This window comes from Ornithorhynchus anatinus, chromosome 4 (genome assembly GCF_004115215.2).
Source record: "Ornithorhynchus anatinus isolate Pmale09 chromosome 4, mOrnAna1.pri.v4, whole genome shotgun sequence".
Taxonomy (NCBI): Eukaryota; Metazoa; Chordata; class Mammalia; order Monotremata; family Ornithorhynchidae; genus Ornithorhynchus; species Ornithorhynchus anatinus.
Window position 1 is genome coordinate 63,397,663 of NC_041731.1, and position 72,089 is coordinate 63,469,751.

At 46.1% G+C, this 72,089-nt stretch overlaps 1 protein-coding gene across 1 annotated transcript; it reads right to left on the reverse strand.

Moving 5' to 3' along the window:
* Positions 1–25,987: 25,987 nt before the first annotated feature.
* On the reverse strand, positions 25,988–56,584 carry YWHAZ (tyrosine 3-monooxygenase/tryptophan 5-monooxygenase activation protein zeta). Its single transcript, XM_001509037.5, has 6 exons — positions 56,466–56,584; positions 53,985–54,289; positions 30,291–30,414; positions 29,215–29,378; positions 29,013–29,108; positions 25,988–26,167 (listed from the first exon to the last, which is right to left on the reverse strand). The coding sequence occupies exons 2-6, from the start codon at positions 54,276–54,278 to the stop codon at positions 26,108–26,110; spliced, it is 738 nt and encodes a 245-aa protein (XP_001509087.2). The 5' UTR covers positions 54,279–54,289; positions 56,466–56,584; the 3' UTR covers positions 25,988–26,107.
* Between the last annotated feature and the right edge of the window lie 15,505 nt (positions 56,585–72,089).

Sequence of the window (72,089 nt, forward strand, 5' to 3'; positions counted from 1 at the left end):
GCAGTCCCTGTCCCACATAGGGTTCCCGGTCTTGATCCCCATTTTCCAGATGAGGTATCGGAAGACCAGAGAAGTGAAGTGACTTGCCCAAGACTGTGAGACTGTGCAGACTGTGAGCTCGTTGTGGGCAGGGATTGTCTCTCTTTATTGCTGTATTGTACTTTCCCAAGCGCTTAGTAAGTTCTGTGCATACAATAAGCTCTCAGTAAATATGATTTAATGAATGAATGAAAGTGGCAGAGATGGGATTAGAATCCAGGTCCTTTTGACTCCCAGGCCTGTTTTCTATCCCCTAGGTCTCGCTGCTTCACTGCTGCTTGCCTCTGCTATGAGCTTTTGCTGCGGATTCCTCTGCTCCATCACACAAAGTGTGTGTGTGTGTGTGTGTGTGTGTGTGTGTTTGTGTGTATAAAATAATAATGAAGGTATTTGTTAAATGCTTACTATGTGTCAGGCACTGTACTAAGCGCTGGGATGTATACAAGCAAATTAGCAGTCCCTGTCTCATACGGGGATCACAGTCTTAATCTCCATTTTATAGATGAGGTAACTGAGGCTCAGAAAAGTGAAGTGACTTGCCCAAAGTCACACAGCAGACAAGTGTTGGAGTCAGGATTAGAACCCATTACTTTCTGACTCCCAAGCCCATGCCACACCACGCTTCTTCTCTCTAAAAGGTGGCTCCATCTTCTCATGGAGGAGCGGGGGTTACATTTATTAATTAAATTTGTCAGACATTTGTTAAGCACTCTGTGCAAAGCATAGTGCTGGGGAAAGGTACAAGATACTGAATCAGACAAAGTGCCCTTAGCACATTGCTCTGAAGACAGTAAGTGTTCAATAAACACGATTGATTGAAAGAATGAATGAACAGGCGCCTCACGGCCTTAGAGGTAAGAGGAAGGAAGAAAGCCTGGAGAAGAAATTAGAGAAGAACAAGCCAAATTGCAGCCTCTGGTTGCTGGGAGGGACCGGAAGTGGCAGAGATGGGATTAGAATCCAGGTCCTTTTGACTCCCAGGCCCACAATCTATCCCCTAGGTCTCGCTGCTTCTCTGCTGCTTGCCTCTGCTATGAGCTTTTGCTGTGGATTCCTCTGCCCCACCACACAAAGAGTGTGTGTGTGTGCATGTGTGTGTGTGAGTAAAATAATAATGAAGGTATTTGTTAAATGTTTACTATGTGTAAGGCACTCTACTAAGCGCTGGGATGGATACAAGCAAATTAGCTGTCCCTGTCTCATATGAGGATCACAGTCTTAATCCCCATTTTATAGATGAGGTAACAGGCTCAGAAAAGCAAAGTGACTTGCCCAAAGTCACACAGCAGACAAGTGTTGGAGTCAGGATTAGAACTCATTACCTTCTGACTCCCAAGCCCATGCCACACCATGCTGCTTCTCTCTAAAAGGTGGCTACATCTTCTCATGGGGAAGAGGGGGTTACATTTATTAATTAAATTTGTCAGACATTTGTTAAGGACTATGTGCAAAGCATAGTGCCAAAGAAAGGTACAAGATCCTGAATCAGACAAAGTACGCTTAGTACAGTGCTCTGTAGACAGTAAGTGTTCAATAAATACGATTGAATGAATGAATGACTGAACGAACGGGGGCCTCATGGCCTTAGAGGTAAGGGGAAGGAAGAAACCCTGGGGAAGAAATTAGAGAAGAACAAGCCAAGTCGCAGCCTCTGGTTGCTGGGAGGGCCCGGAAGTGGGTCTTGGGTGGACCTGCCCCAAGCTTCTCACAGTAAGAATTGTACTATTTGTTAAGTGCTTACTACATGTCAAGCGCTGATCTAAGCACTGGGACAGGTGCAAATTAGATTGGATGCAATCCATGTCCCAAAAGGGGCTAAAGGCTAGGAGGGCCAACAGGCATTTAAAAAAAAAATTATTAGGTGCTTACTATGTGCCAGGTATTGTACTAAGCGCTTGGGATAGATACAAGCTAATCATGTTGTACACAGTCCATGCCCCACAGGGGCTCAGTCTTCATCCCCATTCTGCAGATGAAGTAACTGAGGCACAGAGAAGTGAAGTGAGTTGCCCAGGGTCACCCAGCAGACAAGTGGCGGAGCCAGGGTTAGGAGCCAGGTCCCCTGCCTCCCAGGCCCCTGCTCTTTCCACTATTGTTAGCCAGGAGTTAATCAATGCTTTAGCCGTTTCACTGGGGGATGCCTGGATGATGGAATTTAATAATAGTAACAATAATCATAATAATAATAATAAATGTGATATTTGTTAAGCGCTTACTGTGTGCTGGGGTATAAGCAATGGGGTGGATACAAGCAAATTGGGTTGGACACAATCCCTGTCCCCCATGGAGCTTCCAGTCTCAATACCCATTTTGCAGATGAGGTAACTGAGGCCAAGAGAAGTGAAGTGACTTGCACAAGCCAAGTCACAGGCAGGAGGAACCAGGATTAGAACCCATGACCTTCTGACTCCCAGGCCCGTGCTCGATCCACTACACCACGCCGTTTCTAATGTTAGTGAATTGGAGACTAGCTTACCTTCCTGGCACTTATGTACATAACTGTAATTTATTTATTTTATTTAAATAAATGTCTGTCTCCCCTGAAAGACTGTAAGCTCACTGTGGGCAGGCAGTGTGTCTGTTTATGTTATATTGAACTCTCCCAAGAGCTTAGTACAGTGCTCTGCACACAGTAAGTGTTCAATAAATAGGAACGAATGAATAAATGAATGAATCCAAAGTCCTGGTGTCTTTATGGATTCCTGGGGGAGTGAATCCAGGACAGGTCTGCAACCACAAAGGAAAACTCCTTCAGAGCAGGAATCATATTTCTTAATTGTGTGTACTCTCCCAAGCACTTAGTAGAGTTTTCTGCAAACAGTAAATAGTACTGAATGTTTGATTGATTGAGGAGAGGCAAATATAAGCAAAAAAGTCCAAAGGAGGTCAGTGGCCTAAGGGAAGGTGCATGGACCCTTTGAGTCAGAGGACCTGGGCTCTAATCTATCTGTTGCCGACTTGTTCATTCCAAGCGCTTAGTACAGTGCTCTGCACATAGTAAGCGCTCAATCAATACTATTGAATGAATGAATGAATGAATGAATGAATAATCTAACCTATGTCTGATTTGGGGAAGTTACTTTTTTTTAATCGGTATTTGTTAAATGCTTACTATGTGCCGGGCACTGTATTAAACGCTGAGATAAGTACATGACAATCAGGTTGGACACAGTCCATGTCCCACCTGGGGTCACGATCTTCACCTCCATTTTACAGATGAGGTAATTGAGGCACAGAGAAGCCCCAGGTCACACAGTAGACAAGTGGCAGAGCCAGGATTAAAACCCAGGTCCTTCTGACTCTCAGGTCCATGCTTTATCCACTAGGTCACCCTGCTTCTTAAATGTCACTTAAATTCTCTAAGGTCACTCAACTTCTCTGGGCCTAGGTTTCCTTCCACCTATAAAACGAGGATTAAATACCTGATCGCCTTCCCTCTTAGACCGTGAGCCCCATGTGGGACAGGGACTGTGTCTGACTGCACTGTCTCTATCCCAGTGCTTAGTACGGTGCTTGGCACACAGCAAGCACTTAACAGATACCACAGTTATTGTTATTACCCCAGTCTTTAGGATTCTGGGGAGCCTGAGTGGAGACTGTAAACTCATTGTGCTCTGCACACAATAAATGCTCTCAATAAATGCAATTAACTGATTGCATCTGCCTGTCCCGCTCCTGTGGGACTCCCCCTCTGGATTGCAAGCTTGTTGTGGGCAGGGAATGTGTCTGTTGTATTGTTATATTGTATGGGGAAGCAGCGTAGCTCAATGGAAAGAGCCTGGGCTTCGGAGTCAGAGGTCATGGGTTCGACTCCCAGCTCTGTCACTTGTCAGCTGTGTGACTGTGGGCAAGTCACTTCACTTCTCTGGGCCTCAGTTACCTCATCTTTAAAATGGGGATTAACTGTGAGCCTCACGTGGGATGACCTGATGACCCTGTATCTACCCCAGCTCTTAGAACAGTGCTCTGCACATAGTAAGCACTTAACAAATACCAACATTATTATTATTCTCCCCAAGCACTAAGTACAGTGCTTGGCCCACAGTAAGTGCTCAGTAAATTTGATTGACTGACTGAATGACTGATTGACTGGGACAGGCCTCCTGCCTGGCTGTGACTGGGGGAGCCTCCTCTAGACCGTTCTTTCCCTCTAGATTGTAAATTTACTGTGGGCAGGTAACATGTCTTCCAACACAATTATATCGTATTCGAGCGCTTACTATGTGCGGAGCACTGTACTAAGTTTTCAGGGGAGTCCAATACAGGAGAATAAGTGGAATGTTTCCTGCCCAAAGCAAGCTTACAATCTCAAGGAAAGCTTATTATGTGCAGAGTACCATACTAAGTGTTCGGGGGAGTCTGATTCAGGAGAACTAGTGGACACATTTCCTGCCTAAAGTGAACTTACAGTCTAGAGGTGAGCTTACAGTAAGCACTCAATGAATATGATTGATTGATTGATTGATTGATTGAGGGGAGAAGATGCCACAGACCTCAGGCGCCCTGAAGCAGGGAGCCGTGGACTGCAGCAAGCTTCAACAGACCCAAGATGCCCACAGTGTCCTGACCTGGACTCACTTTCCCCAGGAAGGCTTTGCATTTTCTTTACCCAGCAAGCATCTCCAAAGGAAGAAAGGACCCCCCACGTTATATGTGTAAGTTTGGGATGCCTCCCCGAACCCGGTTAACGAGATTGTTGCCTGAAGTTGGAGCGACTGGAATCTATCAATCCCCTTTCTGGTTATATGTTGTTGTTTGAACACGGATAATCCTTTTGGACACAAGATAAAGAGACCAGATATTGTTTTCCCCTGGATTCATCTTCAGTACTTCAACTGTGAGCCTTGCAGAATGAAGTTGTTAGTCATTTGACAGCAGAAGAACTCTCAAGAGCGCCTGCCACAGAGCATTGCAAATTCTCTAATTAGTTTTTTGGGGTTTTTTTTTTCCTTGTAGATTACTATGTATGTATGCATGTACGTATGTATGCATGTATGTATATATGTATGTAAAAAGCAGACTTGCAGAGAGATTCGGAGGGACTACAGGCCCCCAGAAATTTTCTTCATCTTCCTTTGCTCCTTGCGATCACCACTCTCTACTTCCCATGAGAAGCAGTGTGGCCTAGTGGAAAGAAGGCCTTATCCCTTCTAAAATCCCTGCTCCATTTTCACGCCAGGGCTCACAGTGGAAAGCAGCACAGGCAGACGTGGGAGCCAGAAGGACCTGGATTCTAATCCCAGTTCCATCACTTGTCTGCTGTGTGACCTTGGGCGAGTCACTTCACTTCTCGGGACTGTTACCTCATCTGGAAAATGGAGATTAAGATTGCGAGCCCCATGTGGGACATAGACTGTGTCCAATCTGATTCACTGTATCATACAGTGTCTGGCACATAGTGAGCACTTAAATTCCATAAAAAAAATAAAATAAATGGAAAGCTAGCCCCTCTACTCTGAGATCACCAACTGTCTTACAATTTCATGAGAAATGACCTCTAGACTGAAACATTACTGTGGGCTGGGAATTTGTCTGTTTTACTGTTATATTGTACTCTCCCAAGGACTTAGTACAGTGCTCTGCACACAGTACATGCTCAATAAATACGATTGAATGAATGAACCCAAAAGGTAATGGGAAGGAGAGCCAGGAGGTAGCTTCCCGTCTGAGTGATCTGGGGATAATGCTAATGTGGGCAACTTGCAGCAGTGATAAACCCAAAAAGGAACTAAAAAAAGTCAGAAGAACCCTTACACATATCTCCCTCATAATCTTATAAAGTTGCTTCCCCTGAATCGAGATAAGGTGGAATGATAATTGCCTACCTGAGAGCTTGAGCCCCACACCCCCTCTATTTGGTCATTTAAATATAGGATTATCTGATCTAGCCTTGTCCCTAATTAGTTTGAGTGACTGGCACTTCACCGGTCAAACTCGAGAAGAAAAGCAGTTAAAATGGAATGGGCAAGCAACCAGAATGGGCAAAGGAAAAAGAAAGACAGGAATGAAAAGCCAGATTAGAGGGAATTTCTAGCAAAGGCTTTCTGTGGCCTTGGTGTTATTGAGCGCGTACTGTTTGCAGAGCACTGTACTAAGCGATTGGGGAAGTACGAGAGAGCAATAAAGAGAGACAATCCCTGCCCACAGTGAGCTCACATGGAACCCTCCCAGGTTCTCTTTCACCCTCTCTCACCACTCTTTTTCAAGCTCTTCATCTTCCTCTCATCCTTTTAACTGTGGTTGTCACACGGCTCCATTTTGGAACCCCTACCAGAAGGTCATGGGTTCTAATTCCGGTTCCACCACTTGTCTGTTGTGTGACCTTGGTCAAATCACTTCACCTCTCTGGGCCTCAGTGACCTCATCTGTAAAATGGGGATTGAGACCGTGAACCCCAAATGGGACAGGGACTGCGTCCAACCCGATTTGCTTGTATCCACCCCAGCACTTAGTACGGTGCTCGGCACATAGTAAGCACTTTAAAAAATACCCACTCTCTCTCTGTTTTTCTCTGTTGCTCTCTCTCTCTCTCTGTCTCTGTTTCTTTCTGTTGCTGTCTCTCTCTTTCTCTTCCTCTGTCTCTCTCTCTGCAAATACTGTACCACTCATGTGCGGATGACTCCCAAATCCACATCTCTAGATCTGTCCTCCCTCAATCAATCAATGAATCAATGGTATTTACTGACGGCTTACTGCATGCAGAGCACTGGACTCAGCACAGGGAGAGTATGCTATGTCCTCAAAATCCCTTCCAAGTTAACCAGTAGTTTTTCACTTTTCAACAGATTGTTGAGACAGATAAGTCAAATCACTGGTTCAGATGATTTAGAGTGAAGGTACATCAGACATGTCATGCTGGATCAGACCAATGAAGCTCCCAATCCAAGATATTCTCACCCCCAAAGTGGCAAGAACGGAACGAGATGATGGTGGCCCTACCTAGAGAAACAGCGTGGCCTAGTGGGTAGAGCCCGGCCCTGGGATTGAGAAGGACGTGGGTTCTAACCCCGGGTTTGACACTTGTCTGCTGTGAGGCCTTGGGCAAGTCGCTTCACTTCTCTGGGCCTCAGTTACCTCACTGGTAAGACAGGGGTTAAGACTGTGAGCCCCATGTGAGACGGGGACTGTGTTCAACTCAATCACCTTGTATCCACCCCAGTGCTTAGTACAGTGCCTGGCACACTGTAAGAGCTTAACAAATACCACAATTATTATTATTGCTATTTCCTGATGCCCAGCTCTAAGAGGGCCCTGAAATTTATATTGGAATTAATCAGTGGTATTTATTGAGTGTTTACTGTGTGCACAGCACTTTACTAAGCGCTTGGGAGAATCTGATATCACAGAGTTGGTAGACATGTTACCTGCTTACAGTCTAGGGGAAAATCCCAGGATGAATATCTGAGAGTGGAGGGTGGGAAGAATTTGAGGGGAATGCTGCTCTGCTTCTCTGCTCAACTGTATATACCTTCATCACCCTATTTATTTTGTTTAATGAGATGTACATCACCCTGATTCTATTTATTTGCCATTTTTTTTTGAGATGTTCTTCCCCTTGACTCTATTTATTGCCATTGTTTTGTCTGCCCATCTCCCCCGATTAGACTGTAAGCCTGTCAAAGGGCAGGGACTGTCTCTATCTGTTGCCGATTTGTACATTCCAAGCGCTTAGTACAGTGCTCTGCACATAGTAAGCGCTCAATAAATACTATTGAATGAATGCTTCTATCCACTGCTCTGTTTCACTGGTTCTGGGCAGGTTGTCACTTGCTCTGAATTCAGAGCCCACAGGGTCCTCGATATCTGTTCTCGTGGCTTTGAATATATCATCTAAATCACTCTTTCCCCTCTTTCTGCTCTGAATCCATCTAATCCATCTGAATCCACACTGAGAAGCAACGTGGCCTAGTGGAAAGAGCACAGACTTGGGGGTCAGAGGATCTTGGTTCTAACCTTGGCTCTGTCACTTGTCTGCTGGGTGCCCTGGGGCAAGTCACTTCAGTTCTTTGTGCCTCAATTTCCTTATCTGTAAAATGGGGATTTAGACTGTGAACCCCCATGTGAGATAAGGACTGGGTCGAAACCTATTATCTTCTATCTATCCCAGCCTGGACCATGAGAAGTACTTAACAAATACCTCAATTATTATCCTCTAAATACACCTCTAATTTTTCCCTTCTTGCCCTGATATAACCTCTCATCTATTAATTGGTCCAAACCCATTTTCAACCTATTAACAATAAATCAATGGTATTTATTGAGTGCCTACAGTGTGCAGGGAAGTCTGTTAAGTGATTGGAAGAGAAAAATCAAAATAGTAGGTACGATTCTTATCACAGGAAGCAATAGACTATATAAGACATGTATGTAAGCACACTGGGGAGTTGTGAGTACTTAAGTGTTGTACTGAAGTAGTGTATTTAAGTGAGTACTTAATATTTTTGGCTGGTTCAACTTCCTGGGGTAACAAATTCCATATGCTTACCGTCGGCTATATGCAGAAGTGGTTGGTTTTTGGCTTGACTCTTCAGTTGATGTTTGTACTTGGAGTGTTTATGTAGCAAGGGGTTATATTTGAAGAGGTACATTTTCTCCCTACAGCCTCTTTAACTAAAATAATCTTAGAAGCAGGTTTAATAATAGTGGTGATATTGATGATGGCATTTGTTAAGTGCTTTCTATGTGTCAAGCACCGTTCTAAGCGATGGGATAGATACAAACCAATCAGGTTGGACACAGACCCTGTCCCACATCTTGCTCAGAGTCTTAATCCCCATTCTACAGATGAGGTAACTGAGGCACTGAGAAGTGAAGTGATCTGTCCAAGGTCACATAGTAGACAAGTGTCGGAGCTGGACTGTACGTTCCAAGTGCTTAGAACAGTGCTCGGCACATAGTAAGTGCTCAATAAATACGACTGAATTAATGAATGAATGAGAGATTAGTAAAGTGGGGTAGGATGGGATAAGCTGATTAAATGCTTTAAAGTTAAATGGCAAGGAGTTTCTATTTGATGTGGAGATGGATGGGCAGCCATTGGTGCTTCTTAAGGAGTGGGGAGACTTAGACTGAATGTTTTTGAAGAAAAATGAAACATGCAGCAGAGTAAAGTATGGACTGAAGCGGGGATAGACAGGAGGCAGGAAGGTCAGCGAGGAGACAGATGCACAAGTCAAGGCGGGATAGGATAAGTGCTTGGAACTCAATGCGGACAGGGAATGTGTCGGATGTAGTTTTGTGCTGTACTCTCCCAAGCGCTTAGTACACTGCTCTGCACACAATAAGCGCTTAATAAATACGATTGACTGATGGATTGATCAGCATGGCAGCAGTATGCGTGGAGAGGTAAGGGTGAATTTTAGTGATATTGTAAAGGTAGAACCGACAGGATTTGGTGACAGATGGAATGTGTGGGTGGAAAGAGAGAGCCCCTTCACTGGAGGAGAGGTGAAGGCAACCAGTTTCTCCCCTCTAGACTGTAAGCTCATTGTGGGCAGAGAATGTGTCTGTTATATTGTCCTCTCTCAAGTGGTTAGTACAGTGGTCCGTCCAAACTAAGCACTCCATAAATACCATTGACTGACTCTCCTGAATCCTCCTGGGTAGGCCATGTGCTCTTCCTTCTGAAGGGGGTAAAAGAGCACCCTCTCCTGACTAAAGCTATGTAATAAAAACAAGCCCTTACTAAGCACTGGGGTAGCGTGGTTCAGTGGAAAGAACCCGGGCTTGGGAGTCAGAGGTCATGGGTTCGAATCCCGGATCCGCCTCTTGTCAACTGTGTGACTGTGGGCAAGTCACTTCACTTCTCGGTGTCTCAGTTCCCTCATCTGTAAAATAGAGATTAAGACTGTGAGCCCAAGTGGGACAACCTGATTACCTTGTATCTACCCCAGCATTTAGAACAGTGCTCTGCACATAATCGGCGCTTAACAAATACCAACATTATTATTATTATGATGATGATTTTAAAAGATAATCAGGTTAGGAAAGACCCACAGGATAATAGGGAGGGAGAACAGATATTTCCTCCCCACTTTACAGATGAGGAAACTGTGGCATAGAGAAGTTAAAAGACTTGCCCAAGGTCGCTCAGCAGGTAAACAACAGAGTCGGGATTAGAATACAGGTCTACTGATACCTAGACCCAAGCTCTTCCCATTTAGGCCCTGTAGACGGTAAGCTGTCTACCAACTCTGTTGTATTGTACTCTCCCAAGCACCTAATACAGTACTCTACACAGAGTAAGCACTCAATAAATACCATTGATGGTTGATCAGGCAATGCTGCTTCTCCAATGTTGAGCATCTGCTTTGCTTTTAAATGAAAATTGTAGAGTCCTTCTTACTTCTGCTCCTTTCCAGTCTGATTTCCCCCATGCTTTCTAATCAGAAGGAATTATGCCAGGCCTTTGATAATCCCATGCTTAAACCAGTTTTTACTCTGGTTTATCGCTGTTTATAAAGTTCTCATTCATTGAATCGTATTTATTGAGCACCTACAATGTGCAGAGCACTGTACTAAGTGCTTGGGGGAGTACAATATAACAATAAACAGACACATTGCCACCCCACAACGAGCAAAACCTTTATTTCATTGTAAAGGAACACAATTCCACAGGGCGTTTATCTGTAGCCCAGCTTCTGACAGGGCCAGCTGCCCATGGTAAGCCAGTGAGGTGGTCACTTGAGGGCTCACCATCAAGGTGGAAACTGAGGGCGAGCTGGTTGATGGTCTGTGAGGACCTAGCCTTTCTCTGTCTGAGTCAGAAACGGTGTCTAGGTGAACCTGAGGGAGCCCGTTGTCAAGGCAAAGGCAAAAAGGCCAGACTTTCCCTCCAGAGAAGAGTTCTAGGTCTGGGGCTTGGAGCAGACTTCCTCGTAATGTCATTACATGTCCAGTGTTAATAATAATAACTGTGGTATTTGTTACGCACCATGTGCCAGGCACTGTATTAAGTACTCGGGGAGATACAAGCTAATCATGTTGGATATAGTCCCTATCCCACTTGGGATTCACAATCTTAATCTCCATTTTACAGATGAGGAAACTGAGGCCCAGAGAAGTGAAATGACTTCCCAAAAATCACACAGCAGACATGCGACGGAGCCGGGATTAAAAACCAGGTCCTTTTGACTCCCAGGCCAGTGCTCTTTATCTCTAGGTCACTCAGTGTAACTTGATGATGTCATATAGAATAGGAGGGGTAGGCAAATTTCCACTCCTGCCTCAGGGTGACCCTCTAGACTGTAAGGTGGTTGTGGGCAGGGATCAGGTCTACCAACTCTACTGTACTCTCCCAAGCGCTTAGGACAGTGTTCTTCACACAGCAAGTGCTCGATAAATATCAGCGATTGATCGATGAGCCAAATGTCTGATGTTAGCTCTGGCTCCTGCTTTTAATAAACATAAAGAATTGAAAAGCCCTTTGTCTTTTATAATTTTGTCCTCGACTTTAATAATCTTGTCCATCTTTCCTTATGTGCTTGTTACCAAACTACCCTCCCCACCTGCCATTCGAAGACTGTGAGCTTTTTATCGGCCAGGGACCGTGCCCATAGCTCATCTGTGTCTATATCTTTCCCTGTGCATAGTATGGTGCTTCTTGGCACCTAGTAAGTGCTTAACAAATATTATTACAACTATACTACCCATGTGCTTTCCAAACCCCCAACTATGTGGATCCTGCTCAAGAGAGAGAAACCAGCCAAGGGGAGAACTCTCAGTAGATTTATGGGGAAGTGTAAGAAAAACCTATCGCCACAACTTAGAATGGGTTCAGGAGAAAAGTGAAAGGAAAAAAAAAAGAAGTTAGGAGAGGATGAAAGGAGGCAGGAAGAGAGGCAGCTGTGGCCATTCCCATTAACCCAGAGCACCTCAGGAGCCACTGGTTTGCCCCCCCAACCCCTAACCAAGCTGGAAAGCGAGCCTGTGGCCTTGGATCTCAAAACCATGTGAACAGGATGTGGTTTCCAAATAAGTTTGAGGAACATTTCCCTCACTTGCTCTTGGATGGCCAGGTCTTTCCCATAAAACCATTAACTTGCCTATTTTGGTTTGGCTTCCTTCCAGGTTTTCTGCTTTTGGAATATATTTTCTTTAATCTCTGCCTAGGGAATGGCAGCCAGCAGGGTCAGTCTTTCTTAACACTTTTTGTTAATTTGGAACCTCTGCACCCTGTTGCCGTAGCTGGTGTCCCAGAACTCTTATTAATTTCTTCCAAATAAACATTTCATGATCACTGCCAATGTATTCCAGCACTGACCCTCCACCTCCACCCCCCAGGCATATGCTTTGCTCCCAGAATCCCAAGAACATTTTTTTTTTAAGTTTTTCAACCAGTTCCTGATACCACGTGGTCTGGATTAAACAACTCTTGCATTCTGAGTGTGTCTGTGCTGGTCGCCCCACTGGTAACCAACAGACATCCTCCCAGTGTCAGACACTGGCTGATTTGTGTGTGTCCTGGATTTTTTTTTATACCTATTAAGTGCTTACTATGTGCCAGGCACTGTACTAAGTGCTAGGGTAGTTACATGCCAATCAGGTTAGACACAGTCCCTGTCCCACATGGTGCTCATAGAATGAATCCCCATCTTACAGATGAGGTAACTGAGGCAGAGAGAAGTGACTTGCCTATATTCCCACAGCAGAAAAGTGGCGAAGACAGGATTAAAACTAGGGTCCTCTGACTCTTAGGTCTATGCTGTAACTACTAGGCCATGTCTCCCCCTCTCAGACCCAGAGCACTTACGTACACAAGTGTAATTTCTTTATTTCTATTAATGTCTATCTCCCCCTCTAGACTGTAAGCTCGCTGTGGGCAGGAAACATGTCTGTTCCCTGTTATATTCTACTCTCCCAAGGGCTGAGTACAGTGCTCTGCACACAGTAAGCGCTCAATAAATACAAATGAATGAATGAATGTTTCTGTGTACTTCTGTCTTCCCACGGCCCTGGGAGAGTTCTCTTCTTCTCTCTTGCTGCTCAAGGTTGTGTCACTGCTTGGGAATGAGGGTGGAGTCGCCCTCCAGGGACTACAGAGGGGTGGGATATGTGGAATTTGAGCAGCAGGTTCCCAGAAATCAGTAGGGAATGGGAACACATGAGCAAGAGGGCCCTTGAATGCTTTGGTTTGTTGCCACAGCTCTTCAATACCCAGTGCTGCTTCGGTCTACAACAGAGAGCATCCTCCAGGGGGAATAATTCCTGACATTGTGTACCTCATCAGTAGAGAGCCTGGCCCAACCATGGTGGTTATTTTTGTGGTATTTGTTAAGTACTTACTATGTGCCCAAGCACTGTACTGAGCACTGGGGATCCGAGATTCAATGCCTTGTTTGCCCACTTAAACTGTGAATCTCTGATTTACAGATAAAAAACACTGAGGGACAGAGAAGTTAAGTGGACTGTGCAAGGTCACACAACCGGCAAGTGGAGGAAGCAGGATTAGAACCTAGGTCCCCCATCTCTAGGGCCTTTTCCACCACCATCCTTCCTGTCTCACAACCTCATAACCTTGGCATTATCCTTGACTCCTTTCTCTCATTCAACCCACATCTTCAATCCATCACTAAATCCTGTCAGTTCCACCTAAACATTGCTAAAATCCGCCTTTTCCTCTCTATCCACGCTGCTAAAACATCATTTATCGTACCTGCATTGATAACTCTATCAACCTCCTTGCTGACCTCCCAGCCTCCTGTCTCTCCCCATTCGAGTCCCTACATCACTCTGCTGCCCAGATCATTTTACTACAGAAATATTCAGGACATGTTTTCCCTCTCAAGAACCTCCAGTGGTTGCCCATCCACCTCCACATCAAACAAAAACTCCTCACCTTTGGCTTTAAAACACTCAATACTCCTCAGGTCTTCTGACTCCTAAATCCATGCTCTAACTACTAGACCATGCTCTCCCCCTCTCAGCCCCACAGCACTTATGTACATATGTGTAATTTCTTCACTTCTACTAATGTCTATCTTCCCCTCTAGACTGTAAGCTCGCTGTGGGCTATCTCACCTTGCTACTCGCCTACTACATCCCAGGCCGCACACTTCACTCCGCTGTACCTTGATCCCATCTATCTCCGCGCCGACCTCTCGCCCATGTCCCGCCTCTGGCCTGGAACGCTCTCCCTCCTCACATCCGACAGACAATGACTCTCCACCTTCAAAGCCTTATAGAAGGCCCATCTCTTCCAAGAGGCCTTCCCTGACTAAGCCCTCCTTCCCTCTTCCACATCCTTCTGCATTGCCCCGACTCACTCCCTTTATTCATCCTCCCTCTCGGCCCCACAGCACCTATGTACTTACCTGTAATTTATTTATTTATATTATTGTCGATCTACCCCTCTAGACTACAAGGTTGTAATAAGTTATCTGTCTCCCCCATTTAGACTGTAAGCCCGTTGTGTGGCAGGGATTGGCTCTAACAGTTGCCCAATGGTACACTTCAAGCGTTTAGTACAGTGGTCTGCACATAGTAAGCTCTCAATAAATACGATTGAATGAATAATAAGCAGGGAATGTGTTATTCTATTCTCTCCCAAATGTTTAGTACGGTGCTCTGCACACAGTAAGTGCTCAATAAATACTATTGACTGACTGACTGACTGACTGACTTACTTGACCCTACTATTTCTCTAACCCTGTGAACAGGATGTGGTTTCCAAATGGGTTTGAGGAACATTTCCCTGACTTGGCTTTTGATGGCCACCGTGATGACGATCACAGTGATAACCTCGACTCCAACCAGTAGCAGAAAGGATTCCGGTCACTGAGTCAGCCAGCCCTGGGCTATAGCTCCACAGTAAAACCAGGCTCGACTGATTTGCTTGCTTGATTTTTCCCAAGCACGCTTGCCTCTTAGCAATGTCCCTCTGCAAGGAAATTTAGTCCAGGTTATTTTCTAGACATTTTTCAGACAGTACCTCCAGGATTTTTTCCATTCACACTTGTTTCAAAACCATATCCGGAAGTAAAATCTCACAAAAGTAGCTTTTAAAGAGCATGTTAGATGACTTTTCCAGCAAGGACAGGCAGGGAATGTGCCTACCAACTCTACTGTATTGTACTCTCCCAAGCATGAGTACGGTGCTCTGTCCACAGTAAGTGCTCAATAATTACCATTGATTGACGGATAGACAGATGAGGCCTGGTCCTTCAATTCACTATAAAAATTAAGTGCCAAGCCCTAAGGTCGATTCAAAATTATCAGAGTAGACAGCCTCCATCTCACAAGGGCTCACAATCAAAGAGGCCGGGGAGAGCAAGAATCTTTTCCCCATTTCACAGATGAGGAGACTGAGGTCCAGAGCAGTTGTGAGTGGACTGTGTCCACTGTTGGTTGTTGTACTGTACTTTCCCAAATGCTTTGTACAGTGCTCTGCACACAGTAAGTGCTCAAAAAATACGATTGAATGAATGAATGAAAGCCACTCAGTGGCAGAGCTGGGATTAGATCCAGAATACTGTAAACTCATTGTGGGCAGTAATGTGTCTATATAATGTGATATATTGTACTCTCCCAAGTGTTTAGTACAGTGCTCTGCCCACAGAAAATGCTCAATAAATATGACTGAATGAATCTCCTGACTCTCTACCCCACAGTGTTGCCACTAGGCTCTGCTGAGAGGCTTGAAGGAATCCATTATGGTTCTAGTGGCAATTATTATTATCACGGTACTTATTAAGCACTTACTATGTGCCATGCACTGTTCTAAGCACTGGGGTAGATACAAGTTAATTAGGTTGTTCCACCTGGGGCTCACACTCTTAATCCCCATTTTACAGATTAGATAACTGAGGCACAGAGAAGTTACTGGCTCTCCCCAGGTCACATAGTTGACAAGTGGCGGAGCCGGGATTAGAACCCATGACCTCTGACTCCCAAGCCCGGGCTCTTTCCACTAAGCCACGCTACTTCCCTATGGCACTTAGCTCTTCTCGTCCCTGCCAGTTATGTTCCAGCTGGGGCACAGAGTGCGATGATCCAGTAGGCAGGCAGGGGTGCCACACATTGTGAAATACACAAGTTGGCCCATGTTAACTTGCTACAAGCAGAGCCAGAACTTGAACCCAGGTGTCCTGATTCCCAGAGCAGCACTCTTTCTATTGGATCAACAAGCAAGATCCACCTCATTTTACCTGCTGCCTTAGCAAGCAAGATTTTTTTTTTTATGGTATTTGTTGTATTTACTATGTGCCAGGCAAGACCTGGGACAGACAAGATAATCAGGTTGGACACAGTCCATGTTCCACATAGCACTCACAGTCTTAATCCCCATTTTACAGATAAGGTGACTGAGGAACAAAGTTAACTGACTTGTCCAAGGTCACATAGCAGACGACTGGTGGAGATGGGATCAGAACCCAGGACCTCTGATTCCCAGGCCTGTACTTTTTTCACTCTACCGTACTGTTTTTCAATTGGTTTTCTAATTTTTTCCTGTTGCAATTTTAATTATTATATACACATTAATTTCTGCCTACTGTCTCCTCCATTACACTCCAAGATGCTCCAGGGCAAAGACCAGGTCTTCGACTTCTTTAAGGTGTTCTTCCCCAAGCATCTAGGCCACTGCTTCTTAACTGTGGTATTTGTTAAGCGTTTACTCTGTGCCAAGCAATGTATTAAGTGCCGGGGTAGATATAACATCATCAGGTCCCACGTGAAGCTCACGGTCTAAGTACAAAGAGAACAGGTACTGAATTCCCATTTTGCAGATGAGGGAACTGAGGCACAGAGAAGTTAAGGGATTTGCTCAAGGTCACACAGCAGACAAGTGGAGGAGCAGGAATTAGAACCCAGGCCCTCTGACTCCCGGGCCCGTGCTTTTCCCCCTAAACCATGGTGTTTCTTGAGCAGTAGGCATATATAGAAACTAACGTTACTGATTTCTGCACAATAGAATGCTTTATTTGGCCTTGAAAAGTGTGATTCTGTCAGCTGGGTACAGCTGCATCTCCCTTTCACAGGTGAGTGAATAGATCTTGATTTCTCCAATCCTCCTCCTTCCGGGGCTCTGGCTGGAAGGGAAGGGAGGTCTCCCTCGCTGGCCCAGAGAATGAGGAGTTGGTGGGTTAGCCAGGATTACCTTTTTTCTCTCCCAGCATTTAATACAGCACTTGGTCCATAGTAAGCACTTAACAAAAACCACAATGATGATGGTGATTATAAAGCAGTGAGTGGCTTGTCCATTTCATCAACTCAGGGGAAGGTCCTGTGGCCACAAGTGCCAAGGGAATGGGGCTCAAATCGTCGGACCGAATCTCTACCCTTAGAGAGTCAAGCCATTAGTACAGTGTGACCTTGGGCAAGTCACTTTACTTCTCTGTGCCTCAGTTACCTCATCTGTAAAATGGGGATTGAGACTGTGAGCCCCATGTGGGACAGGGACTGTGTCCAACCCGATTTGCTTGTACCCACCCCAGCGCTTAATACAGTGCCTAACACACAGTAAGTGCTTAAGAAATACCAGAAGTATTAATAATGTTGGTATTTGTTAAGCGCTTACTGTGTGCCGAGCGCTGTTCTAAGCGCTGGGGTAGACACAGGGGAATCAGGTTGTCCCACGTGGGGCTCGCAGTCTTAATCCCCATTTTACAGATGAGGTAACTGAGGCACCGAGAAGTTGTGACTTGCCCAAAGTCACACAGCTGACAAGTGGCAGAGCCGGGATTCGAACCCATGACCTCCGTTATTATTATCGCAGCGCTCTGCAAAGAGTAAGCAGTAAATAGGTACGATCGATACCCCGTGGTTTAATCAAGGCACTTCCAGATTCTTCTGCTATCTTTAGGCATTTGTGAAGTCATCTGGTCTGTCTCATGGTTGGACTTGACTGGTTCTGTTAAAAAGTGGTCAATTAATGGTATTTATTGAGTGCTTACTATGTGCAGAGCACTGTATTAAGCACTTGAGAGAGTATAATACAACAGGGCTTAGCTGACGTTTCCTGCCGCCGTTTCCTGCCAACGTTTCTTGGCCCAGAGGAAACTGTAGGCAACCCTTGCTGTCTGTTCACTTTATGGCTAGGCAGGCTGTGTCCGGTGCTTAGCCTGGGTCTGAATCGGCAGGAGTCTCTGCTGGCTAAGAAGCCCATGACTACAGATAAAATTAAGCGCTTAGTACAGTGCTTTGCACACAGTAAGCGCTCGATAAATGAATTCACCCTTTCCCCAGTGGGTCCTCTCTGACCTCACTGAGAAGGCTGGGAATAATAATTGTGGCTTACTCTGAAGCATCATGGCATAGAGACTGGGCCTGGGAGTCAGAGGGTCATGGATTCTAATTCCAGCTCCGCCACTTGTTTGCTGGGTGACCTCGGGCAAGTCACTTTACATCTCTGAGCCTCGGTTACCTCATCTGGATAATGGGGAGTGAGACTGTGAGCCCCACATGGGACAAGGGACCGTGAGCAACCTGATTTGTTTGTAGTCACCCCAGCGCTTAGGACAGTGCCTGGCACATAGTAAGTACTTAACAAATACAGTAATTATCATTATTATTACTAAGCGTTCGGGTGCACACATGCACATCGGGTTGGACACAGTCCCTGTCCCACATGGGGCTCACAGTCTCGATCCCCATTTTACAGATGAGGGAACTCAGACCCAAAGAAGGGAAGTGACTTGCCCAAGGTCACATAGCAGACAACCATTTGGGGATTGGTCTACCTGCCAGGGTTCCCGTTATAGTGGACTCACCCAAGTGCTTAGTACAGTACTCTGCACCCAGTAAGCGCTCAATAAATACCATTGATTGAGTGGAAGCATGAAATTCTGGGCCAGTGGAAGGACAAGACCAGGAGGAAACTGACTTCTCCCATTTCCCCCCAGCTTGAAGCGTAATTCCCTGGGATTTTTTCCAGCAGGATTCATTTTGGATTTTTCAAATAAAGTAGAAAGTCGTGATCCCTCCACCAAGGAGAGTGGAGCCGTTCCCTCCGTTCCCCCGGCGACAGCCTGAAGAGGATCCACTTCTGAGCTTAAAATTAGATCTGAGAACTAGTTCATCCGAGTTGCCAATGTCTCTTTCAAGTGAGATGACCTGAGAAATAATATTCTTAGCCAGACGGTGTTCATTTACCTGGATCCTAGCGAACAATACATTAGGTGCCAGAAATGTATGCTACTTTTAAGGCACTTTGATTTTGGGTGGGAGAAGAGTTACGTACGGGATGGGAGGACGTGGGTCTAAGGAGCTGCAGGGATGGGAGACCTGAGAAAAGCCTTCCCAGAGGAATAGGGGTAGGAGAAGCAGCATGGCCTAGTGGACGGAGCATGGGCCTTGTAGTCAGAAGGACCTGGGTTCTAATCTTGGCTCTGCCACGTATCTGCTGAGTGACCTTGGGTAAGTCACTTCACTTTTCTATGCCTCAGTTACCTCCCCTGCAAAATGGGGATTAAGACTGTGAGCCCCATGTGGGACACACACCGAGACCAATCGGATTAGCTTGTATCTACTCCAGCGCTTAGTACAATGCCTGGAACATAGTAAGTGCTTAACACTATAGAAAGGAACTGGAGGAGATGAACTGAGCAAATGGGGAAGTCTGAGGAGTTGGCAGTGATCCTGAGGATAGTGATGCTTTGGAGATGGGTGTGTGGTTGAGGGGGGGTTGGGGGTGGGTGGGTGTGTGGGTGTATGTGGAGAAAAAAGAATTCTGGAAATATTGAAGTTGGGTTTCCAAGTTTTCCATGTCAAATTCTTAAATGCTGATAAAGTCTCCTGATTTTGGTAAATCTGGGCAAAATTTCATCTACCACAATATTTCCAGTTCCCAGGGTAGAAAAGAATTACACATCAAGTACACAATATAAAAAGGAAACCCATCCTTTCCTCTCTCACTCTTCCTGTCCAACTTTCATCACCACCCATGCATTCTCCTACAAATAACCCAGGGCCCATGAAACTAGAACTGGAATGGTCTCTAGAGATCTCATCTAGTCAAGCCACCTGTCTCTAGGTAGGTAAATAGCTAAATAACCCAGGGGAGATGATTGTCCATTCTTTTCTTAATCATCTCCAGGGTGACTCCATAACCTTCCTTGGCGTCGACTGAGATAATCAACAAACCCTTCACAGCCAACTGAAATTTCTTCTCACTTTCACATAAACTCATTTCCTCTAATTGGTCCTCCATGTCCATGGAGAACCACTGAGCATTCTCTCCATACCGCTTTATATTCATCTAAGGGTTGACACCCCTTAGCCCAAGTGACCCAATTTCCTCTAGTTTTTCCTCATACATTCTGTTTCACATCCTGTTAATCCTGTTTGTCACACTTCTCTGGACCCTCCATCAGCTTCCCGACTTCCTTTTTAACAACGAGGTGGCCAAAACTCAACCCAATAACGTAATGAGAATCTGACATGCAGGATAAAGAAGATGGATTGCTTCCTGATTCTGAAATGCCCCTTTCCTTGATACGATCCATAACTACAGAGGATTCTCGCTGATCCATACTTAGTACTATCAATCAGCTGTATGTTCCCCTTTTCCTCTGCCTTTCTCCGGCTTGTATTTGAGGTGGTTTCTCAATCCAGTACGCAGTCTTACACTTGTTGCTGTTGGAGTTCATCCAGCTTTGTGAAATATTATTTTTCCAAGTCTCAACCCCACCCATACAACATCCCTGACGCTCCCTTTAGAAACTCGGCATTTGTGAATTCCTCCAAGCCCTTAGTGACCATATTGGCATTTTCTGTTTTAAAATTTGTTTATCATAGGAAATTGTGCATTTGACTTGTCAGTGGGTTTTTGTCTTGAACCTATCAATTTGGCCTTGTGAAACTTGAACATTTGTCTGTTGCCAAATTGCACTTTCCAAGGGCTTAGTACAGTGCTCTGCACACAGTAAGCACTCAAGAAATACAATTGAATGAATGAATAATTTGTCTGCTCTATCCACAAGCATCATGAATCTTGGAAGCCTTAGTCATCCCTCCTCACTTACATGTGAGAAGCAGTGTGGCCTAGTTGAAAGAACATGGGCCTGGGACTCAAAAGGATCTGGGTTCTTATATGGGCTCTGCCTCTTACCGGCTGTGTGACCATGGGAAAGTCACTTAACTTCTCTTGTATTTACTGCGGTGCATAGTACTGCGTTTGACAAATGGTAAGCACTTATTACTATCCACTCAGCCATCATTTTTCATTCATGCATTCATTCAAGAGTATTTATTGAGCGCTTACTATGTGCAGAGCACTGTACTAAGTGCTTGAAATGGACAATTTAGCAACAGATAGAGACAATCCCTGCCCAATGACAAGCTCACAGTCCAAATGAAATGCAAATCTATCCTCATTCTAGAAGCTAGGAACCTCCAATTCAGAGATGGTGCTTGGTGGGGTGATCAATCAAGTTTAACAAGGGCACTTAATTGTCTAATCACCCATGTTTAAGATACTCTCCACACGCCCTCAACTTTATCTGCCCACCACGGACACATTCAGGTTATCAATTTAACAGCCATCCCTTCCATTTTCATAAAATTGGAGTGACTTTCATGGGGGGCTTCTGGGGGAGGGGGAGAGTGGGCTCTTCTGGTTGCCCTTTACCAGGACGGTAGCTATCACTAGGGGGTCACAGTTAAAAGCTGATCCCACCCATCCTGCAAGGTCTGCTCTAGGTAAAAGGACATTTTGGAAAACATTTCTTTCCTTAAGGTAGAAATGTTTCTGATCCAGATCTGGTTCTAACACTGGGCTAAACCATTACAACAAGCACCACAGTAACATTACTAAGACGACCCTCCCCCCGCCCCCCAACCAGACAATATCTTTTAAAATTTACACGTCTAGCCCCACCCAAATCCCCATAAATCGGTGGCCTTCATGGGCAGAGAACACTGCAGACTTTTCCAGTGTCATCTACCTCCCACCCTTGCCCCTCTGGAGTGGCAGGAGCCCAGGGTCCTTCACACCCAGGGCGCTGTTGCCAGTCGGACGGATCCCAGCCCATCAGGAGAGAGGTCTCAAAAATCCTGGCTGTCCAGGCTGAAACAAATGGCTCGAAGTGATCTTGAAATATTACCTTGAGTTCCGTCTTTGGTCGAGTTCCGTCTTTGGTCGGATTGAAGATTAACCAGGAAACCATTACACTGATAAGGTGTAGGTTCGTGAATTTTAATAGATATGTTGGTTTTGCCCCTGGTAAGCGAGCAAGCTGGGCCGCTGATTCTCGGCTACATGGCTGTGAGTCTGACTCACCGTTGCCTTTCGGCCTTCACAGCCAATCAACAGCTAAATCTCGGCCGTTTTTCCTGCAGAGCACTGACGATATCTACCCCTTTCTCTCCATTCCCAACAGCTCCCCTGCTTCAAGTTCCATCGTGAGTTTACAAGCTACTGAAAAAGCAGCCTCCCGCCTCTCCTTCCTTCAATCCGACTCCAGATGCATGAACCATTTTCCTGCGTCGCTTGGTGGAAACTCCTTCTCCTTGGATTCGCCCCTCACCTCAGCACTATCTTCAAAGCCCTCCTAAAACCCCACCTATTTCAGGAACTCTTCTCTGACCGAATTTACAATTACCCCTTCCTCCCCAAAACCCCCTTCAGTTCTTGTCTTCTTTACTCATCTCTTAAGCACTCCTGTACACATGGTTATCTTTATTTTCTTATGGGTATGTTCAATTATTTGCTTCACTCTGACGTGTTTAACTGCTTCCAGCTTCATCCTTGGTCTCCCTGCTTTCACTATCTGCAAATAATTTTGTCGCTCCCCTTCCCCCATTAAGTGGGGGAAGGGCCTGGAATGTGCCGTCTCCTACTCTTTTACTTTGCCAAGGCCTTGGAAGGGGGCTGAGCACTCAATAAATACCACTGAATATTGACTCCATAAAACCAAGAGTCAAGACCTTCCAAAACTGTTTAACAAATAATGAAAAAAACACAGTGCATAATAAAAGCAGCGAGGCTTAGTGGATAATGCACAGGCCTGGGAGTCAGAAGGAGCTGGGTTCGAATCCCAGCTCCGCCACTTGTCTGCTGTGTGACCTTGGGTAAGTCACTTCACTTCTCTGGGCCTCAGTCCCTCATCTGTACAATGGGAATTCAGAGTGTGAGCCCCATGTGGGACAGGGACTGTGTCCAACCAGATTAACGTGTACCTACCTCAGTGATGACAACATTGCATGGCATATACTAAGTGCTTAACAAATGGCATAATTAATTATTGTTTGGCATGTAACAATTCTACAGTTTAAGATGCAAAAATCCATCATGTTCTTCAGGGATGGAGAAAAGGAGGGGCAGTCTCTGCCACTTCAGTATCACTTAAGATTAAATCATGTTTACCTTTAGAAAGCCATGATTAATTAGTGAATATTTAGCTCCAACTGATCTTTTTCCTGCGTTGGGCTTTCTACTCTAGGCAATGTAGCACGGCTGAGATGACGTCAAACCCTTTGAATTATTATTTTGTAATGGCATTTTTTAAGCGCTTACTATGTGCCAGTCATTGTACTAACTGAGGTAGATACAAGATAATCAGGTTGGACACAGTCCATTGTCCCCCGTGGGGCTGCCAGTCTGAATTCTCATTTTACAGATGACGTCAGTGAGGCACAGAAGTGAAGTGACTTGCCCAAGGTCACACAGACAAGTGGCGAAGCCGGGATTAGCACCCACAATCTCTGGCTCCAAGCCCGTGTCTTCTCCACCAGGCCTAGCTGCTTCTTTAGAATAAGTGGAAAACAGGCAAAGTAAGTTGGGAACTTTCCAAATATTTTGGATGAATGAACGCTATTTGATCAGATCACGTGTTCTACCCTAACTTCTCCCACTTCTGGATTGAGGGATGAACCAAGCAGATGGGGAATGCAGAGGGAAGACATTCACTGCTCCACAGAGAAGCCATCTCCTCCAGAGCACCTATTCGGCTTGCACACACAGTCAGATTAGAATCAACTGGAATAAAAATCGCTATCAGTCCCTGCTGCCTACGAAGGGGCAGGAACACGGAAGAAAAGCAGCAGCAAGACTTACCCATGCCCATCATAACTACTCATCCTCACCCATCATAATTAATGTTTATTTGAGCACTTACAGAATACTAGGCACTACACAACAGAACATTCCAAACACACTGTCCCTGCCCTTGAAGAGCTTACATTCTTCAGAAAGAAAGCAACACATAGCTGGATTATCTATGCGTGGGTTTTTTCCAACAATACGGCAAGGGAAACTTGAAAGTAGACAGGGGCACTTGAGAGTTTGAACTTAGTTCTGTCATCGCTTAGTGAGGGCATAAAGGGGTAGAATTTTTAAAAGCAGCTGATGCCAATTGTCAGAGGACAGAGCTAAATCTCATTCCTTCTCTCACCGACTCGGATTTCCTCTAAGAAATAGGAGTTAATGAGAGCTCGGACTGAGGAGAGGGTAGTAATTTATTGCGGAAATCAGCGCAAGTGGGATGCTTGTCCAACTCTGAGCAGGTTAAAGCAGGACAGATCGGGGAAGGGGAACAAGGGAAAGAGGGGGGATGGAAGGCAGGGGGTGGTGAAAGATAAGGCAACGGGAGGAAAATGGGATCAAAACATAGGTGGGTGGTACAGAATTATGAATGGCAGTATGGCAGTCGAGAGATGGAACTCAGAAATGAATCTGGAAACGCAAGCTACCAGTAGTTAAAATGCCGCCCAGGGCCTCAGGCTAACATGTAGCGGCTTGCTTTAAACACCCTCCCCCCAACAAACAAAACCAAAAAAGTAGAAGATACCACATAGCAAAAATTATTCAGGAGTGCTTAACTTTATTCACGGGAGGGGAAAAAAAAACGGCTGACAGCCTGAATAACCATCTAAATATTAAGCAGACAGGTATTATTTGGAACGATATGGTACTTCTGCTTCTTGGAAAACTTGATTAAAGGTTCATATTAGCCAAGTGGGCGTATCTTTTTTTTTTTTGTAACACGTTTACTTTAGAGAAGATTCAGAACTTACAAGACTGATTTACATGAAAAGCTGTAGAGAAAGTAGTTGAAAAGTCCATTCATAAAACTTTTATTCCACTTACATCAACTTAATACACATGTTCTTAACAATTATGCTTGGATTGTTCATGAAAATTTCATAAGACATTAAACAAAGCTAGCCATCATCTCAAGTTATTTCCCTGTTAACTATTTTTACAGCACATGCATGTTAGGCAAGTATCAAAAAAATCACAAAAGCAAAAAACCTAAAAAAAGTTAAATACATGGGTTTTTTGTTTTACTGCTGTGCTTGATATGCAGTGAAGTTATCGATACCAAGCATTTCATTTTTACTGCATTTTTACTTGTACATTTGTTCTTAGGTTGCCTAAAACCATTTAAATACAAATAAAATGAGTGTAGCAAAAATAATGAAAGCAAACAGCAGGTAACTTTACAAAGAATGGAATGTGAACCGTTTTCTGCCCTTCTCCAGAGTAAATTGACTGGGTTCAAACTTTGTCCTAAGGAACACTTTCGCAGCTGCAGTTCTAAAGGTGTCCACGTTGAGATTGTATATGCCGCAGACAGACATGGCCTGACTTGTCACACCATGAGCCATCTGCTTCTACCACAGCCACGACTGCTCCGACCCTAAAGTACCCACAATAACTACACCTGTGGCTGGAACCAATTAATCCTTTCTCCACTTTCTCCCCATCCCCCCCCACCCCGCCCCCCATCCCGCCCCCTCCCCTTAGCCCCCACCCCCCCGCCCCCAACCCCACCCAGGCAGACCAATATGTGTAGGCAGGTCTCTTTTGCTCAGACATGGAAACTAACACTGGCCTTGTCAAGCCACAATGTACCAAAAGTACTACGCCAAACTTGTAAAACTTGTATAAAAATTCCACATCCCCATATTGGCCACCTCAGATGAAAACAGATAACTTCCCCCCAATGTTAACTGGCTCTACTCCCCTAATATTAAACATAAAACCACATGGGAAATATAGAAATCCAAATAGAAGTAACATAAAACCTGTCATAAAATCGTAAACAAAAACTATTTGTGGGACAGCATGGATGACAAATGGTCTACTGTGTAAATTTTAGAATGAGGCAGACAAAAGTAGGAAGGCTGGTTAATTCTCCCCTCCTTCTCCTGCTTCAGCTTCATCTCCTTGGGTGTCCGATGTCCACAACTGATGGAGAGAAAACAGATTTTCGCATGTGTGAAAACGAGAAACCAAAATGATGCTATTCGTAACATTCAGGTTTTCTGATCTGGTGACACGGAGGAAGCGTTTTTTTTGGAGGGGGGAAGGGGTGGGAGGTGTGTGTGTGTGAGAGAGAGAGAGAGACACAGAGAGACACACATTTTGCAGTCAACTGCACAAGGGTCACGATTAAAATCTGGTTTGAAGCATTACCAACCCTTACAGCCCAGCTAACGCGTCAAGATTTTGTAGGCTAAGTCAGCAGACGGGGTTTGGCCGCCGGAGAAAGGAGAAGGAGGTGCAAGCTGAGACGTGCTCTAAGAGTTTTTATTCGAACGCCCTCCTCGGCCACTGAGCTACCTCCCAAACCTCAGGCTAAGAACAACAGAGATTGTGCTGGCAGATTGTGTTAGGCAGGGAGCATGAGTAGAGAGTAACCAGAATACACACTGGAAGTCAGCCTGACGATAGACTCAACTAAATGTGGTTTCCATGGAGAACCAGAGGAAGAGTATCTATTCTTCACGACTAAAGGGGACCCTCCATATCACAGACCACCAGCATGAGAGTCCGATTTTAACCAGGCCTACTCCCAAAATAGAGCTAATATTGCAGTTCTTAGCATAAGCAGATTTGAGCTGCTTTTTGGGAATGTGGGGGGGAATGGCAGTGTCATTTTCAAATACAGAGGACAAAAGTTGATGTACAAATTTGCCTTCCAATTGTGGATGCAACAAAATGTTTATTGTTACTTATTAGGAGTCCTTCTCATTCGCCACCACCTTTAATGTGATTTCTGGCAAGCCAGATATGAGTTCAGAAGCAGCTGGGCTAGAGATCAGCCTCCTGAGTGGGTTGGAGTTGAGGAGTGGGGACTAGAGAAATGATTAAACAAAAAGCAAAAACCAAACCCACACAATGGATGAGGCATAGCCACACTCAGGTTGGCACTTAGGAAGAAGTTAGTTGAGAGGGATTTTAAGCAGGGAGCTGGGGAGAGAAGTCGGGTGCAGCAATTCCAAGCTGGTGTTCCCAGATTTCCAGCTGTGGGGGGTGAACCCACTGCTTTTGAATTTACAGGGCTTTTAGTTGGATCCTTAACTTCACTCACCACCAGGGCTAAACAGCTGAGCTGAGCTCCGAGAGACCCAAAACACCTTCAAAGGCTGCCTGCTGGGTCTTGCATTCTCTGCATCCTTTCCTATCCCTTCCCCAAGCTCTACCACCTCTTCGCTCCCCTTTCCTCCACGCTTCAGCTGGCCAAGCCAGGTTTTGCTTGGTAACCAACTCAGCTTTTTTGAACCACATGTCACATCTGGCACATGGGAATCAATGGACTAAATCACCTGCTAACCATTCAAAAAAATGAAACTACAAAGGTGCAATACAAAATGTTATGTTCAAAGGAAACCTCGAACATACTGAACTCAAACATTTTCATAAATAGACATGAGAGGCCCCTGATCTAGTCATTCCATATTTTGCTTAAAGGAATCTTGGTAGCTAACAGAATGTGTCTGTTTCCTCAGTGTCTGGCTGAGACCACAGGCTACAAAACTGAAAAATCTCCCTTTGAATATACAAACAGCAATCAGTGCCGCTCAAATGAGATAGTCCATGCAACATTAATGCAAAATAGTTTTAAACAAGGGAGTGAAAAAAAAATCGCCCACCATCTCTCTCTCGCCTCTGGAAATAAAGAAAAATTAAGGGCAATGCTTAGTTTTGAGGGAAGTTCCGATCTACTGAAAAAAGTCAGGAGCAACACCTAGCCTGAGAAGGCAAAAGTTCTTTTAGTGAGATGTTAAAGGTGCTGGCGACAAAAAATGGGAATTGTGGCATTTAATATATTGGTGTATTTTGCTGTGAAATAAGGACCACTAGAAATTTGTTCTCTTCTGGACAGAAACCATACATTTTAGCACTCATTAAAACGAAGGCCTCACACATTGGTGCCAAAAAGTCAAAACCCAGGAAACCAATCTGACAAACTACCTGACTTTGAAGATCAACTAAAGGGTCACTTTAGGGGTGCAGGGACTGCAGTAAACCCTGTTCCAAGGATAAAGAGGAACGCCCTCCTGCCCCCAAAACACACACATTTAAGGCTAAAACTAAAAGGGGTTCACATAGCATGGCACATTCCAATCAAAACATCTTTATGGGGAAGTGGGCTAACATGCCAGATTTATAGATAAGAAACAAAAGGTGGCTATGTGCACCTAAATGAGAGAGGTTTTAACTACCATTAACGGCTAAGTGGTTCGAGTGGCACTCTTGTTCTTAGAGCAGGAAGAAATTCTTCCAGGCTGAAAAAGTCAAAACAATTCTATTCCAAAGGAACAAATAATTTTATATTGAGCCAGGAGATTTTCAAGAGCATGCATTTATTACCAACAACGGGTAAACAAAAACCAATGACAATAATTTCCTACCTCACGACAGCACCCCTTTAATCCTATAAATACTGCAGCTTCTATATGCTGGATCTTAGGCCACATTTCTCAACATGTAGCAAACGGTGGAGTTTCAAAAACTGAAAATGAGGCCACTGAAAAAACTCACTAGATCACTTGGGTGGCGAGATAAATTTGGAATCTGAACTCTAGGTATTCAATAAACTTGCGTCTCTTCAAAATTAGATCTTAGCTGAGCTGTACCTTCCAAGACTTTGGCTCATCTGGATGAATCACATTAGGGATAAAACCAAGCTACTGCTAGCTAATTGCTCTTATTTATTTTAGTCATAAATCTCAAAGAAGTAAAAGTGCATTTCTTCACTTTTTAAATACCTTGATTAATAAAACAAGTTTAATGGTACTGTACTTACTGTCAAGTTGTCTCTCAGTAATTGCATTATTAGTGTGCTGTCTTTGTATGACTCTTCGCTTAATGTATCAAGTTCAGCAATGGCTTCATCAAAAGCCTGTGATTTAAAAAAAGATATATATTTTATGGCTTAAGTTGGGAAAGTTCTCACATACATGCACACACAAAAAACCCCAAAAACAAACCAAAAAAAAACTACTTACGGTCTTTGCAAGGGAGCAAGCTTTCTCTGGGGAGTTCAGAATCTCATAATAGAACACGGAGAAGTTTAGGGCCAGACCCAATCTGATGGGATGTGTTGGTTGCATCTCCTTTTTGCTGATTTCAAAAGCTTCTTGATATGCCTGTTGTGATTGGTCCACTATCCCTGGGGGAAGAATACAAGTTCACAAATATGCACTGCTTCTACTTTCAGAAGGTCCAAAAATGATTCTGGTATATTTGCAATTATTTCAACATTATTCCTCAATCTTATTGTGTAAAGTTTATCAAGGGGCAGAAAATAACTTTTGCTTCCATTGCTGATGGGTGAAAAAAATGGCTCTCATGTGGGCCCAAGCATCTAAAGAAATCTAACATCTGTAAAAGGAGAAGTGCCATTTAATAGACGATTAAAAACACTCCAGCTTTAAAATATTACTAATTCTGAAGAGTTAAAAATGACTAAAAAGGGAGGTCTTGGCTTCCGGGAGATTACACTAAGCTGGTGGTCAAATTTCCAAGAGAAAAATCCGGCAAGCATTTCCAGTATCTGCTAGTTCTGTTTAGACTTGCCGATCTTCAATTTATTCATCTCTGTCCCAACCTGCAGGTTTGTGTGCTGACAAATATGATGACCAAAAATTCCAGTTAACATTATACATTATTAACGCTGGGCTCTTCCTGAGGATTCCACTGCCTCATTAGAAGCTGTAATCAGTTAGATTTTAAGGAGGCCATCTACTAAAGAGGATCCAACATGTCAAAATAGACAGTGGTACAGAAGAATCACCAGGAAAAAAATCTTTTTACTCTGTGCTCCAAATTCAGTATGTTGGTTGTCGATCAAAGAAATCACACGTGAGGTGTAAGTTCACTTCCTTCACCACCAAAATGAAGGTGTTTTAGAAGATTGCTTTCTTATTTTTTTTAGAAAAAAGGCAAAGACCACAAGAAGCCTTGAGTTCTTGGGTTTCAAAGACCTGACAAGCCATTTTTGAACTTTAACAGTCCCCATGGAAGTGGTCATCCTACAACATTAGCCGTACCAACCCTCTCGGACCCACTTGCGAAGACGTACCTTTCTTGTCATCTCCAGCAGCGACCTCGGCCAAGTAACGGTAGTAGTCTCCTTTCATTTTCAAGTAGAAGACTTTGCTTTCTGCTTGTGAGGCATTGGGAATCAAGAACTTTTCCAATAGAGACTTGGAAAGAAAAGAATAAGAATGAAAATGATTAGAACGAGAAATGAAAATAAACACCAAAACGTTTCCAAGGAAATCGGTTAATGGGCAGTAGACACTTAGCTAAGTAGGAAAAGAGAGGATAAGCAGTCAAGGATATCTGCCTCTACTACACCAAACTACTCCTAACAAACATTCTAGTTAACCCCTGGAATGCTGCTTCACGGTCAAGGAATGAACTGGCATTCGTGCAGCCGGTAGGCAAAAGAATACGTTTCTGGAAGGATTATAGGATAGCCCCAAGTATCCCGATGACTTGGAGCAAATGTAATCCCGAGTGAACCTCTATCGGAGAAGTGTGCTTCATTCATGACCAGCCTGTGCCCTTCAAATCTTAGTGAACTATCCCGACTACTCCTGTGTAACTCGTCTCATGACAACCTAATATTTGTTCTCCAAAAGGCGGCCACATTCAACTTCCCCTCTGCGAATCTTCAGGTCTACTTGAGTCACTGACATGGAATAAAGGACATTTTACCCATGACATACTCTGACAATTCTTTGCAGATCAAAAAGATTAAACATTACTCCAGCCAGGTTTTTCCTTTACAGACTGCAGCATGGCTAGGGGAAGTAGCGTGGCTCAGCGGAAAGAGCACGGGCTTGGGAGTCAGAGGGCGTGGGTTCTAATCGCGGCTCCGCCACTTGTCTGCTGGGTGACCCTGGACGAGCCGCTTCACTTCTCTGTGCCTCAGTTACCTCATCTGTAAAATGGGACTAAGACTTTGAGCCCCACGTGGGACAAGCTGATTACCTTGTATCTACCCCAGGGTTTAGAATAGTACTTGGCACAGAGTAAGTGCTTAACAAATACCATTATTATCATCATATTAAAACTAAAACTGAAGAACTCGCTGCCATCACCATCTGACTGTAGTACACAATTTAGCACAGGATAATCTGGTAGAAAAAAAGCTTGCTTATGAACTAGATGCCTAGATTTCCCTTCCCCCTGCATTTGACAGCCATTTAGCATATTTAATTCTTTCCTCACTCCCCTTTATATACTTTTTTTCACAAGCTCTTTTCTCTAAGAACTTACTCCCAACAGCACCTTCTAAGACTCAAAGAACCCTACACAGATTTTGGAAATAAAACTCCACTCACAAGGATTCCAAACAATGCCAGTAACAGCCCTTCCAGAATTAAATGCCTGTCCTTCCAAATGACTAATTTAAAACTTCATCATCATGGACTGCTATTTATTAAGGAGCACAACTGGGGTGGTCTCAGAGGACAAAGATTTTTAGATTAAAAAAAGGCAGCAGTGGCAGGATAAGGCCTTACAACCACAGCCTGAGCTAGAAGAAGGCCCATGAGTTATCTAGGCTGAGACTCTGGACACTAAGGGCAGAGGACTGAAAGGTAAAGTAATAATTGTCTGTAATAAACCATCATTATTTCTGGTAAAGGGCTGAACAAATGGAACAAGGTCCCAGGCCAGGCTTTCCAGGTGAGGACTGCCCCCTTCCCCCTCAGCCCCAATCCTTCCTCAACACTGTCACACACGAGAGTCAATAAGGAAGGTGGACCGCAGTAGTAAACCCTTGAAGCACTTCACCCCACCCTCAGCCCCACAGAACATTGCTTGTATCCACCTTACTGTCCAGTACAGTTCCTGGCACACACTAAGCACTTAAATACCATAATTATTTTATGTTCATATCTAAATGTAGTCACTCATATTTATTGAGCGCTTTCTGCTTGCACAGGACTGTACTAAGTGCTTGGGAGAGTACAATATTAACAGGCAAATTCTCTCTCCAGAGTGAGTTTACAGTCTAGAGTATTATTTTAATGTCTGTCTCCCTCTCTAGACTGTAAGTTCTTTGTGGGCAGGAACATGTCTAGCACCTCTGTTGTACTGTACTCTCCCAAGGGCTTAGTACAGTGGTCTGCATATAGTAAGTGCTCAATAAATACCACTGATTGGATCGATCCTTGGAACTCATTTTCCCCCAGGTAAGACATGCTCATTAGAAACTACCCAAGTCTCACTCCGAAGCCTTTCTTTCCAGAGCTTGAGAAAGAATGCTCTCCCATCACTTCTGAACACTGGTTACACGGGTCCTGTCTCTTTTGGCTACCTGTAGCTAGTGATTAACAGCACCGGAAACTGCCCCGAGGCCTGAAAAGTGATAGACGGCCAAATGATGGTACTTTGGTTTGGAAGAGTCTATAACCTTGCACCATGGGAATGGATGACATGGTTTCCTTTAAAAGTCTATTTCTGAGGGAGACCACCTCACTTGTCTAGATGACCGTCCATCCACAAGAAGACTGTCCTCTTCTCCCACTCCTCTCGACGTCGCTCTGAATTGCTCCCTTTATTCATCCCCCCCTTCCAGCCCCATAGCACTTATGTACATATCTGTGATTTTACTTATTTATATTAATGCCTCTCCCCCTCTAGGCTGTAAGCTTGCTGCGGGCAGGGAATATGGCTGCTTATTGCTATATTGTAATAATAATTTGTTAAGCGCTATGTGCTCAGTACAGTACTCTTCAAATGGTAAGTGCTTAATGTAACTGAAGAATGAATGCTTAGTTCAAAGGACTCCTCCCCTGCATATATGGGCCTCCTCTACAAGACTGATAATGTTCCAGGGGTAGGGGAGACAGTAAGTAAAATAAACTGGCTGTCTTGTACCTTAAAGTGGATGAGCAAATTTAAGAAATGAATGAATATATCTGCATTTAGGGTGTGCAGAATTCCTGTCTTTTACATTCAAGAGTTGACAGAGATGAAATCTAATACCAAAAGATCTTAACCAAGGAGGGGAAATAACTCTTCTACTAAGCTCTGTGTTAAGCACTTGGGAGGGTACAGTACAAAAGAGTCGGTAGACACATTCCCTGTCCTCAAGGAGCTGACGGTATCAAGGGGGAGACAGACATGAACATAAATAAATTCAGATATGTGCATAAGTGCTGTGCAGATTGAAATGCAAAGGTGATGCAGAAGGGAGGGACAGTTGAGAAAGAGAGAAGCAGTGTGGCCAAGTGAAAAGAGCAAAGGCCTAGGTTCTAGTCCCAGGTCCACCACTTGTCTGCTGTGTGATTAATCTGTCTCTATCACAGAGCTTAGTACAGTCCCTGGCACGTAGAAAATGCTCAAACACACTTTTTTTTAAAAAAAAAAAGCTTAATTGGGGAAGGCTTCTTGGAGGCGATGTGGTTTTAATAAGGCTTTGAAGATGGGAGAGTGGTGATCTGTCGGATATGATGGGGGAGGAGTTCCACGTCAGACAGAGAGAGGATGTGGGCAAGGGGCCGGCAGTGAGGCAGACACGTTTGAGATACAGTGAATACGTTGTTGTTGCAGGAGTGAAGCGTACGAGTTGGGGCTATAAATCAGTGAGGAGTAGGAAGCAGTGGACTGAATTTTTTTTTCTTAGGAAAATAATCTGTGTGGCAGAGTCGAATATATGAACGGGAATGGGGAGAGAGAGAAAGGAGGGAGGTCAGCAAGGACGCTGATGCAGAACTTAAGTAGGGACGATAGCAGTATTGTGATGGTAGAACCGACGGAATTTGGGGACAGACTGCATACGTGGGATGAATGAGAGATGAGTGGAGCCATCCAGGTGCTAATCTGCTCACCTCTACCACCATGAAAGATCCAGTCTTTCAGGCCATTTCCTGCTCCTCTAGGCATAACCAGATGCTTTGTAACAAATGCAAAAATCTACGGTGGACTCCCAGTTTGGAGGTGAGAAAAACTTCAAGTTTTGAACCCCAGTGGATTTAGTAATCATAACCGTCAAAGACGAAGAGAAATGCTACATTTCAGCAAAGCGGCTACTTGGAAGCATTGGCTTTTTCCATTTGTCCTGTGAAGACTGCTATCGCACTTCGCCTATGTTTCACCGGGGTCTGAAAACAAAATACAGACAACCTCTGCCCCCGACTCTGCATTTTAACCCCTTCTGCTAAGGAGTGGCAGGCACTGTAAGGCTTCTCCTCCACAAAACAGTTGGGACTTGTAAAAATGTGACCTTTGAATGGGGAAGTGAAGGGAGAAGGAAACGCCTATCATACTATCGATGAATCATTCATATTAGGCTCAGAATCAGCACCCAAAGTAATTGGAACCCTGTCGAAAGCAGATAGGGATTCCAATTCAAGGAAGAATCAATCATGGCATTTCCTAAACACTTACTGTACTAAGCGCTTCAAGAGTATAATACAAGAGTTGACACACATGTTCCTGGCCCACAATGAGCTTTCGGTCTAGAGAGAAGAGAAGAAAAATTAAGACTGTGAACCCCATGTGGGCCATGGACCGTGTTCAACTTGATTAACTTGCATCTACCCCAGGACTTAGTAAAGTGCCTGGCACATAATAAGCGCTTAAGTATCATTAAACCACCCACCTGCCCCGCACCTAAAACTACACCAGATGAGAGTTTGAGGTCATTTGGGTAAAAAAAGGAATGTCAGCAAGTTAACTGCATCGCTTTCAGAGTTGTTGTTCAACAAGACCTCACTATGCCTCGACAAGCCAATGCATCACTGCAAGATACCAAAATAGCAGCTCATTTCTTGGGGTTCAAAAGTCTTGCATCATTTTTCAAGATCTTATAACTGTCATTAAAGATGACCCTAATGGAGAGAGCTCAAAAGTGTGCAGGTATTCAGAAGGACTTAGGTCTGCTACAAGGTGCTTTAAGAAAAAAGCTGTTTACTCAACTAAGCTGTACAACTGTACAATCCAAGCGCTTAGTACAGGGCTCTGCAAATAGTAAGCACTCAATAGATACTACTGAATGAAAAATCAAAGAAAATTGGAAAATCACTGATAAAGGTTCACAATCATAAACTTCCAACCCACCCTCGCCTGCCTTGGGAAAGTCACTACATTTCTCTGTGCTTCAATTCTCTCATCTGCAAAATGGGGATTCAATACCTATCCTCCCCCTAGACTATGGATCCTATGTGAGACCTGATTATCATGTACCTACCACAGCACTTTGTACAGGAACCAAGACATAGTAAGCGCTTAAATACCATAATTATTAAGAAGCAAACTAGGAACTATTAAGTCAGGAGACTGAAGAATCTTCAACAAAAACTGTCAACACAAGGTCTAAGATCAATTGATGAGCTCAAACCCATTAATCCAAATGATGCCTCACAGGTCAGTGTAAAGAATACTGATCATGTAGTTTATAAATAAGGCTTTAAAGCTGGTCCTCCAGAATTTCAAGGCAGCTTTTTTTGTGTGTGGGGGGGGGGGGGAGGTGGGAAGGGGAGGGACAGGGGTATCACAAAAGTTACTAAGAAGCAGAGATCTCTACTGTTCCCAGGCAACAGCAGCTTCCTTAAGTTTTTTTTTTTTTTTAAATGGTACTTGTTAAGCACTTACAATGTTTCAAATACAGTTTTAAGTGCTGGAGTAGATGCAAGTTAGATTGGACACAGTCACTTTCCCACATTGGGCTCATAGTCTATGCAGGAGGAAGAGCTAAAGGACAGAAGTGACTTGCCTAAGGTCACACAGCAAGCACTTGGCAGAGCTGGGATTCGAACACAGGTCTCTGACTTCCCGTCCTGTGCTCTTTCCACTAGACTGTGCTGCTTCTCGATTCCAAATCTTTGGGATGTCCCGCTTGGAAACAAGGTACTGTGCAGAACTAACTCTATATACAGATTCATACAGGTGTGACCCAACATCCCGAACACCTTCACAACTTGCTGGCACACTCCAGGATTTTTAAGCTCCAGCCTAGCTGTCTCGTCCCATCACCGTAGGTTGATTCTGTTCACTCCCCTCGCCCTGGCCTCTTTTTAGCCCTCCCTATGTGCTGAACTCTGCTCTGTGGTAATTCTTTGGTTCTCTCTTTAATTACCTCCTTCACATCGACCACAACAGCAGCCGGTCCCCTCCGCTCCTCCCCCACTTCCCATTCACACACTTGCAGCTTTGGCTTCCCTATTGAGCGGGAGCCGGGTGGGATGAAGAGAAGGTAGGGGAGATAATGGCTTGGGGTAGGACTGCTGCAACCGGCTGGGAGGTAGCAGGGGTGTTGCTGTTCAGGTTAGAATTCAAGGTTACAAATCAAGGAGCAGCACAGAGTGTGAGGGGGCCAGGAAGCCCTTGGAGGAGAGGGCTTTGTCGCACAGCTCAGAGAGACTCTGAGTAGTTGGGTAATTAATCAGACAGTCCATAAATCAAATGTGAGCACTGAACTAAGTGCTTGGGAGAGTGGTAATAATAATAATAGGGTATTTGTTAAGTGCTTATTATGTGCCAGGCACTGTACTAAGTGCTGGGGTAGATACAAGCAAATCGGGTTGGACATAGTCCCTGGTCCCATAAGGGGCTCACAGTCTCATTCCCTATTTTACAGATGAATTAACTGGGGCACAGAGAAGTGAAGGGACTTGCCCAAGATCACAGAAGACAAGCAGCAGAGCTGGGCTTAGAACCCATGACCTTCTGACTCCCTAGCCCGTATCCCATCTACTAGGCCACGCTGCTCTATCAGAGTTGGTAGACACATTCCCTGCCCACAATAAGCATGGAACTGTATCTCTTCTTGTTTTTAGGTGTTAATTTCTTTAAACAAATTTGGTTTTAGTTTAAAATTTTAACGTGAAGATTGTGATGTTAATTTTTAAACTGTGTTAAGATTAGCCAAGCTTAATGATGTTTATTATATAGCATAATGGAATTTCATGCGGTTTTTCGACGCTCTGGAATGGATCTTGATTTATTACGCACAAGCCTGTGGGGAAAGTGTGCCCCATGCAACAGCCAGGTTATTTTTTTGAAAATGTGGCCACCGCAATGGGGTGCATCTCTAACAACAATGGTAGTTAAGCACTTACTATATGCCAAGCACTGTATTAGACACAAGAAACAAGACCATCAGGGGGTACAGAGTCCCTGTCCCACACGAGGCTCACAGGTTACACAACAGGCATTACACTCTTTATTCTACAGAGGAGGAAACTGAGGTCTTCCAGAAAACGTACGTGACTTGCCCTGGGCCCTTTGTCAGAGTCCACCTAGTAAAGAGGTTTTTATATTTATGTATCCTTAATTATAATCTAACATTATCTTGCTCGCTTCGTGTTAACCTATTAGAAAAAAAAAATAAAAAGCCTGAGGTACAAAGTCACCAACTCAATTCTTTTTCCTGAGTGCTTCTTCTTTGTCTGGTTCATACACTTGTTAACCTAGGAGGCCAGCGGCCACTTCAGTAATTCCCAGAAATATGGTACTAGGTAATGTAGTCTTGATGTTATCACCCAATTGTAAAACTATTTTTGATTCCGGTACTAGTTCATTCAGAGGCCACCCTCTTATTGTTGAGAAAACATGGCTCTCCACAGTGAGGTAGTTACACTGATAAGGAGACTTGGAGACCATTTCCTTCCCAGGGGACTGCAGAAGCATGAAAGGTGGCTAATCTCTTCTCCTTATCAGGCACAGAAGAAGACAGGGCAGATTTTAAGTCAGCGTGAAAAATAGAGTTCCCTGGTTAGGTCTCCACACAGCAGGTTTACAGGTCAGTAGCCATTGAGGGGACAGAGGGCAGGGATAGTCTAACTGGTAGCCAGGTTCAAAGAGCTTTTTCGCTGAGGAAAATAGGTGAGGAAGGGAGGAGTCTGAGATGCAATGGGTGAGACCTGTCCAGTGCTTTGTTTCCATGCCACTTCAGTGGACACTCATCTTTCCTCTGATTTACTTCCAAACACCCTGCGCCATGTCATCCTCCCAGGCAACTCTGGCACTTATCGATTTATAGGTCCACTTGATTCAACCTCTTTTGTAACTATTTTACCGTTATCTCCCCCATCAGATGTAAGCAACATGGCTTAGTGGAAAGACCCCTGGCCAGGGAGTCAGAAGACCTGATTTCTAGTCCTGGCTCTGCTACCTGGTTGATGTGTGACTTTGGACCGATCACATAACTTCTCTGTGACTTAGTTACCTCATCTGTAAAATGGGGGCTGAAAACTGTGAGCCCATGTGGGACATGGACTGTGCCACACCTGATTACCTTCTATCTACCTCAATGCTCAGTAGCATCTGGTGCACAGTGCTTAGTACCTACTCACAAAACTCATACTTCTCTTCCTTCACATTTACAAGGGCTGTGCTACCTGCGTCAGGACATGGCTAGAGCTCCAGATTCATTCATTCACTCAACTGCATCTATTGAGCGCTGTGTGCAGAGCACTGTACGAAGCGCTTAATGCATTGCTCCTTATCTGCGCAACTAACTTTTTGGTCTCATGCACAATATGAGATCAATATTCAAATGAGAACCCATTGCTCCTTCATTATGAGGTGATCTGGTCACTTCAAAATGCCTGACTTGTGCGTCCCACATCTTTTCTTTAACATTTCTTCCACCCATCCTCTCAGACAGTCCAGTACGGCGGTTTCTGGCTTCTTACTGCCAAAATCGACCGTCACCGATCAGTTGCTCCCAGATAATTCCTGAGCCCTTTAAATTACCCTCGCCTGAAGCCAGAAGATGGCATTCTGGAAATCGGGAGAGATGTTTCGGCTCTCAAGAAAAAATGGGTCTAAACAGCAGAGCTGAAGATAGGGTATTCTTTGTAGTTCGGTCTAGTCATTCCACAAAGTGAAGATGACCAGAATTCTGGTGTGCGACATGGGGTCGGGGTAGACGAGGCTAATTCTCTACTGCGCCCACCACCTTAGCAGTGGCCCGAGCCCTGGCTGTCATCGCCCCTAGCGAAAAATTCCACCGAGCGGGGCCCCGGCCCAATTCATTAGAGCAGCGGTGTAATAGGAGTAGACTGTGTTCCTACCATCACCAAGGCAGTGACTCTGGGCTTGGCGGAGTGGGCGGAGGAGAGTGGAGAAGGTAAAAAGCGGGTGGAGTGGGGAGAAGCTTTTTCCAGTCATCTACTTGTTTGTGTTTGGTTGGGAGAACAGTAAGGACAACAATCCTGTCTGGCTCTTCCTGGCCTATCTCCCTTCTTTTCTACAGGCTGAGGGGAGCTTTGGAGCACAGGTAGCTTCGCTGCTCTGTTAGGAACATCACGTTCTCTGGGCTAAGAGCATTTCTACCACGAAGTGGTAACACTGTGTTCTTTTATGACACAGAGACTGATGGGGTTGACATTTTTTCCACCCACAGTGCTCCATCCACCTTCCTAAGGTTCAACTTTAGTCCCTGGCCATCTCCTGACTCTTCTTCCTTATTAGATTAAGCTGGGAATCTCATGAAACAGCAAGCCTTCACAAGTCAAGTTTTTCTACTAAAGACTAAACACACACCCTCTCACCAGTACTGAATTCTATATTGTCATACTAATTAATAATAATCACAGTATTTGTTAAGCACTGTTCTAAATGCTGGGGTAGATACAAGTCTATCAGGTCCCACATGGGGCTCATGGTCTAACTAGGAGGGAGACCAGGCATCGAATCCCCACCGTACAGTTCAGGAAACAGGCACACTTAAGTGACTTGTCCAAGGTCACACAGCAGACGAGTGGCAGAACTGGAACTAGAACCCAGGTCCTCTGACTCCCAGGCCTGTGCTCCTTCTACTAGGCCAGGCTGCTTCCCATCATTTTAGCTGTTTAGATATAAGGCACATTCAGCTAATCCCGGAACAGGCATTTATATGCAGAGGTTATTTTTCATTTGTAGTTCTGAGGACATTGGGGCGATGGCTTCCCATCATTACTATGGTTTAAACAGAGTTGTCTCCTGCAGTAGGAAAAGACTATTGCATCTATAATTTGAAGAATTGCATGCAGCAGAAGTAAATTTAACTTCACCTACTCAATGGATACAGAACTTGTATGACTTGCAGGTTGGAGACTTTCTCAAATTTAAACCAGTAATAAAGCCTTGATAGGTTGACAGTATTTATCGACTCTTTAGCTGAATTAAGGCTATCATCATTCCACTTCTCTCAGACAGGAGAAGTTGTTCCCACCTCCGGTATCCAAAAATAGCATATGAGCAAATGGTTGGCAGAGTGCGGTAGAGGCTTGCAAAGGCCAAAATCCTAAGCAGTGGCACAGACGCCACCCCCCCCCCCGACATCTGAACTAAGCCTTAAGTGTGTGAACACTAAAGACCAGGTGGTGCCCATTCTCACCTCTAGGAAGGAGTAGGCCTTTTGGGGGGCCGGGAGGGAAGGGCCAGCCTTCTGTTCTTACAGTGGCACACTGCGAGTTTCTAGGAAGGAAGGGAGGCTAGAACAGGGGCACCCACATTAGCCTGAGCCCGCCCCATGCCATTCTGTGTCTTGGTCTGCTTTGGCTTTATTGATTCAATGGTATTTACTGAGCGCTTATTTTGTGCAAAGCACTGTAACTAAGCACTTGGGAGAGTACAATTTAACAACAGACATTCCTGCCCGCAACGAGTTTACAGTCTAGAGGGGGAGACAGACATTAATATAAATCCATTATAGATATATAGAGATATATACATATGTGCTATGGGGATGGGAGGGAGGATGAATGAAACATCAGTAAATAAGAGTGGCACAGAAGAGAGTGAGGGAAAAGGAGAGGAAGGCTTAGTCAGGAAAGACTTCTTGGAAGAGATGTGGCTTCAATAATGTTTTGAAGAAGGGGGAGAACAATTATCTGCCTGATATGAGGAGGGCATTCCAGGCCAGAGTTAGGATGTGGGCGAGAGCGTATGGGCCGAAGCTAGCCACCCCATCACCAAGGGTATGAAAGAGAATAACGGCAGGAGAAAAGGGGTTCAAACAGCAACCAATTTCTGAGACTTAGAGGGGATCCATGGAGAGCTTTCACAGTCTTGAAATGATCTCTCTTCCATTCAAGGAGGCTAGATTACTGTTGTTCTTAAGTCAGTTAACTTTGAAGATAGATTTAAAAAAAAAAAAAAAAAGGGCAGGCAGCCACAAGAATCTTAGTCATGCTCCAGAATTCACCAGCCCACAAAGTGTTCATTATCCCCACCCAGAAGCCACCATTTCCTATTGCCACCCGTAATACTAATGTTTGTTGCAAAAACTCAAAAGTCCCATGACCAAAAAAAAAAAAAAAAGAGGGTGCACATCAGCCTACTTGCTCTCCAAAATTGTCCCCCCCCCCCCCCAATTAGACCATACAGATCTTTTGTTGAAAGGGAGCAACATACTCAAGAAGTTCGTTTGGAACTGATCGCTTTCAAACAGAAGAAACCACTTTTTCAGTCAGCGGTGATAAGCATATATGTGTTCTCAGTCTTCCCAAGTTTCTTGTGGTTCATCGGTTTAGATCAATTAACGGATTGTTTCCGAAGGGGATATCCAAAGAAGTGTTAGGAAGGTTAACCGGTCAGTTTGTCAAGGATGAAGACAACTATAACCATTCCTCCAGATATCCTTTGGGGCCAATGGTCAGACAGGATACTTACTGGGCTGGATGGACAGTAGAGTTGACCTAGCATGACAATTCTAAAGACTTGTTTCCAATCTCCCACCCCCACAGCTCTTACCCCATCTTCCATGTTTAGGTCTTCTGGTTTTTGAAGGAACCCCAAAACCACCCTTCGGAGAAGAAAAATACTTAGCATCTACATTTTAGGACCATTAGTTGAGACCAAATGGTAGATTCTCACCATTAACCTAGTGAAATGCACGTGCACACATTCCTCCCCACCAAAAAAAAAAAATCACATGGGATCATTATTTGCCTAGATTCATACTGTCTGAATTATACATGCACTGGTATGGAACTCAAAGAGCTCTCTTTTGCACCCAACCTCCAAAGGTTTAATTTCAATTCAGACATCTGCTCCCCCCCACCACCCCGCCCCCGATGAGCTGGTTTCTATTTTCAGCCCCTCTGCCCAGAAACTGGGGCTCTGAAGGGATGGAGGGGAAGCCTAACCCCCTTCTCTGACCCTGCTGGATGCTTAAAAAGGGTACCACCGTAGAAAAGAGTTCCTAGGTATACCCCAGTCTCTGATGGGAGAGAAGCACAAACTACATAACAGCAGGAGTCCTATCTAGAGTATCAATCAACCCAGTTCTCATCTCCAAGAAGTAGGTAATCTAAAATCCCCTCCTTGCTCCACCAGCTAGCCTCCGCCCAGGCTGAAGGGACCCAGTAAATGACTGGGATTTGACTTCAAGTTTAGGGTGAAATCCTGGAGCTCCACTCAAGTCAGTCAGCATTTAGTTTTCTTTTGTGGGAGTAATTTGAACAGGGGCAACCTTCGATATACGAGGATGAGGGTGGGGAGGTGGGGAGAATTGGGCCTGAGGCTCCTCCTTGGATGATGGAGATTAGAGAGGGAGAATCACAGAAACGAGAGGAAGGAAAGACACTCATAATTTAAGCAGTAGGGAACAAGTATAGGGGGAGAAGCTCATGGAAGGAGTCATGAGATAAGGAAAGGGACAGGGACAAGCGCACTAAAAGGAGAGTTAGATCGGAAGAGAAGAGCAGCACCAAGGACATGATAAAAGGGGGGAAGCTGTTTATAAAGTGGAATTTGGATTACAGTGGAAATCATGAGGAATTTTCAGGTGAATATTGGTCATTTGAGATTCAGACAAACCACATCGAAGGCACAGATTCACAATGTGAATGTTCTAATTAAAGGAGTCCATCAAAGGAAACTAGGGCCTGTCTAGGACAAGAAACCATTTTCCACTGGGAAAGTGCTTTGAAGAGGTCAGCAGCCGACTTTTCAAAGACGGTGCACACTGTCATCTCAAGTTCCAAAATTAAGATGGTTCTAAAGCCACTGATATTTAAATGAAGCAACTTTGGTAGGAGACTTTTTTTGGTAATTCCAGCCGACAGACAAGCATACCTGAAACCCGGCTCCTTGTCTTGGGGTGAGGGGTGAGGAGAAACCAACAGGAGAACTAACGGAATTTTACCTCAGTCAACTGTGTTTATTTATATGAGTGGAAGAGTGGCTGCTGCTCGAGAAAAGTATTGGCCAGGGCCGTGCGACTAATAAATGAATCTTCTCGCCAATCCCCCCGTTACTCTGGCTCCACCTCACACTAAGTATGACGGGGCAGTCGCTCTACAGTAGAAACCAGATACCTGCTCAAAGTACAGGGTGCTCAAACATGGTCTACCCGAAAGAAAAAAAGAATCCTTATCTGGCCCCACCGGAGGGAAGAGGGAGCAAAACTGGGGGCAGGGCAAGGAATCCAACTTTTTTGAAAGCTAATGCAAGCATATATTTCCTGCTATGACAACCGCATCGGCCTCCTGTCTCTTCCCATCCTACACTTTGCTGCGCTGGGACAGTTTTTCCGAAAAGCCCTTTAGGCCCTATCTCCCTAGTCAAAAACCTCCAATCGTTGCCCCTAAACCTCCACACCAAACTCCTTGCTGTCGGCTTTAGGGCAGTCACCTCTCCCGCGCTCCACTGATCAACTACAATCCAATCCACACATTCTCTTCTAACCCCAACCTACTCTCGGGACCTCGATCTCATCTATCCCACCACTGACCTACCCCTTCCCCACATCCTTCCTCTCCCTCATCACAGCTGACAATCCACCACTCTCCGCGCCTTCAAAACCTTCCTAAAAATCACATCTCTTCCAAGAGGCCTCCTTTAAGTCCTCATTTCCCCACGTGTCTTCCCCTCTGCTTCACCTAAACACTTGGCTGCCTATCTCCCCCACCCTTAAGCACTTTGATACTCACTTCAGCCCCACAGCACTTAAACTCTAAGATTTCTCCTATCTGTACCTTAACTTGAGGTCTGTGTCTCCCCCTGCGGCCGGGGATTGTGTCTACCAACCCCATTACATCATACCTTCCCAGGCACTTAGTATAACACTCTGCACACATTATGCCTTCAGTAAACACCACTGCCTTTTTTTTCCTCCTCCCAGGTGTGGGTATTGAATAAAGTGTCTGTGCAGGGACTAAGTACAGTACAGCAGTGGTATTTAAATGCTGTATGCAGAAGAACACTGTTCTAAGCCCATGGGAGACTATAATGCAATAGAATTCGTAATCTTGACGCCCAAGAAGCTTAGAGTCAAGAGGGGGAAGCAGACATTAAAATGTTTCAGACAGGAAAGAAGGCAGAACATAGAGATATGTACCTAAGTGCTCTGGGGCTGGGGAAGTGCTTATAAGGGGTACTCATCCCTGCTCAAAGGCAACTGAGGGGAGGGTGAATAGGCGGGGGAAATGAGATGTTATTCACAGAAGGCCTCCTGGACCTTAAAGGTCCCTTCAGTTAAAGGATCAGCTACCACATCAAGAGAGGAACTTTAAATTCTATTTCTGAAGAAGAAGTTGTTGGTCAAGTACTAAAAGTTTCACTCCTGAAATGTTAATTTGTTTAGAAAAATTAATAAAGACAGGTACATTAGGGTTTAAAAAAGAACAAAAGCCCCCCAAAACATTTGGCAACTCTTTTTCCTATGTTTGTGCCATGGCAGTCTTCTCCATTTTTGAGTATCCAAGATCTTATGCTGTGACTAAATTCACTATGGGCAGGGAATGGGTCTGCTTCTTGTTGAACTGAACTCTCCCAAGAGCTTAGTCCAGTGTTCTGCAAATAGTAAGAGCTCAAGAAATGACTGATTGATGCCTCAAGACAAATTCAGCTAAAGTAGAACAGATTAAGAAAATTCTGTTCTGGGGAGGACTTTAAAATTAGGTGAAGCCCCTAGCAGGGGTGGTGCCTCCACAAATGAGTATGCATTTGTAACCATTTTAAAATGGAATAAATTTAAGTTGGAGGAATTTTTTTTTAATTACTTTCTTGGTGAGAAAGACTTCTTAAAGTGGAAAGAGGAAGAGAGCATGCCGCAGGTCTGCTCACTCTGCTCCAAACACTGGAAGCCCAACTAAAACATCTGATCTTCCAACAATTCCTAGGTTATTCTTGGGCTACCCAGGTACCATACACTGGCATTTTAAAAATAGTTAAGAACTTTGAATTGGATCCTGGTTTGGACTGGCAACCGACCAAAATGTAGAAGCAGAATATTCAGGAATGACAGGAGTCCACATTCACACTATTCCCCACCCCAAAGAATTTAGACTCTGCCAGTTAGTTTTACAAGCAGTCCATAACTCACTTGAGAATCAGTCTGCCATTTTAGCCACATGGCTCTGGAAAAATCCTTCATGGAAGAAAAGAGGGTGGGGTTGTGGGGGGAGGGGAAGAGCAGGGGAGGAAAGGATATTTAGTGGAAAGGGCATGGGTCTGGGAGACAGAGAACCTGGGCTCTAAACCCAGGTCTGCCACTTGCTTGCTCTATGACCTTGGGCAAGTCAGTCAACTTCCTTCTGTGCCAACTTCATCTGCAGACTGGGGATTCAAAACCTATTCTTCCTCCTCACACCCTGAGCCCCATGTGGGACCTGATAGTCTTGCATTTACCTCAGCGCTTAGTACAGTGCTTGACAGAGAACTTAGATACCACAAGACCACTCTTAGCCTACAGTGAGTTTTAAACGCTCATCTTTTCAAAACTCTCCTCTTTTCCGGTTAAACGCTTTTAAGTTGTAGCCTACAGTTTTGATTGGTTTCCCCCTCGGTGAAGCCACTTCTCAAAAAAGTAAGTTTACAAATGTTGAATGGTTCATAATGGATTATCCAAATGTTTTAAAGACATAGATAAAAAAAGGTCAACACACTTATTAAGGCTAGTTTCAGTAAACACACTTTCAATTTTAGTTAATGGGTGAAAGTTTCTACATCAAGTGGTGTGCCAAAGCAAAAACAAAATAAATAACGCTTTATAGACTCATTTGCTTCTGATCCCAGCTAACGGAATGCCCCATTTTAACTCAAGCCTCCATATATGTAAATCGGGGATCCTTAGGTCTTGTTCTTTGAACCACAGTTCTCAAAATACCAACAGTACTTCAGCGCAGTTTCATCTAAAAGCTGTACAATCTTTAATCCTTTGACGTAATGCACTTGCTCAAAATAGCAAATTTTACTAAGGTAAATGAACTGAAGACAGGTAAAAGCAAGATGCAGTGGAACCCTGATCCAGAACATAGCAAGCACTTCTGTTTTCTCAACTACAAGTCACCTGAGGCTACAAAAAGGGGTATAAAGATAAAACAACGCTCTGACCCAGAGGGATCTTCTAGGGAAGAGAAATGTAAAAAGATCAAAGATCCGTAAGGGACATGTATGGAGCTGCTTATTACAGCACTGGAACATCTGGAAGCGTGCTTTACTAAAAATTAGGTTAAGTACGGAATAAGGTGTACACTGAGGTTTTGAGGCTCAGAATCTCCAAACTGTACAGTTTGGATGGGGTAGGGGAGATGCCGAAAAAGTGTAGTGACTCTTTTTTTCCTCGTCTCCAATGCCAATTTTGTGAACTCTACTTAGATTACTTTAAGGTCTGTTACGGAGTCCCTGTGGCATATGGTATAACATGACATTTTGACTGATTTGACCAAGTATTCTGATCTCTCCTTTGATCTTTTTATATGCTGCAGGATTGAAAGGGATTTTGCCAAGTCATCTAATCTATTCTTTGTGGACCTGTGCTACTTTACTTGGCTGAGCTATATTCTATGTGCGTGAAAGCCTTCAGAAACCTTCCCCAGAAAATTCTAAATTTGTATTAGAAGCATTTAGCAATGTTAAGATGATTATAATACTAGACTCGAGTCTTCGCACCCAGGTCTTCAAGCGCTTAGTACAGTCCTCTGCATAACATCAGTGCTCAATAGATACGACTGAATGACCATGCAAATGATCAGATAATTGAGGCCCGAAAACATTTCAATGCGCCGAAAGATCTATCTTGCTAGGGTAAAATCAATTGTACTTTTTAAGCCTTGTGTGCATTACACTGTACTACGTGCTCGGAGGAATTAAGAGTTGGTCGACAAGATGTGCAGAGCAGTCAAACGCAGCCTTCTGTAGTCTTCTCCGCACGCCCGATGCTTCTGATAGCTACCTGCTGGTAAGGTATGCTCCTTGAGAGAGTGATAAATATACAATATCTGGTACCGTTTGTCAAATCTAAACTGGGTTCACCTACATCTTGTTCTGACAAATCATTCTGCACAGGACTACCAATATTGAGCTATATGGTGTTCAGAACAGGAAAAAAACAGCAACAACCCAAAAACCCACCAACTCCCTCATTGTCTGGATTAGAGCAGGAGATGGCCAGGGTTTTAGCAGAATGGACTGAGACCAAGTTGGTGGTTGCCCAGGTGGCAGTTCCAGGGATATCCCAAAATCTCAAGGCGCAGCTGCAAGAGCACCTCTTCAAGTGTCCAGCCCAGGTTCATATTTCTGGTCCGTTATTATTATGGTACTTGTTTAAGCTCTTACGTCTACTTGCCCTGCCCCACACGGGGCTCGGTCTCAGGAGGAGGGAGAACAAGTCTCGAGCCCCCATTTTAGAGCCGAGGAAACCAGGGTAGAGCCAGGCCCTTACTCCCCACTCCTCCACTAGGCCACACCGCTTCCCGTGGTCCATCTTTGATTGACGTTAGTTTGAGACTCCAATTGGGTGGAGATGCTTTGAGCCCAGGGTTTCAAGCTCAGGCAGGTGTCTGGATGGGCACGTTGCCACTTCAAACTTTTCTTCACTCCCTCCTCCCATCCCAGTTCATATGACTGAAGCTGTCCTGCTACATCAGCTTCACTTTTTTTGTTTTTTAAATGGCATTTGTTAAGCGCTTACTAAGTGCCGAGCACTGATCGACATTTGGGGGTGGATTCAAGTGTACAGGCAGGATATGGTCCCTGTTCCCCATCCCTGTCCCCCACTGGGAGCTCACCATCTCGCTTTTCTCTCTCTTTCCCTAAATTGCTCTGCTGATCTGGGCTAGATTAGCAGTAGGACAAGTGGTAGAAGAAAAACCTGAGTCGGAAGATCAGGGTCGGCGTGACAGATGGGCACTGATGATCTTTTAATATCAGTCATATCGATAATCCCTTCTGGAGCGTGGGTAATGGAGAACTCACTGTCCCTTAAAGAGGAAGGGCCCCGACGCAGCATTTGGTTTTTAGGAGTCAGAATCCTAAATCCCACAGCGTCACTAGAGCAAGCGCAACCAAATATTTTTTAGAGGACCTCTAGATGACCTCTCCCACCGAGGAATCCCTCAACTTGCGGGATACGATAGGCTAGTTCAGGAACGGCAGAAATTCCTCTCTACACGAAGAGATCGGAAACCGACTGAGGCCCACTGTAACATCAGGACACTTTCTAACTGAAGCAGGGGGAGACCGATTCCCCATCTGGTAACCATTCAGAGCTTCCATGGGCAAACCATTTGATTTTCATCGGAGTGATTCAAAACACATCGTCTCAGAAACCACCACCAGGCCCTCCGTTGTGCAGCATCTCCTGGCACTAGGCCAAAATTTGGTAGAAGAGATTTACCTCTCCATCAGTAGAGGTAAGCATTTTACATCGGAGAGACTCTTTCAAAACGCAAGAGCCAAAGAACACTGCATATAACACGAGCTGAAGTAGCAGCAGCTTTTCGGGCTGTCCATTCTTTTGGGAAAGGTAAGAGCTTGGTTCTCTGAAAATTTCAGTGCAGAACAAGTTAGCCCATGAGAAGTGACCTTAATAAATCAAAGTCTATAAAAACGAGGTAACTAATTGTAACGGCTAGAAAATGATGCTCGTTAAGCTTGAACTGTGCCTTCCACGACACGCACTGAAGACTTGTAACATCATTCTCGAGCCCAAACCCCAGAAAACCTGTTTCGTTCCATCAGGATAGTGATCCTGCACTACCTTCGCTACAAGGCCTCCCGGCCATCCTCAGCTCTCTCCAGAAATGTAAGGGGATCAGGTGGCCCCTCCCTGTATCTTCACGCCGCCCCCTCTTAAACCCCAAAGCGCCTGGGGTTTCAACAACAGGTGGGTCGGGATACCTTTACGATCGCCCGGCAGGCCGGAGTGCTTCTCTGGCTTTTACCCAGGCCAACAAGTGTCCTCCCTCAAGAAATCTTTGTTTGTTGCACCTCGTCTAGTGGGAAACAGGCAAGTTAACCGTTTTAATTGCTTGGCAACAAAGAGGAAAATTAAGCCATGTACCTCATTACGAATGCTTACTGCTCTTGCCGTCCCTCGAATATTTGGAAAATAATATATGTCTGTTTCCAAGACTAGCGCCAATTATTCTTTCCTAGCATCCAAATCCAAAAAGGATTATCAGTGCATATTTAGGTGTTCTCTGCCAGTTCTTCCCCAGCTCTTGGGAGTCACCCTAATCTCATTCTGATTACAAACCCAAAACCCAACAAAAAGGCATTGGTTCAAGATATTTATATCCTGCCTATTTTCAAAATTCTGAAGTCACACTTAATAGCTCCACAACTGAATAGGCCAACTGTCCTGTTGGAATAACGTTTTTCAAGATTCCAAAAACTGAGCCCAGTGAAAGAAAAAAAAACCCAAAAACCACATACCTCCCCCCACCAGTAAACAAACAAACAAAAAATCAGCTTGAGAGAAAAGAACAAGTGTCCTAAGTTCCAGCATTTTCTCATTATTGTAAAAGCTAACTTACATTCCGAGAAGACCTTTAATTTAAAACTCCTCTCCAGGCTATTCCAGGCTAACCAGCGCTAGCATCATGCGCAATAACTGTCAGTTATCAAAAAAAGGGAAAAGAGTGGCCCTTCTTAGAAGGGCAGAGGGGCGTATGTGTTGGGTACCGACCAGGTGCGGCAGGTTAATGTACCCTGAAACGCCAAGTTATTTTGAGACTCATCTCAAGCCTGGCTGAAGCCTTAAAAAGAAAGATGGTGCAGTTACCACCTGCTTTACGCCACACCAAAGAAGCTATTAGGCCTTTAGGCTGGGGGGGGTCGAGGGGCAAGGAAGAAGGCAGAATGGAAAAGCCGTGAAAATAGAAGCTTGCTTGCACATGGTGAGACATCCAATCGAAGAGCCCTAGGGCTCTTGGCTCAGGGTACCAGCGAGTCCAGAGCCAAAATACCCAGGTCGCACAGCTCTCCTACTCTCCCCTAGCGCCGCTGCCAGACAGGGACGGGCTACGAGTCCAGTGAGACTCATTCTGCCAGGCTGAAAAGAACAGGGACCACCTCTCAGAGGCATGCTTTTGTTCATCAGCTGATGTGTCCCCGGACCCCAGTTCTCTACCAATCGGGAGACTCCTGTGTTGCAATCCGGGAGCTAAGGCTTTCAGGGGCACACGTCTGCGCTTGCCATATGTGAGAATCAGAGCTCAACCTCACTCCCAGGAGAGCAGAGCTCTAATCTCCCATGTCTGAGACAGAAGTAGTTGTTGCGATGCTGCTGGGCTGGAGATCTACACCTACCCAAAAAGAGGGGGGGAAAAAAAAAATAATCTGTAATAGTAATAAAAGACAATACCGCAGAGGCAAGCGCCACGAAAAGCACTTGCGTTTGCTTTACATAAAGCTTCAGCCAAGAGCTCAATACATGAAATGCCTAACACCTGGGCAAAAATTAGTCAAAATAATATCTAATTTAAAATACTTTCAGACTTAAGCCTATTGGAAAGGGTAAGACAATTTTGGTAAATTATCTTTTTGTCACTGCAAGTGAAAAGCTCATATAAAAAGAGACAGTGGCAAGAAAATGCACGTCAAGTCCTGTCAAGGCCTTCCCACATATTCTCCTTATAAAAAGGCAGCAGGGAAAGCTATAGAACCATGCAAGCGCAAGAATCCTCCGGAGCCCCCTCACCCACTGCACAATCAGATCTAGAATTCCAGAAAATGGAATTCAGGGAATGGCTTGGCAGCTGCCCCAAATCCTTCGCATTCAATTCCTCCCTTCCCCTCGGCCCTCCCTCCAACCCCTACCCCCCCAGAGTAACTGTAGCACTGGGAAGCTCCTTCCTAGCCGTCCTTCGGCAATATAGTTATTGGCATAGGATTGTTCCTCTGTTAAGGAAAAGTTCAAGTCCCAGACCTTTCACATATTCCAAAAGGTCAAGAGGTCTCCCCTCCAAAATTTCATCAACTGAGCCCAATTCTCCCAGTGCCTATGTTTACTCTCTGGTAGTAAACCAGTCAAGGAAAAGAGCATTAACTCTTTCAGATCACCAGTGGGGCTCTTAGTACCTGTCGTTAAACACTTGCGCAACCAAGGCACGAAGCCCTATGCAATTCCCTTGGTGGGCGGATGTTCCCGCCCCTTGCCCCTTTCATCCAAAGTTTATTTCCCACTACCAGGGTATAGCCTGAAGCCCTGGGAGCACTCAACTCACTAACAGTAAAACTTACCCTGTTTGAGAAGTGAACAGATCACCTATCTGAAAACACGGAATACTGGGCTCCTTCCTCCGTAAGGAAAAAACGAAACCCCTAGAAAATTTCTCTTTGATTCTTTTGATCTCAGTTTAACCCTGGAACAGTCAAAAGGGGGAAGGGGTGAGAACAAGGGGCAAGAACGGGGCAAGCAGTCGAAAGGGGCATGAACAAATTCCGTGAATATGCCAGAAGAGTCTTACCTAGTAATTACCACCACTGAAGAGAAAGTAGTTTGGAAACACCCAGCTGAAGGGTGGGTTAAATGAAGTCAATTCAGTAAGGTGCACAGTTAAATACAATAACACTAGCTGGGAGACGCTACATCTGAAACCCAACTTTTAGAGACGGGATCTAAAAATATGACTATTTACTGCCACATTAAAAAGTTTCAAGTATCCCCAATGCACAAGAACTGTATTTTGTTCAAAAATCTCAAGTTCAGACAGAACAAGAATAAGCAGGATGGGCTTCCACCGCTCAGATTTTCAAGTGTCAATTCTCAAAATGAAGGTAGGCGTGTGATTTCAATGAAAAAAGGAGAGAGAGAGAGAGAGAGAGAGAGAGAGAGAGAGAGAGAGGAAGAAAGAAACCCAGACCTTTTTGGTGCTGCTGCAGCACACTGTGGTCACCTTTGGATAAAAAGATTAATAAGAATACAATTTGAGAAAGTATTTCAAAGCCATCTATGGTTAATAATAATAAAAAAAACCCCGAGATATAAATCTCTGAGCCTTAAAATCACTGGGGTAAAAAACAAACAAATCCAACACACCCAACAAGCCTTGCTTACTCATGCCTTTCATCTACCTTGATTTAGACAAACAACTCCACTCCATCATGTAAAGCGATTCTACAGGAAATCATCATCATAGTATTGGTTAAGCGCTTACTATGTGTCATGCACTGTTCTAAGCGCTGGGATACATAGAAGGTAATCAAGTTGTCTCACGTGGGGCGCTCAGTCTTAATCCCCCATTTTACAGATGAGGTAACTGAGGCCTAGAGAAGTTCAGTGACTTGCCCAAAGTCACACAGCTGACACGCGGCAGAGCCGGGATTCGAACCCATAACCTCCGACTCCCAAGCCCATCCGCTTTCCCCTGAACCAGTCTGCTCCAGCCCATCAGTGCTCTCTCTGCAGGCAGTAAGTGCTCAGTGAGTACCAGAATGATTACTGGAGGGTGGCCACCGTCTGCCCCCACCCACATATGCATTTTGAGAGGCGTTGCGAAGAGATAGAGGATGATTCCCTTGTAAAGTTTTAAAATCCCGAGAGCCAGTAGGCAGCTGGATTCCTGGGAAATGAAATAGCCTTACGATGTTTTGGTTCCTCAGCCTCCAGTCTATTCTTAGAAAAAGAGATTCGAGTTTGGAAATTCTTCTGGCTGAGCTGTTCCGTAACCTTTATCATGGCCGTCAGCGACCAAAGTTTGAGTTCCGCCACTCAAAGGCGGACGGCACACAGAGAAGCTAGTGCCTCTTCCTGCAGACAGTTTTCTGCATGGCTGACTCATTACATTAACATTACATCAGCTAATCCAGGGAGGGGTATGGTGGCCATAAGACTCATGTTACAAGGCTTTTACATAAAGCACAATACAAAATGAAGATTCCAGTACACTTGGGGGAAAAAAAAAGTCTACTGAAAAAAAGGTCTATAACCTGTTGCGGAGGTTCAATTATGAATTATGACTAATGCAGTTACAAGCCATTTAGTTTCTAGGCTATCATCAGGTTTAACTTCAGGCTCCAACTGTTGAATACGAAATGTATTTTGTTTTAAAAAGAACATCTGCACCAAAAAAAGAAAGCCAGCCAACAGATTTTAGTCAAGGAGTTCTCTCTTCTACGGTGCTCTTTCCGGCCCGCCCTCAAAAAATATCTACAAAATTAAGGTACGAGACATCACCTAATACCCTCAGACTTGGAAAAAAAAAAATAGCATTTATTAAGGGTCTACCGCACGCCAGGCACTGTACCGAGTGCCTGGGGTACCTTCGATGGATAATCAAGTGGGATACCTCAATCCCCGTCCCACATGGGGCTCAGTCTCCAACCCCATTTTACAGACAAGACACCCAGAAATTAAGTGACTGGTCCAGGGTCACCGAGCAGGCAAGTGGCAGAACAGGCATTAGAACTCAGGGCCGTGCTCTTTCCACTAGACCACACTGTAACTTCTCGACTTGAATTTGCATGGTATCAGGTTTTTTTTTTCCTCAAGTGAGAGCAGAAATGAAAGGGTTAATTTAGCAGCCGACGGCCCTCGTTGGGGAACCCCCAAATACAGTGAAGTTGGATCGAATATACACGTATTGAGTCTCACCAGTACATCATTGCAGATATCTCTTAGCTCGGTCTCAATTTTCTCTCTGTACTCTCGAGCCATCTGCTGTTTTTTCTCGGCACCTTCCGTCTTCTGCTCAATACTCGAGACGACCCTCCAAGATGACCTACGGGCTCCTACGACATTTTTGTAAGCAACAGAGAGAAGATTCCTCTCCTCATTGGATAATTCGGCTCCTTGCTCGGTTACAGACTTCATGCAGCCTGCCATATCATCATATCTCTCGGCTTGCTCGGCCAGTTTGGCCTTCTGCACCAGCTCATTTTTATCCATGACTGAGTTTTCTGAAGAGGAGAAAAAAAGAAAAGAAGAAAAACCAAAAAACAAACATCACTTAAACGTTTCTATTTCAAGACTCTAGGAATGAACCCAACATCGAGGATATCATTTAAGGTTCACCAATTCCCGAGAAAATTAATGCGATGCGTGGGGGGGAAAAAAAAATCCTCTTCCACGCAACTGACACTATACCTTCGCTCTAGAAACACACACGCACGAGCCCAAACTGGCCGCCTAAATTTCTCAACTCGGGGTTGAAATGCCCTCTTCCCAACCTTCCCCAAACTCTGAATTCCGACTCTTAACAGACCGGTGAACCGAAGACGAGAGCTCCGTCACCACTCCCCGACACCCAGAGTGACCGCTCCGATCCCCGGGGCGACGCCGTCGACTCCCTTTCCCATACGGCGACTCAAGCTCCTCCGCCAAAACTCCCGTCGCCTTTTCGGATTCTTTCCTCTCCCGCTCCAACGCGGGCTACGTTTCCGTTTCTAGGCTCTTTTCCCTTTGCTGCCCCCTGAACTCTCACTGCCATTAGGTTTTTGGGGGCCCCGTCGGTGGAGGACGTCGGGTGAGCCGTCCGCCAGTCATCCGGGGGCCCTGGCTTCGAATCCGTTCTCGCTCGCCGAAAACCGAGCCGTGCGGCCGTCCTGCGGGCACCTACGCCTTTCGGCCTCCGACGCCCGGCCTCGGCCGTGGGCCAATGTCACGCGTAACCTTGGACGGCCTGTCCCGGCCAGGGACCTCCTATCCGCCCAAGTCCCCGTCTCCGGCCGTCGTTTGGGAGGCGAGGGGGCAAGATGACGGGGCAGTGAGAACCGCCTTGTTCGGCCCCACCTCCGTGGGCGTCCCCGCCTCTCTGCCCCCTCGACCTCCACCGGCCGCCCCTTCTTCTCGCCTCCGTGTCAGCCGAGAGGTGGCTTTCCCGGGGTCCCGGGGGGGGGGGGGAGGAGGAGATTTCTCTTTCTGAGGCTCTCCACGGCAGGCTCGGCCGCTCTGAAACGCGCCCCCCCCCCCCCCGAGACTACAGTCATCGCTGAGGTGGGCGTCCAGTCCTTAAACGGGGGTGGCCTTACCTCGCAGTAATCTGGGGATTATTTGAAATGTCGCCTTTATTTGGGGGAGAAGGGAAAGGGTGGGGAAAGGGGGGGGGGCCGTCGCGTTTTGGGGGTGCGATGGGTTTGCGGGGTGAGGCCGTCCCGGCCCCGCCCCGGGGGTTGAGCGGGAAGCGGAGGCGGTTTCGGGCGGGGATAAAATGGTGCTGCGGGCCGTCGTCCGCGGAGGGCCGGGGCTCCCTCCTCCCTCCCTCCCGGCCGCCGCCGCCCGCCGGGGCCTGGCGCCCCGCACCTCCGCCCTGAGCCGCCGGAGGAGGAAGAGGAGGCGGAGGACGAGGAGGAGGCGGGGAAGGGGCAGCGGCCCGGTCCCCGGGCGGTCTCTTTGTCATGGCGGCCGTGTGTCACCGAGCCCCACCTCCCGCCCGGGGCGCCCGGCCCCGCCCCGAGCCCCCGCTCGGCCGCGGCAGGTGGGGGGAAAACAGGGCGGCGGCCGCAGCCCCACCCCACCGGGCCGAACCGAACCGGCCGGGGTGTCGGCAACCCCCCGGCAGGCCAGCCGCGCCCCCGCGGGGGAGACGCCCCCACCCGCTCCTTCCTCCTCCCGCCGCCCCCCCCCAGGACCGGCCAGGCGCGCCCCCTTTACCGCAGGGCGACACCCCCCCCCCCCAGTCGAGATCGGCGGGGCCCACCTCGGCCTTCTTCTTCCTCCTCCTCCTCCTCCTCCTCGCTCTGCGTCCGGCCCGAGGCCCCCCACCACCTCCTCCCGCCCGTGCCCCGGGCGGGGGCGGGCTGGGTCCCCGCCGCAGAGCTGCCGCTGCAAAGGAGGGGGAAGGAGGAGGGAGAAAGAGGGGAGGGGGCGGCCTCACCTGCACCGCGGCAATGCCCGCAGCGGCGGGATGATCCCCTCCGGCAGGGGCGGGGGGCTACAACAGCGGGAGGAAGACCGGTCCTGCACCCCAAGGCAGGAGCCCGCCGGGGGGGGGGGGGATTATTTTTCCCCTCTTTGCGGGGGGGGGAGCAAAAGGACAGGCTCTAGACGAAAGCAGCAGAGGCGGCGGCCGGAAGGGAAACCGCCGCCGCCCCGGGACCAGAGGGAGCCCTGCGGGGCGGGAGGGCGTCCTCTTACCGGGGCACGGGACGGGCCGGCGGACGGACGGGTGATGTCGGCGGCGGCGGCGGCGGCGGCGGCGTCGAGACTGTGTCCCTCTCGCTGTCCGCTCCCAGGCTCCAGCCGCTCCGCAGACACGGGGTTTCCTCCGCTCCCCGGCCCCGGCTGCAGGGGCACCACACGCGCGATGACGTCAAACGCTGCTATGGCAACCGCTGATTGGGGCCCAGCGCAACGGCCGCTCGGGCGCGAGCGGGCGCGCGCTTCGCTGGCGCCCTCCCCCCCCCCCGGGCCTCGCTCTGCGCCGGCGCGGGCCGCACCGCCCGCTGACGTCACTCCGCCCGCTCTCGCCTCGCCCACCGACCCCCGCCGCTTCCCGCTCGCGGCCTCCTCCCTGCGCCTGCGCGCTCCTGAAGGGGCACGGTTTTGAGCAATATCCGGGGCCTTTCCCGCCCCCTCCTTTGGCTGCTCTGACTGTTCGTCCCAGGGCGGGGCGATCGGGGGGGGGGGGGGGCGAGTGTGTGTGAGGGGAGAAGGACGACTGACCCTAAAGGGATCGGGACCCGATAGCCACCCTTCCCTCTCCCGTCTTGACAGGGCCTCACATCCGCCCCTCCTTGAGTTTACCTGCTCAGCCCGAGAAAAGCCGCCTTTCTGCCCTTTTAAGGCTCGGAAAGGAGACGAGCGAGGCGGGCCCCCCCTCCCCGCCCAACCACGGAGGGGGTTTGATTGACGGGCGAGCGGTCCAATGGGCAGGCGGAGGGCGAGTCGGGGGGGCGGGGCCTCGAGGCGCAGCTCGCGCTCGGGGAGGGCGGGCGCGGAGGATCACGGGAAAAGGGCCAACCGTTGGCCGAAAAACGGTTGGGGCAATCTCCTCAGAAAGGGCAGCGATAAGGGGCGGCTGCTGAAATAATGTTGGTATTTGTTAAGCGCTTACTTATGTGCAGAGCACTGTTCTAAGCGCCGGGGTGGACACAGGGGGATCAGGTTGTCCCACGTGGGGCGCACAGTCTTCATCCCCATTTTACAGATGAGGGAACTGAGGCCCAGAGAAGTGAAGTGACTGGCCCACAGTCACACAGCTGACAAGTGGCAGAGCTGGGATTCGAACTCATGAGCCCTGACTCCCAAAGCCCGTGCTCTTTCCACCGCGCCACGCTGCTGAGAGGGAAACCAGACCATCCAGGCGGCCGAATGGCCCCGAGGGCACTAGGAGGGTCGCGGTGTCGATAAATCTTGAGGCGAATAAAGCACCGTTAGGGGATCCCTTTTCATATAACCAACCTTTTTTTTTTTTTTGATAGAAGTGGACCTTTGGGAAGGACTCAAACTTGAGGGTTTCATGATGTAGGACGAACAGATAATGAAATGAGTCGTAAACACACAAACCACAGCCCCCCCCCCCGGGGCCAAGGGCCTTAAGAATGGTGGCATTACTGTGGCGGTCCCAGCACTGTGCTCCGCGCTTGGGGTTGAATCCGCCCAGAGACAGTCCCCGTGCCACCTCAATAAACTGATCCTGCCGTGTTATGAGAGTAATAATTGAAGTTATTGAGAGCTTTTTGCGTGCAAAGCCCTATACTAAGCGTTAGGGAGGGTGTAGTAGAACATATAAAAAGTAGGCCAGGAGGTGATAGCGATAAAACTGTACGGAAAGCTGGATTCGCTTTCTGTGGTAAATACAAGCTTCAGTAATAATAATAATTGAAGATGAATGGTGGGATTTGTTAAGCGCTTTCTAGGTGCCAAGACTAGTAAGCATGGGGATAGGTGCAGTACGATCAGGCAGGCAAGTGATCCACGTCACATGGGGCTCACCGTCTCAGGGGAAGATAGAAGTACTTAATCCCTCTTTTACAGGTGAGGAAATTAAAGCATGGCAAAGTTAGATGACTTTCCCAAGTTCATTCAGCAGGCAAGTAGGGGACATGGGATTTAGGACCCAGGCCTCTGGCCTCCCAGTTCTGAGCACTTTTCACTAGCCCTTGCCACTTCCCGGGGTCTTTAATTCCCCAGCTTCCAGGGCTAGGAATTGCCACCAGCAGACTTAAAGAGCTGGGGAAGAAGGTAGAGGATTGGAGGGAAAGAAGTAATAAAGGGTGTTGAGAGTGAAAAAGAGGAACACAGGGCTGCCTGTTCACTATTTTGGCGCCTAAGAGTACGTAAACTTTCTCTAAGATATGCCAACCTAAAATTAGATCTTCCACCAGAGCCCAAAGATCCCAAAACTGGATGAGGGCAGGCAGATGGGAAATTCAGCATAAGATCGTCCTTCCCATGATGAGACAAATAATCTTATATATTATTTATATTTATATATATTTATATATCGATATACAAATAAGAGTTAGAGTAAGTGGAATCCAGAAATGTTGAACTGGGAGGGTTAGATAACCACGGAAAAGTAGTTTAAGAGAGACCGGCGGAGACCTTCACCAGGGCATGGATGTGAAAACCGCCTTGGATCAGAAATGAGAAGTATCCAAGCTTCCTTCTCTCCCTCCCCATCATTAGGTAGCACCTCAGCCTCAAGTAGAGCTCTAGGGTTTGGGGTTTTTTGCCGAGGCATGGCTCTTGAGGGGCAAAAATGCTGATTTAAGGGGCAAAAATGCTGTTTTGGGCCTGTGGTCCCACTGGTTCTGTAATATGGCTTTCCAATAGGACAGGCATATCGGAAAGTTCAAACTGTTCCTTCTCCGGAATTGTAACTGACTTCCCGGTGGAAACAGTAGTAGCGACTGGACGTTAGATCAGGCTAAATTTATCATTTCTCCTTTTCCCTGGGGATTAGGGTTCGGCTTGTGCGATATTAACAATCCCTTCTCCCGGACTACGAAAGGTATTCCTGTTTTAAAGTGATTCATGTGAGAGGTGACTAATGGTAAAACCAAGATTAAATGATCTCCTGAAGAATTGGCTTTAAGGCTCTGCCACTTGGCTACTGTGTGGCCTCGGGCAAGTCACTTCACTTCTCTGTGCCTCAGTTACCTCCTCTGTAAAATGGGGATTAAGACTGTGAGCCCCATGCAGGACAGGGACTGTGTCCAACCCGATTTGCTTGTGTCCACCCCAGCCCTTAATACCGTGCCTGGCACATAGTAAGCGCTTAACAAATCCCACCAAAAGCCTTATCCCCTTTTAGCCCTTACACTCAAATGAGAAGTTAGCATTAGGGCCTAGAAACCCAAGAAAGGATATCTGGAGTAAAGTTCTTTGATGGAAAGTGAATCCACGGGGAGCCGAGAGCCAAAACCATGGCCTAGTGATAAGAGCCCAGGCTTGGGAGTCGGAGGACTTGGGTTCTATTCCCAGCTCTGCCTCTTGTCTGCTCTGTGACCTTGGGCAAGTCACTTCACTGCTCTGGGCCTCAGTTCCCTCATCTGGAAAATGGGAATTAAGCCTGTGAGCCCCATGCCAGACAACCTGATTACCTTCTATCTACCCCAGCGCTTAGAATAGCACATGACACATAGTAAGTGCTTAACAGATACTATTATTATTATTATATGATGCTAAGGGAAAAAAACTAAAGACAAGGATGCCATCTGAGAGCCCAGCAGGTTATTGAATAGAAATGCCAGAGAGATGTGGGCCTTCACAAAAACTGTGGGGGGTAGAAGGAACTCAAAATCATTCTCATGTAGGTGATAATCAAATCGATGTTTGCCCAATACATCTATTTATAAATTCTGCTCTATGCAATTTTTTCTGCTCTTCAAAAGTTCAGAGTATGTCCTTCCCCCTGACCCAGGCTTCCCAGTAGGCACAAGCTAAAAATAGAGCTCACCTCTGGCTCAGAGAACTTCAACTTGAGCTGTACAGGTGAGGGACGTGGGCGCACATGGGAGTAACCATGTGGCCTAGGGGAAGGAGAATGAGGCCTATAAATCAGAGGATCTGGGTTCTAATGCTGCCTCTGCCCCTTTCCCTCTGGCATATCACAGTGTGGCTCAGTGGAAAGGGCCCGGGCTTGGGAGTCGGAGGTCATGGGTTCTAATCCCAGCTCCGCCACTTGTCAGCTGTGTGACTTTGGGCAAGTCACTTCACTTCTCTGGGCCTAAGGTAACTCATCTTTAAAATGGGGATGAAGACTGTGAGCCCCATGTGCGACAACCTGATTACCTTGTATCCCCCCCACCAGTGCTTAGAACAGTGCTTGGCACAGAGTAAGCACTTAACACATCATTATTATTATTATTATTATTACTTGGATTCTAATCCCGGTTCCCCCCCTTGTCTGCTGTGTGACCTTGGGCAAATCACTTCACTTGTCTGGGCCTCAGTTACCTTGCCTGTAAAATGGGGATTTCAGAGTGTGAGCCTCACCTGGGAAAGGAACTGAGCCCAACCTGATTACCTTCTAAGTACCCCAGCACTTAGAACAGTGCTTGGCACAGAGTGAGCATTTAACAAGGACCAAAATTATTAGTATTCTTTGCGCCTCAGTTTCCTCATCTGTAAAATGGGGATTCAATAACTGTTTTTCCTCCTACTTAGATGCTGTCAACCCCACCCGGGGCAGGGATGGTGTCCGTCCTCATTATCTCTACTTCGGTACTTAGTAAAGTGCTCAACACATAGTAAATGCTTAACAAATATCACAGTTGTTATTGTTATTATTATCATTGAATTTAATCTTGCAAGGAAGCATGGCCTCACAAGTAGAATAAGAGAGTGAAGTGTAAGTTTTCTAACTTTTGTTTCTAGAACTCCTATAAGCCTTACCAGACTTTGGATAATGCTATCCACATCGTTATAGACCAGTTCCGTGGTCTATAAAATAGATTCACCACATAGAAAGTAGTATCTGTCACCAGAGCCATACTGCCAGTTGGGAATAATAATAATGATAATTATGGTACTTGTTAAGGGCTTACTACATGCCAAGCACTGCTCTGAGCACCGGGGTAGGTACAAGTTAATCAGGTCAGACACAATCCCTGTCCCACATGGGGTTCACACTCTTAATCCCATTTTACAGACGAGGTAACTGAAGCCCAGAGGAGTTAAAAGACTTGCCCAAGGTCACTCAACAGACACGTGATGGAGCTGGGTGGCTTAGGGGAAAGAGCCCAGGCTTCGAAGTCAGAGGTCGTGGGTTCTAATCCAAGCTCCACCGCTCGTCTACTGGGTGACCTTGGGCAAGTCACTTCACTTCTCTGTGCCTCAGTTACCTCATCTGTAAAAAATGGGGATTAAAAATGTGAGCCCCACGTGGGACAATCTGATTACCCTGTTTCTACCCCAGCGCCGAGAGCAGTGCTCTGCACATGGTAAGTGCTTAACAAATACCATAATTATTATTATTATGAAGCCACGCTGGATCATGGTCCAGCCCTGGTCCAGGAAGTCATCCCGGGCCTTGTGGAAGCAGGCAGCAGCGGTCGACCCTTGGCCCAGAACCTGTGGGGAGGGCAGCAGTGGGGACCTAGGTAGGGGGTGGGAGGGGAGGGCATATTCCTGTGGGTCCGATGGAGCCTCGTATCAGTGCTGCCCTTTCTGATCACTCGGGCCCAGGCCAGGGGCTCCTCTGCCGCCTTTTCTCCTAGCAGGAATTTCAGCCCAGGACCGAAATGGTCTTTGGATGCTGTGGCAGCCCACAGCCCGGGGGAGGTATTGTTCGGGGTTGGGGGGGTGGGGCGGGATGCCTCGTCCTTTTTAGGCCTTAGGTTCTGCTTAGTCTGTGGCTTAGGGAGTTAACCTAGTGAGTCTGTCATTGGGCAGGGATTGTCTCTGTCCGTTGCCAAACTGTACATTCCAAGTGCTTAGAACAATGCTCTGCACATAGTAAGCACTCAATAAATACTACCCAATGAATGAACTAGTCCCTGCCAGCCCTCCGCTAGATCCCACCTTTCTTTCCCCCAACTCCTCCTCTGCCCTGCCTGTCTGCCAACTATCAGTGATTTGAAAATTAAGGAGTGAAAATTCTGAGGCACTCACTTCCCCCCCACCACCATCCCGACTCCCTAGAGCACTTAGGAAAGTATCTTTATACCCTATTATTTCCTCCTATTAATCGATTGATCGTATTGATTCAGCGTTTACTTTGTGCAGACCACTATACTAAGTGCGTGGAGAGTACGATACGACGGAATTAGCAGGCATGTTCCCTGCCCTTCCTGAATTTACAGGCTGGAGGGGGAGACAGGCATTAGTATGAATAAGTAAGTAATTTACAATATATAATTTAAAGATATGTACATAAGCGCTTCGGGGGTGGGGAGAATGCCAAGCGTCCAAAGGTCACAGATTGAGGTGGATAGATGGCACGGAAGGGAGAGCCAGCCGGGGAAAAGAGGGCTTAATCGGGGAAGGCCTCTTGGAGGAGATGTGACCTCAATAAGACTTTGAAGGTGGAGAGAGCGGTGGTCTGGCGTCTATATGGAGGGCGAGGGAGTTCCAGGACGGGGGGAGGATGTGGGAAGGGGGTCGGCGGCGAGATGGACGAGATGGGGGCACAGCGAGTTAAGCTGGCACTAGAGGAGCAGAGTGTAGGGGCCGGGCTGTAGTAGGAGATAAGCGAGGGGAGGTGAGGTAGGGTGGGGCGAGCTGATTGAGTGCTTTAAAGTCAACGATGAGGAGTTTCCGTTTGATGCAGAGGTGGACGGGCAGTCGTTAGAAGTTCTCGAGGAGTGGGGTGACACCAACTAAACGTGTATGTGTAATGTATGTTAGCGTTTGCCTCTCCTCCTAGAGGGTAAGCTCCTCGAAGGCAAGAATCCTCTCTACGAATTCTCTATTACTCTCCCAAACACTTAGCAGGGTGGTCTGTACATAGTACGTTTTAATAAATACGTTTCATTGAATCGATTGATTTAGGCCGTTCGGAAAATTTAGTAATGTGCTCAGTAGAGTATCCTGCATATATTAGGTGCTCAAGAAGTAGTTTGATGCTTTCCAGTTAAAATATTCTTTGAGAACAGTTGTAGAGGAAAAGAGCAGTACAGTACCTGGCACAAAGTAAGCACTGTACAAATACAATTAGTATCATTATCCTTGTGAATAGATGTTCTTCAAAACTAAACATCTGGTCTTAGTACAATTGTAAATATTGTTTTGGTATTATTATGAGATACAACTTTTCAATGAGAAGGCATATATCCTACATATTATAGAGCACTAAGATGGAATTTCTAACTCTGAATTTGAATCTATCTAGATACTGTATATTACTTTCCGCCCTGAATCTTTGTTTTCCTTATGTACATAATTATGAATTAAGAAGTAGAAATGATGTATATTAATATTTGTCTCCCCCTCTGGACTGTAAGCCCATTATGGGCAGGGAATGTGTCTACCAACTCTGATGTACTGCACTCTCCCAAATGCTTAGAAGAGTGCTCTTCACTTAGTAAGGCTCGCTAAATACCATCAGTGAAGATGATGATGATGTTGACGGCCAGACAGTTGTCATCACGGTTTGCAAGTCCGGTCATTATTTTCACCTCTGCTTCTCTGCCCTTTGGCCACGCGTAGTGCTTAAAACCAAGTGCCAGCAAATCCATATCACCATTCTTTTTTCTGGATGGTAGCCAAATATGTAGAGCACAAACGTGGACAATCCGACCCTTCCCTTTACATACAACCCAATCAACCTAGGAGTCGTGTAGACCACACCCTCACTACAAACCACACATTCAGGAATAAATGAAGCTTCTGGGTCAACATTCACGAACGACAGATCCCTAGTGAGCCACTGGAGTGAAATATCCCTGAAGAGTTTTGATAGTTTCATGGATAATGGGTCAGAGATGGGTTATTAATAATGTTCTCAGCGCTCGGGTGGATACAAGGTTATCAGGGTGTCCCACGTGGGCCTCACAGTCTTAATTCCCATTTTACAGATGAGGTAACTGAGGCACAGAGAAGCGAAGTGACTTGCCCAAGGTCACACAGCTGGCAACTGGCAGAGCGGGGATTAGAACACACGATCTCTGACTCCCAAGCCTGGGCTCTTGCCACTAAGCCACGCCTCTTCTTCTTTCTTTATTAGAAAAAACAATGAAAATTAGAAGGTACATCCGTGACCCTGAAGCTAGATGTTAAGAAAAACAGCCACCACGCCATCCCCATGTCCCTCTGTCACTCCAGGGGCCTCGCTGAAGGTGACACTGTTGGAGAGCCCGGTTGGCACCGCTTAAGTTCTTTCGTATTAAACAATATTCTGAATTTTCGTAGAGCTGATCAAGTACCTGAAACCCAGCGATAAGGGGTTTCCGTTTGATGGGGAGGTGGACGAGTGGGGAAATATGGGTCGAATGGTTTTTCAGAAAAACGGTCTGGACAGCAGAGTGACGTAAGGAGGGGACTGGGTGTAGTCAATAATAATGCTGGTATTTGCTAAGCGCTTACTATGTGCAGAGCACTGTTCTAAGCACTGGGAGAGATACAGGGTCATCAGGTTGTCCCACATGAGGGTCACAGTCTTAATCCCCATTTTACAGATGAGGTAACTGAGGCCCAGAGAAGTGAAGTGACTTGCCCACAGTCACACAGCTGACAAGCGGCAGAGCCGGGATTTGAACCCATGACCTCTGGCTCCCAAGCCCGGGCTCCTTCCACTGAACCACGCTGATCAATACTTGGATCAATGTGGCAGCAGTTTAGATGGATGGAGAGAAAAACCCACATTCTAGAGACGTGAAGTTAGAACCGACGGGATGCGATTGGATTTGCTTGACAGCAGCACTGGAACCTTCTTCTGTCAACACCCATCTGGATAGGCTTCGGTGCGTGCGGCGTGGAGTACTGGCGGAATCTTAAAAAGCGAGATTTTAGCATGGGACTCTTGAGGGATGCAACCTCTGTGTTTAGGAGAATTGTCTGAATTAGCAATGGAATATGCTCGCTCCGGCAGAACACTGTGTTCCTTACATCACTCTGCTAAAAAAACTAGCTACTCTCCTAATCAGAATGATCAGTGGGACTGTTCTTTATGTGCCAATCATCCAATTCCCATTTTTCCCAAGCCTTTCCTCTGTCCCTAGCCCCATCCCCGATTTTCCTGCACCCATCCCTACGTTCTTTATGTTCCATACCCCGTAGTAATAACGGCATTTATTAAGTGCTGACCACCAGCCAGACCTAGCCGAAGGAGACAGGACTCGGCGTCCAGTGGTGCCGACCCAAGGACATCACACACGCTGCCAACCCGGAAATCGGTTGGAGGTGGCACTAGGTGACCTCTGGGGAGTTAAGAATTATGGTATTTGTTAAGCGCTTACTATGTGCCAAACACTGTTCTAAGCACTGGGATAGATACAAGACAGGTTGCCCCATGCGGGGCTCCCTGTCTTAATCCCCAATTTGCAGATGAGGTAACTGAGATACAGTTCCCAAGGGCACCCAGCACCAGTTTAGACTGTAAGCCCATCAAAGGGCAGGGACTGTCTCTATCTGTTGCCGAATTGTCCATTCCAAGCGCTTAGTACAGTGCTCTGCACATAGTAAGCACTCAATAAATACTATTGAATGAATGAATGAATGAATGAACAAGGGACCGAGCTGGGATTAGAACCCATGTCCTCTGACTCCCAAACCTGTGCTCCGTCTAATAGCTACATGTGTCATGCACCCTGGCTCTGCCCACTCTCTCTTTTGCCTGACTCACCTCTTTGGACAGCAAGGCTACTGGCCTAGGGCAGTAGAATATTAATAATATTAATGTTGGTATTTGTTAAGTGCTTCATGTGTGCAGAGCACTGTTCTAAGCACTGGGGTAGATACAGGGTAATCAGGTTGTCCCTCGTGAGGCTCACAGTTTTAATCCCCATTTTACTGATGAGGTAACTGAGGCACAGAGAAGTTAAGTGACTTGCCCACAGTCACACAGCTGACAGGTGGCAGAGCCAGAATTTGAACCCATGACCTCTGACTCCCAAGCCCTGGCTCTTTCCACTGAGCCATGCTGCTTCTCACTTCTCAGTCGAAGTGGCGGGTGCCACCATTCATGAGAAGCGATGTGAGTTAATGGACAGAGCACGGGTCCGGGAGTCAGAAGGACCTGGGTCCTAATCCCAGCTCTGCCACATGTCTGCTGTGTGACCTTGGGCAAATCACTGGACTTCTCCGGGCCTCAGTCACCTTAACTGTCAAATGGGGTTAAGAGTGTGAGCCCCATGTAGGAGAGGGACTGTGTCCAATCTGATTAACTTGTATCTTCCCCAGTGCTTGGAACAGCGCTTGGCACATGTTAAGCACTTAACAAGTACCATAATAGTAATAATTGAGCACTTACTGTGTGCAGAGCACTGTCTTAAGCGCTTGGGAGAGTACGATATAACAATGAGCACTCACATTCCCCGCCCACAACACAAGCTGTTGTGACCTATTTCCGGTTTACTTTTAGGTCATCCTCACAGAGAGTGGAGGTAGGATTGCTGCTCTCCCACGGTCCTTGCCATGCTCAGGAATAGCAAAAGTACAGGTCTCCCCATCCTCCCTCATTTAGAGGGAGAGCTTGGGTATTCCTGTGGTGTTCCAACATCCAGGTTCCCCCATTCGGCCTTCTGTCAACAGATGAGGGCCACGTCCGCTGCCAGGAAATGACAGTGCTCACAACTGGAGAGGGAGTGGTACGAGGGGGCAGAAAAACTACTTGCTTTAAATGACTGATTATAAACAACATATTCATGTATGTAAACTATGTATTTTGCTGTCTGTCTTCCCCTTTCAGACTGTGAGCCCATTGTTGGTCAGGGATTGTCTCTATCTGTTGCCCAATTGCACATTCCAAGCCCTTAGTACAGTGCTCTGCACACAGCAAGCGCTCAATAAATACCATTAAATGAATGAATGATTTCATATCACAGTGTAACCAGAGTTTACTGTACTTAAAACCATGCTCTCAATGCACAAGGGACTGTTTCAGATGCATAAAATATTTATTCAAATGTATTTATTGAGCGCTTACTGTGTGCAGAGCACTGTACTAAGCTCTTAGTCTCTAGTCGCAGGGGTGTCATCTACAAGGTGAAATGTTTTGGGGGCAGGGGGAGTCGGGTGCATCTTCATCATCATCAATTAAAGCCATTTTGTGCCATGTCTTCTGCTAAGAGCTTGGGAGAGAATACTGAGAATGAATTCTTCATAGTTGCTGCACCTGGGAACTTTACAATCTCCTAAGAGTTTCCTGCTAGGGAGAAGTCATCCCTCCATATCGGCTGGTCAAATGGGCTAGCAGGATGGCTGAGGAGACATGGAATTAGGCCAGTGCTCTTGGGTCTCCCAAGGAGCCGAGACCCTTGGGGGAGCCAGTCTTGGGGGTGGGAGGCTCAAGATGTCATGGGTTGAAGAAGAGTAGCAGGCATGGGCTGAGAGGCAGCATGGGCTACTGGAAAAAACATAATAATGATAACGATGGTATTTGTTAAACACTTACTATGTGCCAGGCACTGTACTAAATGTTGAGGTGGCTACAATAATAATAATAATAATGTTGGTATTTGTTAAGCGCTTACTATGTGCCGAGCACTGTTCTAAGCGCTGGGGTAGACATAGGGGAATCAGGTTGTCCCACGTGGGGCTCACAGTCTTAACCCCCATTTTCCAGATGAGGGAACTGAGGCACAGAGAAGTTAAGTGACTTGCCCACAGTCACACAGCCGACAAGTGGCAGAGCTGGGATTCGAACTCATGAGCCCTGACTCCAAAGCCCATGCTCTTTCCACAGAGCCACGCTGCTTCTCTTGCAGCAAATGGAGTTAGACACAATCCCTGTCCCATAATTGGCTCACACTCTTAACCCCCGTTTTTTACAGATGAGGTAACTGAGGCACAGAGAAGAAGTGACTTGCCCACAGTCACACAGCAGACAAGTGGCGGAGCCAGGATTAGGGAGTCAGGAAATCCAGGTTCAAGCCCCAGCTTGCTGTGTGACTTAGGGGTGTCACCTAACCACTCCAGCCCTCTGTTTCTTCATCTGTAAAATGTGGTAAGTTAAGATCATGAGTCCCATGTGGGACTTGAACTGTGTCTGCTCTTATTACCTTGAATTTGGCCCAGCATCTAGTACATGAGGACGAGGATGGTATTTAGTGAGCCCTTGCTCTCTGTCAACCACTGTACTAAGCACTGGGGTCAATACAAGATAATAATAATAATGTTGGTATTTGTTAAGCGCTTACTATATGCTGAGCACCCTTCTAAGCACTGGGGTAGATATAGGGTAATCGGATTGTCACGTGGGACTCACATTTTTTAATCCCCATTTTTACAGAAGAGGTAACTGAAGCACAGAGAAGTGAAGTGACTTGCCCAAGGTCACACAGCAGACAAGTGGCGGAGCCGGAATTAGAACCCACGACCTCTGACTCCCACGCCCAGGTTTTTTCCACTAAGCCACGCTGCTTCAGAGTGTATTCAGTTCCTGTCCCATATGGGACTCGCAGTGTAAGAGGGAGGGAGAACAGGTATTTTATTCATTTTACAGATGAGGAAAGGGAGGCAGAGAAAAGTCCATTGATAAGTAGGGAGAGGAGTCTCCCCAGTCTTATACAGTTTCCACTACGTCATACTAGGAGAGGATATTTCCATCTTACACAAGGACCCCTCCCTGAATAGGTCAGTGTCCCCATGACTGAACTCAGCTACATGGCATACATGTCATTTATGACTTGCCACATTGCTCTATACTTATCCTGACTCATCATCCATGATATTTATTGAGCACTTACTGTGTGCAGAGCACTGTACTAAACAGTTGGGAGAGTACAATACAGTAGAGGTGGTAGACATGTTCCCTGCCCACCAGGGACTTTCAGTCAAGGGAGGAGGCACACATTAAAATAAATTCCACACATAAGTGGTGTGGGGCTGAGGGTGAATATGAAGTACTTAAAGGGAGAGCGAATAGGGGAAATCAATCAATCAATCAATCGTATTTATTGAGTGCCTGTTGTGTGCAGAGCACTGTACTAAGCACTTGGGAGAGGACGATATTAGAGTATGAGAGATGCATTCCCGGCTATGATTAATTTACAGTCTAGAGGGTAAATGAAATTAAATGAGGGCTTAGTCTCGGAAGAGATGTGATTTGAATAAGGCTTTGAAGTTGGGAGAGTGGTCATCTGTCGTATATGCTGGGGGAAAGAGTTCCAGGGCAGAGGGAGGACATGGGCGTGGAGTCAGCGGTGAGCTAGATGTGATCAAAGTACAATGAGTAGTTTGGCACTGGAGGAGTAAAGTGCGTGGGCTGGGTGTAGTAGGAAATCAGCCAGGTAAAATAGCCAGGTGAGCTGATCGAGTGCTTTAAAACTGGCGGTAAGAAGTTTCTGGTGGATGGCCAACCGTTAGAGGTTTTTGAGGAGTGGGGCGATGTGACCATAATGACTGGTACATAGTAAGTGCTTAAGAAATGCCATAATTAATTAACTAGTTAACTGAACATCTTAGTAAGAAAAATAATCTGGGCAGCAGAAGACTGGAGTGGGGAGAGACAGGAGGCAGGGAGGTCAGAGAGGAGGCTGATGCGGGAATCAAGGTGGGATAGGAGGAGTGCTTGGATCAGTGTCGTGGCAGTTGGGATGGGGAGGATAGGGTGAGCCCGTTGTTAGGCAGGGATTGCCTCTATCTGTTGCCGAATTGTACATTCCAAGCGCTTAGTACAGTGTTCTGCACACAGTAAGCACTCAATAAATACCATTGAATGAATGAACAGGGTGGATTTCAGCAAAGCTGTGAAGATAGAACCTACAGGATGTGGTGATTGAATGAGAGAGATGAGTCGAGGATAATGACAAGATTAAGTAAGGGCTTGTGAGACGGAGTATACTGGTGTTGTCTACAGTGATGGGAGTGGGTGGGAAGACAAAGTGTTCTGTTTCGGATATGTTAAGTTTGAGGCGTTGGCAGGACATCCAAGTAGAGATGCCCTGAAGGCAGGAGGAAATGTGGGACTGCAGAGAAGGAGACAGATCAGGACTGGAGAGGTAGATTTGGGTGTCATTTGCATAATAATAATAATGATTGTGGTATTTGTTAAGCGCTTACTATGTGCCAGGCACTGTACTAAACACTGGAGTAGATCCAAGTTAAGTAGGTTGCACAAAGTCCCTGTCCCACATAGGGCCCACAGTCTTAATCCCCATGTTACAGATGCGGTAACTGAGGCATAAAGAAGTGAAGTGACTTGCCTAAGGTCACCCAACAGACAAGTGGCGGAGGTGAGACTAGAACCCAGCTCCTTCTGACTCCTGGGCCCGGACTCTATACGCTAGTTGGAGCGAACAAGTTCACCTAGGGAGTGCGTGTAGGTGGAGCCCCAGAACTGTGCCTTGAGAGACTCCCACAGGTAGAGGGTGGAAGGCAGAGGAGGAGCTTTGGAAAGAAACATAGAAGGAGTGGCCAGAGACATAAGAGAACCAGGAGAGGATCAAAGGTTAAGGTGGAAAAGGAAGGGATCAGAATGAATTAAGCCTATCCGTATGCAGATTTCAAGTTGCCAGCACCATTCCTGCTCAGGAGAAACACTGCTCACTAAATTATTAGCGAGGACAGAGTGTCTGCTAATTCTGTTTTATTGTACACTGCACATAGTAAGTGCTCGGTAAATCCCGTTCATTGATTGACTGACTGATTGAGGTTCAGTATTTTTCTTCAGTCTTAACATTATTTGTGTGAAATTAGCCAACTGAAGCTGAACCCATCCTTCAGATTTCAACCATAGTACAGTGCCTGGCACATAGTAAGGGCTTAACAAATACCATAATTATTATCATAACCACAGTGGCGGGGTTTCACAAGTCTCCCTGAAGACTTCTGGTTATAGTAGAAGACATTATGATCAGGTGGGAAGGGGATGGAGCTGGAAGCCAGGAAACCCAGGCACCTGGCCTACTGCATCACCATGGGCACTTGCCTTTATGTGTCTTAGTTTCCTCTTCGGTAAAATGGGAGTATTGGCATCCCTACCTCTCAGGGATTCTTTGAAATCAGAGGTGAGATAATTGACGTGAAAGTGCTTTGAAGAAAAAAAAAAAAAGGGCCATACAAATATAGGGTATTATTAAGGAAAGCAACATGGCCTAATGGAAAGAACACGGATCTGGGAGTCAGAGGACCTGGGTTCTAATCCAGGTGCTTGCTGTGTGACCTTGCAAGTCACTTCACTTCTCCATGCCTCAGTTCTGTTCTCCCTCCTACTTAGACTGAGAGCCCCATGCGGGATAGGGACCATGTCCAACTTAATTGGACATGCTGGAGAAGCAGCATGGCTCAGTGGAAAGAGCACGGGCTTTGGAGTCAGGGCTCATGAGTTCGAATCCCAGCTCTGCCACTTGGCTGTGTGACTGTGGGCAAGTCACTTAACTTCTCTGTGCCTCAGTTCCCTCATCTGTAAAATGGGGATTAAGACTGTGAGCCCCACGTGGGACAACCTGATTCCCCTATATCTACCCCAGCGCTTAGAACAGTGCTCGGCACATAGTAAGCGCTTAACAAATACCAACATTATTATTATTATTAATTCACTTGTATTACCCAAGCACTTAAAACAGGGACAAAATAAGCGCTTAACAAATACCATGGTTTTTTTTTTAAAAAAGAAAAAAGTAAAGAGTTGTGGTGACCCCTGGAAACCCCACCTGAACATTGAAGGGTTGTTTTCCGATCTCCATTGGAGAAGAGGACAGGATGGAGATG

Coding starts and splice junctions, on each gene's coding strand:
- YWHAZ (XM_001509037.5), bottom strand. CDS start 54,278: ATGGATAAAAATGAGCTGGTGCAGAAGGCCAAACTGGCCGAGCAAGCC. Junction 29,379..30,290: donor TGCTGGAGATGACAAGAAAG/GTACGTCTTCGC, acceptor TTCTTCCCCCAG/GGATAGTGGACCAATCACAA. Junction 29,109..29,214: donor CTTGCTCCCTTGCAAAGACC/GTAAGTAGTTTT, acceptor TTTAAATCACAG/GCTTTTGATGAAGCCATTGC.